Source organism: Gossypium hirsutum, chromosome A03 (genome assembly GCF_007990345.1).
Source record: "Gossypium hirsutum isolate 1008001.06 chromosome A03, Gossypium_hirsutum_v2.1, whole genome shotgun sequence".
NCBI classification, from domain to species: domain Eukaryota; kingdom Viridiplantae; phylum Streptophyta; class Magnoliopsida; order Malvales; family Malvaceae; genus Gossypium; species Gossypium hirsutum.
In genome coordinates, this window is record NC_053426.1 from 59,114,335 (window position 1) to 59,186,423 (window position 72,089).

Here is a 72,089-nt window from a genome sequence, read left to right on the forward strand (position 1 = left end):
GTCATTGATAGCAATTGTAATTCATTATTGATTTTGCATCGATTTATAAAATCATTTTCTTATCTTAAAACAAATACATAAACATTTCTACAAGTATGCACATATATCTCATTTTCTTGATTTCATAAGTAATAATCACTTAACTTAATGCACAAATGCATTTCAAACACATATTAAGCACATATTAACATGTATAATTCACATCATCAACTCACATATTTGTAACCCACATTTTCATTCATGAATAAGCTGTAACCTAACCGAAAGTACACATATACTCAAACATCCCAATAAATATCCTTTATAACTTTATCACATCTCAATATTCAACTTAACTCATTTCCAAAAGAAAATCAACTTCCACGTACCTGAACATTTAGTTCATTTAGCACATTCAATGATAGTTAACGTTACCCGTATACAGTCGAATAGGCATAAAGCCTAATATAATACACTGGCATGAGATTTATTCTAGCACATAACTCGTATATCAAAAATTATCAACATTCATCAAAAATTCTTTCAAACTTTCGAATGTCGAAACTTAATCAAAATAATTTCTTAAACAAGATTAACAAAATAGTGTCCATTCAGCAATAGTACATATAGCTCTTACAATGCCATATCCTAGATATGGTCTTACATATTCTCACATATCGAGCCGATGCCATGTCCCAGACATGGTCTTATACACTATCTCAAATCAATGCCTTCGTCCCAAATGAGGTCTTACATGAATTCCACTTCACACACTTAGTGCCCACTGACCGATCTCGCACTCATAGTGCTCGGTTAAAGGAATTCGCACACACACAGTGCCTCTAATCATTCACACACATAGTGCTCTTATTCGGTTATTACACATTGAAATGACTTAACCAAGTCTATAAACATCATGTATGAACACTTTTAAACATATCATCTCATTTCAATTTGAATTCGTATAGTAATGAATACTTAAACTTTGCTCAAATTACCGGCACGAAGCCTACTAGGCACGAAGGCCCGAATACACGTCACCAGCATGATTGCTCTTCGGGACCTAGCCCGGACATAACACCAGCACGAATGCTTTTCGGGGTTTAGCACAGATATATCACTAGCACGAATGCTCTTCGGAACTTAGCCCGGATACATCACTAGCATGAATGCTCTTCGGGACTTAGCCCGGATACATCACTAGCATGAATGCTCTTCGGGACTTAGCCCGGATTTAGTAATTCGCACCAATGCCTTCGGGTCTTAGTCCGGATATGGTCACTTAGCACAAAACCTTCGGGACTTAGCCCGGACATCATTCAAATAACCATGCACATTTAACAACAAATCATGGCACATTCGTATTTCATTTTCGTTAGCAAAACTCAAACACAAGACACTTATCATTCTTGCAATTTCGGCTCAATAGCCACACACAAAGAGCATGATTTTGATTTGCTTAAAACATGATCTAATCAAATCATAATTTAAGCTCTATTACTCAAGAACTTACCCCTTTCCGCTGTCCGAAATCGACTCGGTAAGGTCGCACCCTTAATATAAATAATTGATAGAAAATATATATATAGTGGGTTCGCACACATAGTGCTTAATAATCAACCACGCACACTTAGTGCCATGTACTTTAAACTCGCACACTTAGTGCCATGCATTTCAAGCCCGCACACTTAGTGCCAAACTCACAACTGTGAACACTTATTGCCCGCACACTTAGTGCTGAAAACCAACCACTCTATACGCTTCACTGCCTTTTTACATTCGACAATTTCGTCTCTACATACATATACACATATAGCAATACACATTAGTATATCATTTACATTACTTGAATACAAACACAACATGCTTATCGACCATTCAACTTCCAGTTCCATAGCCACATACAAAAATCACATTTATAGTCATAACACTCCTTCAAAATTGCATCACTTATACCCTTATAATTCAATCCAAATCGAAATTCAAATACGAGTACATGATACGTACCTGATCAACTTAATAATTTAGGCATATCTAAATGAAGTTATATCGCAAATTCTCATAGTCAGAAGCTTGCTACAGCTCGATCGGGATCAAGATTCATTACAATACAGCAAACACATTTTAATAGCCAAAAATCATCACACTGTCATTTTATCACTTTATGGCATGTATAAATAGACTCACGCGTGCTACGTTAGTCCTAGAATCGACTAAACCGTAGCTCTGATACCAATAAAATGTAACACCCCGAACCCGAGGCCGTCGCCGGAGTCGAACACGAGGTGTTAACAGACTTCAAACCACTTAAAAAAAATTCCCAGACAAGCTGCCAGTCTGCGTACTAGTCGCTTTAAAACTCATATCTTGAGTTATGAAACTCGAAATCCACTTCCGTAAATTTTCCCTGAAACTAGACTCATATTCCCATCTACATATTTTTTTCTAGAATTTTTGGTTGGGCCAATTAGTACAGTTTATTAGTCAAACTATCCCATGTTACAGGGATCGACTACACTGACCTTTGCGCATTACGACTTGGATATCTCCCTGCACAGGGATTCAATACTGATGCCGTTTGTTTCTATAGAAACTAGACTCAGAGAGGAATCCAGACATATATGGCATGACTCCTAGTTATCTCTGGTTAATTTATAATGAATTTCCGAAGTCGGAACAGGGAATCCAGAAACCGTTCTGGCCCTGTCTCACGAGAACCTAAATATCTCTTAACATACTGTCCATATGATCGTTTCGTTACTTTCCTATGAAAATAGATTCATCAAGTTTCGTTTACATAATTTATTCATTATTTAATTCCAAACCTACTATTTTTAGTGATTTTCCCAAATCTACATCACTGCTGCTGCCAGCATCTGCCTTTAAGGTAGACTTTACCTATTTCATAGTTTCCATGATTCAACTAGCCCTTTTAGCATAAATAGCACAAATTATGATAGTGATTAACCATTCCATACCAAATGATTATAACATTATGCTCAAACATATATAAGCCATTTTCGCATGGCTATATACATTAACCAAAATATTCTTCCGCCACTAGTCTATTTTATACATGCCATAAGACAATCCGAAACGTAGTAGTACCAACCAGTGGATAGTGATAGTGTGACTAGTTGCTGACGATCCCCGAGCCTGTAGCTTCGCAATGAGATCTATAAAACAGAGGAAACAGGGTAAACGGAGTAAGCATTACAATGCTTAGTAAGTTTTAAGCAGTGTCAACAGATAACAATCAAATTATAACATAGTTGTTCGTATTTTTATTTCACTCTTCCTTCGGGCATACCATCCCTTTACCGAATATGCACATCTCATCATATACAATAAGCAGATAAACTTTCACATAAAAGTGAGCTCATGTGACATAGATATATCGTATGATTTCACATCACCTCTCACACTGATCCGATGTCACATAATCATAGGAATAGTCTCATAGATTGCTCTCGTATGCATCACATAACTACCTTATGATTTAGTGCAAATCAAGCTCACATATAAACTTGGAGTACATACCTGTTTAACCTTTCGCATTGAATATATTTATAAGCAATTCTTATTACGAAGTCTTCCCCGGACATAATCTCCACACGAAGTTATCGGGTCTTACCCGGACAAAATCCCCACACGTAGTCATCGGGTCTTTAGAGCTCGGATATAGTACAAGCACGAAGCTTAAGGACATTAATCAGTGATAATATTCTCGCATAAAGCCTGCGGGGTTTTAACCCGGATATAGTACTGACACAAATGCCCTTCGGGACTTATCACATTTATGCATTTTCACATCCATCACGTTGGCCACTCGGCCCTGTCACATATATACACTTTCACATTCACACATCGGCCATTAGGCCTTATCACATATATACACTTTCACATTCATCACATCGGCCATTAGGCCTTATTACATATATACACTTTCACATTCATCACATCGGCTATTAGGCCTTATCACACATATACACTTTCACATTCATCACATCGGCCATTTGGCCTTATCACGCATATACACTTTCACATTCATCACATCGGCCATTAGGCCTTATCACACATATACACTTTCACATTCATCACATCGGCTATTAGGCCTTATCACACATATACACTTTCACATTCATCACATCGGCTATTAGGCCTTACTATCATTTCATATTCGAATACTCATAACTTACAATATCACGATTTAGAGTTCAAGTATGGGTTTAATCAATAGCTTATGAGCAACTAAAACAAGTTTATCAAGGTTCACAACATAATCTCAAATTCAGCACAAGCTGTTTTTCCTGAGCAATAGTCACTAAATTATTTATAACTGGAGCTACAAAACTCCAAATCACTTTCCGTTAATATTTCCTGAATATAGACTCGTATATCTTCCATCCATAAAATTTCCAGAATTTTGGGTCTGGCCAATCAATACCAGATTTTTCTTAAAGTTTCCCCTGTTTCACTGTTTGACTAATCTGACCACTCTTCACTAAGAATCAAATTTCTCATTTTACAGAATTCAAAATGTGTTGTATTTGATTTCATTTGAAACTAGACTCATTAAGGAGTCTAAGAATATAAATTTTATCTTATAACCATTTTTGCACAATTTATAATGATTTTCTAAAAACAGAACACAGGATTACAGTGTCATTCTGCGCTGTCTCACACAACTTTAAGTATCTCATTATCGGAAATTCCTTTGCTTACACGGTTTCTTTTATAAGAAACTAGGCTCATTAAGATTTAATTTCATGTCTCATTCAGCCTCTAATTCAAATCCATAAATTTATGGTGATTTTCTAAAGTCACGTTACTGCTGCTGTCCTAAGCAGACTATTTCAAATTACCCTTGAATTCCCAAGCTCAAACACTTAAGAACTTACCATTTGAGCTTAGAACATATCATGGCCACATCATATCTTATTAAATCAACTCATCATGTCCCTTTATAATTGAATTTACTCAACGTTTAATCACTTAAAACTTACCTCGGAAGTTGCCGAACGATTACGACGGCTCTTCGATCACTTTTTTTTCCTTTCCCTTATCCAACTTTGATCCTCTAGGCTCTTGAGCTAAATCAAACAAATTTACTTCTCAATCAAACACATATATATAGCAACCATATACATTTCAAAAACCAATCCGTTCGTATCATTTGTCCATATATTAGCTTTTAGCATATTTGGTCATTAGAGTGACCTATTTAACTTTCAAGCATTCATTTCTAATTTTAATTAAACAATGCCGAATGCCATTAGCTACTAATGCCACACACACACATGTGCATAAAATTCATCCATACATAACCTCTAGCTCATTCGGTCATTCATCTCTCAAACCTATCAAAGTTTCATGTCAAACTTCCCTGGCCGAATACACATATAAGCACATAATGCACATTTAAAAAATTTTTTTTATTTACTTCATGATACATTCGGCCTTGGCAACAATTTCATTAGAAATCCTTATTAGCCACTTCATCAATCAATTATATCATCTACTTAATATTTCATAACTTATCATGCTAGCTGAATATTATTTATTCAAGTTCATCATCTTCATATTCGGCATTAGCATCAAATATAATAGCCCATTTCTTCCCACTTTGAATTTATGCATCCATTTAATCATAGTTTGTTTAAGCACTCACACAACAAGATTCATCCAATTTAACAAGAAACAAAAACTTTATTCCTCCATAGCTACAATGGCCGAAAGATCTAGACATCTCAATACCGAAATTTCTAACATGGGTTGCCTAAAGAATTTGGTAGGGAGTTCAAATTTATCTAGCATTTCAAGTAATTTAACACATCCATATAGCTAACATGCTAGTAGTATCAAGGCATCAACTAAAATTTTGAAGCCTCTTAGCCGAATCCTAACTCTCCAACAACTCTAATTTCATCCATGAGATAAATAGAAGTAGGCTAACCCTCCAAAGGATGTGTAAACCTCCAAAAGCAACATTGAACATACCTTAATCTCAAGAACCACCTTGGCCGAACTTCCCCTCTTCTTCTTCCTTCCATTCGGCCATGTTGAACAACAAAGGAAGAATTTTGTTTTTCCTCCCCTTTCTCTAGTCACGGCAATGGGGAGTAAGGAGGAGACAACTTTGGTTTCTCCTCCCACTCCCCTCATATTTTATTATTCTTCCCACACATATTAGCATAAAATGTCTTTAATATGTTTTTTTTAATACTTATTTCCTATTATAAAACCATGTAGTCATTATAATATTAATACAAAATGCATATGCTTTGTATCCCATACCCTCATGGCCGGCCACTTCCTCTAAAGTGGGGAATTTGACATGCAAACCCATCATTTCACAACATGCATTATTAGGCCACTTTACATTTGCCTAGCACGTTTCCAAATTTTCTCACATAAGTCCTATTTGATAAAATTCACTTACCATTAACAAAATTCAAACATGAAATTTTCACACATGCATATGTACATATAATGAGCATCAACTATGACGGTTAATTATCTTTATGACTCGGTTTAGTGGTCCCCAAACCACTTTCCGACTAGGGTCACTTTAGGGGTGTCACAGATTTTATATTTTTAAACAAAACTAATATTTCTATGTATTTTTTAAATTTGTTTTGATGTGATTATAAGGTTTTTAAACCCACTTTAAAGTTTCGTTAAAAGATTTGATGGTTTTGATGAGTTTTCGTTAAGAATGGCTATGTATGTCAAAATTTTCGAAACCATAAGTTTAAGGAGTTTTGGGTAATTTTAAGGTTGAGAATTATTGTAATGGCCCGATAGTCACGGGTTGCAGAAAGTGTATTTCTAGGACTCCATTTTCAAAAAATGAACTCGAAAATATTTATTAAAAATATTTACGCTGCTAGTTGTGTAGTTAATTAGATTTTAGTTAGGTGAATTTGCACGGAATAAGAGTAATTAGGTATAAGGACTAACTTGCATAAAGAGTGAAAGCTAAATTGTAGATTAAAGAATAATTGAAGGGACTAAATAAGCAATTATTCCGATTACACTGAATGAGGCGGCATAAGTGTATTTATTATAAAACAAGATAAAATATATAATATAATAGTTTAATAAAACTTAAATGTTAAGTATATATATTATATATTATATTATATTATAATAATTAAGTAGAAAAAAAAAGAGAAAAAGAAAAAAAAGAGAAAGAAAGAAGAAGTTAGGGTTTCAAAAAAAAGAAAGAAAGAAGAAATTAGGGTTTCAATGATTGAAAGCTCAATTGGTTCGTCAATTTAGTCCATTTTCTTGTAATTTTTATGTTTTTGAAATCCCGGTATTAAATGCTACCCAACCTATGTTGAAATTTTGGAAATTATTAAATTATTACATGTTGTTTATATACAATAATTTGAGTGTTAGGGACTAAATTGATAGATTTTTAAGCTAGAAATGAAAAAGAATTGAATTGTAGAATAAATTATAAATTTAGAGTATTAAGGACTAAAATGTGAAATTTTGAAATTTAGGGATTTAAGTTAAATTAGAGAGTTAAATCTAGTTTAAAGTGGAAATTGAATGAAAATATAGAATTAATTATGAAGAAATAAAGTCTTGGTTTAGGGACTAAATTGGAATTTAGGCAAATGTTGAATAAAAATTGAAATATTCAATGTGAAATTGAATTGTAATGTATTTATGAATTTTAATTGTTTTACTCTCGTAGCTAACGTTGTACCGGAACCCTCAACTAAGAAGGGAAAAGATAAAGTCAACGAGGAATAGCTCAAAAATTCTAGTTTGTATTTCTATAATCCGAAATTAATTATTAATTGTTGTATTTTGACTACATGTTTATGGTAAGTGATTGAGGTGAGTATTTAGCATTTTGATATTTAATTGAAATTATGAATATGTGAATAATGTGAAATTTGAATATTGGATATTTTTGCATTTGAATTGTGAATTGAAACCCTATTAACTGTATCGGGCTGAGTCAGATATAGATGGCATGCCATAGGATTGGAAAAGTTCAGGGATTACTTCGACTCCGAGTCGATGAGACACTGGGTGTTTATTACATCGGATTAATTCGATAAGGCACTGGGTGTCAACTTATTGCTTTAAATTATCCCATGAGGTACTGGGTACCAAACTGGTGTGTTTTGGTTGGGTCCGTGTATTAGTCTGAGTCTGAATCATGTTAATAGGGGTAATTAAATGAAGTGATATTATGAATGGTATTGGATAATACCGAATGTGAAATGGAAATGAGACATATGAATTGTGTATCATATCATGAAAAACTATTTGAGATAGCAAATAATGAGAATTGAGTATGTTATGATTAATTTGTTTATGAATTGGTTAATTGAATGGTTATTGTTATTGTATGATTAAATGTGCATATTATATTATCTTACTTTTCAATATTTGGATTATAGAAATACCACTAAGTTTATACTTATTGTACGATTTTGTTTTCCGTGCTCAGGTTAGGTATTTAAGGTTTGATTGCCGATTCAGCATCCAACAATGGTCCCGAACTGAAACGTGGTGAAGTTACTCCTTTTTGTGTTGGCATGTACCTAGGAAGTCTAATTGTTAATTATTTTGTGGATTGACTGTAAATAAGATTATAAGTTAATATTTATTGGTTATATATATGAGTATGTGTTATATTAAGGCTATAATATGACATGTTTTAAATTATTACATAAATGAACATGATATAGGAAAAATTAGGTTGAATTTGGTATCTTTACAAATTTGATTTAAATGATATTTAAATTAATATGTTTTGATAATATGATTGTGGTACCTATGAGGGTACATTGGTTAGACATTTAGGTTGATTATTTTGACATGTTTTGAAGATATTTGATTTTGTTTTGAATTGGTTGAACAATTGATTTTTAGTTGTTTAGTATTCAAGATTGTAGAGAATGGTAAACTTAATGATTAAGGTTCATTTCGAGTCCACATGGCCAGACACACGGGTGTGTGACTGGACCGTGTGAGACACACAGCTGACATATGGGCGTGTGGTTTGGCCGTATGTGTAATATCCTGAATTAGGGCCTCATTGGAATAGTAGTTTCGTGACCACAAATCCGAGATAGAAATAATTATTTTATAATTATTTTGAGGTTTATGATATGATTACATGATTGTGTGAAAATTTCGTGGCGAAATTCTATGTATAAAGTGCTTAAGTTGAGATTAGGGACTAAATCGAATAATTTGCAAAACTTGTATTCTAGAAGTTTTTAGTATGAAATTTCTTTGGAATATTAATGAGGAGGTCTTAAATAGCAATTTGACCAATTTCTAAAATTTTGGACAAAAATGGGCATGTACATGAAAATTTTCAAAGAAAGGTATTAAGGGTATTTTAGTCATTTTGTAATTAAAATTAATTAAAAGGGAAATTAAGGCCAAAATGTGTTCATCTTCATCAAGCCTTGGCCGAACCTTACCTCTCTCCATAGCTAGGGTTTCTTCAACTTCCAAGCTTCATAGTAAGTGATTTCAAGCCCCGTTTTTAATTATTTTTATGTTTTTGGAATCCAGGTAGCTCGATTTAGCTTATGCTAGCAATAAGTCAACCTAGGGTTCATATTTGGAAAAATACCCATAGGTGAAATTTGTGTATTTTGGTGTTTTATGATAGAATATGAGGTTTTAAATTATGTTAGACAACTTGTGCTACTCGGTTTTAAATGAAAACGAGTAAAATGGCTTAATCGGTAAAAATACCTAATATTCATAAGTACATGTTAGAGTGTGAATTTGAGGTTGCCATAGAAGGGAAAAATGATCAGAATGTCATAAAACATAAGAAAATAGGATGAGGTTTAATTTACGAGCCTTGGGGAAAAAGTGCAAATATGTGAAAGTTCAGGGGCAAAATGGTAATTTTGCCAAAGTTCGTACTAGGGGCTGTTTTGATGAATGTATGTATTAAATAAATTAATTTTGTATTATAGATCAAGAGAAACAAGATTCAAGTCGTGATCGAGGGAAAAACAAAATTTACGAGGAATAGGCTCAATTGCTAAAATTTTGTATCGAGGTAAGTTCATGTGTAAATAAAGTAACATAATTTTTTATTTTAAGTGATTTAATGTTATTTATATGATATGATATTTATTACCATGAAATATTATGCTTTGTGAATTATTGTTTGGTAATATGCAAATTATATGAACAACTTGATAAGTATGAGATGCTAGCAAATATCGGTTTCTATATTTCTAAGAAGGCGATCAAAATGTGTAATTGAGAAGAATCCCATTTGAACCTTGAGAATAGATTAGGATACAAGTGACATGTCACTAGGATGGTTGAGTTCCGAGCTCGTTGAGTTGAGTCCGAGTTCGTGAGATGTAACTAAGCATCTGAGCTCGTTGAGTTGATCCGAGTTCATTATGGATGCGAACGCCGGAGCTCGTTGAGTTGAGTCCGAGTTCGTTTATGGGCAGGTTACATGGTAGCTTGACTACATAGATTTCAAAAACTATTGAGCTTGTTTAGCTATGAGTATAGCACTTACGTGCACACTATCCGCGTATCCGAAATTATATTCCGATGTGTTCAACGGGAGAATCCTAAGAGAATAGGAAGAGTACTTGAAACGAAAGTGATTCGACGATGAATGTATTGAAGAAGTGAAAATGGACAGGTATGAATTTAATCCTTGGTTGAGAATTTGGTAAGACAAATATTTTGGTAAGATAGTAAGTATTCTTATGATATGAGTGTCGTAATAATGTTTATGTTGGATTGCATGATCATGTTACTTGTTATTTGCATGTGAACTTACTAAGCATTTATGCTTACTCCCTCCTTTTCATTCATTGTAGTTTTGACAAGCCGGCTTGAGAATCGGGATAGGTCGAAGGCTCTTTCACACTATTCGAAGCCCTAAATTGGTAAAATAGCTTGTATATTTTGAGTGTGGCATGTATAGCACTATACTCACTTTGTGTAAATGATCTTATGATATGGTTATGATTTGGTAAGAAAAGGGTTTGTAAATGGTTAGCCATTAGAATGGCCAATCTAAATCATATTTGATGTTATGTATATTTAAAATGCTATTTAGTCCATAAAAATCTATAGTAAAGTAAAATTTGCTATAAAATAGAATATTGCCACAGCAATGATGTGAATTTGAAAAATCACTAAAAATAGTAGAAATAGAATTAAATGATGAATAAGCTATGGAATGTAAGCTTGATGAGTCTATTTTCATATGGATGAAAAGAAATAGGTAAATGAGTTATATTTTATAAGATATTTAGCTTTTTTTGAAATAGGGCCAGAGCGATTTCTGAATCCCTCTGTTCTGACTTTGGAAATTCACAAAAAATGGTAAAATAAATTAGAAGTCATTCTTTATATTTAAAGATTCCTTATTGAGTCTAGTTTTAATAGAAACAAATAACATAGTCTTTTGAGTTCTGTAAAAATAGAAAAATGGTTTGTAGTGAATAGGGGTCAAAGCAGTCGAATGCTAAAACAGGGTAAATTTTAACTAATAAACTGTACTAATTGGCCCAACCAAAAATTCTAGAAAAAAATTAGTAGTTAGATATATGAGTCTAGTTTTAGGGAAAATTTACGGATCTTAATTTCAAGTTTCAAAACTCGAGATATGAATTTTTTAAGCTACTGTGTCGCAGATTGACAGTTTATTGTGAAAGTTGGAATAAATGATTTAAAATTCTTTAACTGATAAATTAAGTTTAGTAACACCTCAAGCTCGACTCTGGTGATGGTCTTGGGCGTGAGGGCATTACAGTGTGTCCCCTGCAACTTTAAAATTTTAAAATAGAATGTTTATGTATTTTCACACAGGCAGGGACACAGGTGTGTGTCTCAGCCGTATGTGACACAAGGCCTAGCACACAGGTGTGTGACTTGGTCGTGTGACCCTTGCACCTTAATATTGCACATTAGTATGCTCACATGGCCTAGCACATGGGCGTATGGCTTGGCCGTGTGACTCAAGTCAGTAAGCACCTAAATTTAGACACGAGCTGGGACACGACCGTGTGCCCCTATTTTGAATGTTCATACGGCCTGAGACACGGGCATGTATCTTGACCGTGTAAGCCACACAACCTGGTCACACGGGCATGTGTCCCTTATTTTTTTTTGAAAAATTTTAATGCTTTCAGAAAAATTTTCTGAGTACTTGGTTTAGTCCTGATTTTTTTTCTAACATATATTTTAGGCGTCAAGAGCTCATGTAAAGGACAATATGATTGATTTATGACATGTATTTTAAATAATATGTAATGTCTATTTTTTATCTGAAAAGTCTAGTAATGTTTTGTAACCCTATTCTGGCTACAGATAAGGGTTAGGGGTGTTACATTTATTGGTATTAGAGCTTTGCAGGTTTAGCTGATTCTCGAACTAAATCGAGCTCTAAATTGATTCTAGAGGTACATGCTATAATTGAGTTAAATTGAGTTGAGATTTGGATGTTGATACATATATTTGTTTTTGTTTTATAGTTGAAAAATGTCGGATGATTATAATGATGATGTTGATCAAGAAAGGTATATCGGATATGATGTTTCCAATGAATTAGATGAAATCGAATCGACAACACCAAATGTTAACCCAATTAGTACTCAACAACCTAATGTTGAACAAGGTAATACTGGGGAAAGGGATGATTCACAATTACTTAGAGCTATTGTTGATGCTCTTCAGCGAGTGGCAAGAATTACATTTGCGATGACATCTACCCTTACTGTTCATCGTGCTCCAATTAAAGAATTGCGTAAATATGGTGCAACTAAATTTTTGGGTTTGAAAGGAGTTGATCCTTCTACAACTAAAATTTGGATTGAAACCATTAAAAGAATTTTGCAACAACTTGAATGTAATCCATGAGAAAGTTTATTAGGTGTTGTTTCTCTACTGTAAGGAGAAGCATATACTTAGTGGCAGTCAGTGACATGTCATCTATTCGCAGATCAGGTAAATTGGGAATTCTTTCAAAAGGAATTTCAAAAGAAATTTGTGGGTGAATTGTCTATTGAAGACATAATACAAGAGTTTTTTATGCTAAAACAGGGTGAAATGTCTATGGTTGATTATGAGCGAGAATTTTCGAGACTTAGTAGGTATGCTGTTGACTTTGTACTAACTAAAGTTGATAGTTGCAAGCGATTTCTACGTGGTTTACGCGATGAGTTACGAGTACAGTTGGTATCACACAAAATTATTGAGTTTGCAGATTTAGTTGAAAGGGCAAGAATGGTAGAACAAGTTTTGGATTTTGATAAAAAGACTGAGAATACCAGTACTGTTGGAAAGTGTCCTGGAGCTGCTAGTTCAAATCCACAACAGAAGAGATCAAAAGAATTCTGTGGTAGTTAGAGATCAAATTTAAAATCAGACAGAACTGATAGAAATCGTGATACACAACAGAAAGTGTTTACAGGTAGTGTACGAGGTCCATCTCGGGATTCTGAAATTCTGAATTGTGAACATTGCGGGAAAAAGCATCATAGTGAATGCTAGAAATTAACTCGAGGCTATTTTCACTGTGGATCTATAGAACATTTTATTAGAGATTGTCCTAAGAATGAAAATGCTACACCTGTTACTTCTCAGAGATCTATGCTTGCTTCTAAAGGTCGCGAGTCAAGTTGAAGTGGTTCATTTTCTAGAGATGGTGGTAGAAAGGGAAATGATGTTGTTACCCAACAATCAGAGGCTAGAAGGCCAGCTCGAGCATGCTATGCGGACTCGTGAGGATAGTGATACAAATGATGTTGTGACAGGTATATTTTTATTACATTCAAAACCTGTTAATGCTTTAATAGATCCAAGATCTTCACATTCATATGTTAATACTAAATTGGTTGAGTCGGGAAGTTTAAAATCTGAGGCATCTAGAGTATCGATAGTGGTGTCTAGTCCACTGGGGCAATCTGTGTTTGTGGATCAGGTGTGTAAGAGATGTCTGTTAATGATACAAAATATAACCTTCCCTGTTGATTTATTGATAATGTCATTTGGTGATTTTGATGTGATTTTGGGAATAGATTAGCTTACGAAACACGAGGTAATTTTGGATTGCAGCAAAAAGAAGTTTGTTATTCAAAGTGAAAACAGTGATAAAATTGAGGTGAATGGTATTCGAATAAATGGTTCAACTCGTATCATTTCAGCAATTTGAGCCAAAAACTTCTTCATCAAGGTTGTGAAGCTTTCTAGCTTATGTTATCAATTTGGATTCTGTTGAAAGTCAGGGTAGTAAGATTCGAACTGTGTGTGAATTTCTTGATGTGTTCCTTAAGGAATTACCAGGATTACCATCAGATCGGGAGGTTGAATTTGCAATTGAAGTATTTCCTGGCACGGCTCCGGTGTCAATACCCCCTTATCGTATCTCACCTACAGAGTTGAAAGAATTAAAAGTACAATTGCAAGACTTACTAGATCTTGGTTTTATACGTCCTAGTATATTGCCTTGGGGAGTTCCAGTGCTTTTTTGTCAAAAAGAAATATGGTTCAATGCAGCTTTGTATTGATTACCGACAATTGAATAAGTTGACAATTAAGAATCGATATCTATTACCTCATATTGATGACTTATTTGATAAACTAAAAAGAGCTTCTGTCTTTTCAAATATTGATTTGAGATCGGGTTACTATCAGTTGAAAGTGAAAGAAAGTGATGTGCCGAAGATGGCATTTTGTACACGGTATGGTCATTATGAATTTTTAGTTATGCCTTTTGGATTGACTAATGCTCCTGCAGTATATATGGATCCCATGAATCATATTTTCCAACCGTTTCTGGACCAATTTGTGGTAGTTTTTGTAACACCCCTGACCTGTATTCGTTGTCGAAAATAAGGTTACAAAGATTTACCAACATATTATTGTAGAAATCTTGCTCGGATCAACTCGAATACCTGATGCTGACACAATGTGCCCCAAAAAACCAACCTCGCGCAACCAGAATTCACATTTACTGAACTTTGCATATAACTGCTTATTATGCAGAGTCTGCAATACAATTTTCAAATGCTTGGCATGCTCAATTTCATCTCTCGAATAAATCGAAATTGTAACACCCCGAACCCGAGACCGTCGCCGGAGTCGAACACGAGGTGTTAACAGACTTCAAACCACTTATTTGACATTTCCCAGACAAGCTGCCAATCTGCGTACTAGTCGCTTTAAAAATCATATCTTGAGTTCTGAAACTCGAAATCCAGTTCCGTAGATTTTCCATGGAACTAGACTCATATACCTACATGGTAGAATTTTTGTAGAATTTTTTGTCGGGCCAATTAGTACAGTTTATTAGTCAAAGTCTCCCATGTTACAGGGATCGACTACACTGACCTTTGCACATTACGACTTGGATATCTCCCTGAACAGAGCTTCAATACCGATGGCGTTTGTTTCTATAGAAACTAGACTCAGAGAGGAATCTGTACATATATGGCATGACTCATAATTATCTCTGGTGAATTTATAATGAATTTCCAAAGTCGGAACAGGGAATCCAGAAACCGTTCTGGCCCTGTCTCACGAGAACCTGAATATCTCTTAACATACTGTCCATATGATCATTTCGTTACTTCTATATGAAAATAGACTCATCAAGCTTCGATTACATAATTTATTCATTAATTAATTCCACTCCTACTATTTTTAGTGATTTTTCAATCTCACGTCACTGCTGCTGCCAGCATCTGTTACGAAAGCAACCATGCCTATTTCGTGATTTCTCCTTGATCTAACTAGTAATTCATTATACATATCACCAATTATGATCATGACTAGCCATGCCAAAGGCTAATCATTGTCAAACATCTCCCTACTACACTATTGCCATATCATGAATTTTAACACCAAAAATAATCAACCATGACATATGGCATAAAAAAAAAGTCGAATTATCAAGACTTACGACCTAACGTTATAAAACCAAACCCAACCGAACATTTATGCCATTTTCGCATGGCTAAAAGTTTACATACCAAAGTTCAAACACAACATAATAGTCTATACATGCCGAAATGTTCTCCTAAGCCGACTAAGAAGAAAGTACCAAAACTTGCTAGCCGGTGTGATGACTCCAATGACGGCCCGATCACGCAAAAAGAGTCGAGTCCAAGAAACCTAAAATAGGTGACAAGGAAACACCGAGTGAGTATATAACTCAGTAAGTCATAAGCAATGCACTACCATCCATTAACAACATTATCACAAGAGGAAACAAAATGGAACGAGGCTAGTTACTCCATCCATACCGAACCATACCATAGTTCCTTAGACCTATCGATTCAATCTCATACCAAGTCATGCATTCACATTCCATATACTAATCAATAGGATATTTGAGGCATTTTCATACATCTTTTTATTTTCGTTACAATCATACAACTAAACGACCTTTCACCTATTCCACGATAAATCTTATGTACGTGACTTCAATTATAATTGTCACATAGGTTCAAACTTACCAAGCTCAACTCCAATTATAAACATAGCGCCTATTGGCCATGAACTCAAGGTACTTACCCGATCCGCTGTCCGTGATCAACTCAATAATGTCGCACACTTAGTGTCCATAGTGATTCAAAAGTATATATTAAGTCCGCACACTCAGTGCTATATAATCAACTCGCACACTTAGTGCTATATAATCAAACTCGCACACTTAGTGCTACATAATCAAACTCGCACACTTAGTGCTATATAATCAAACTCGCACACTTAGTGCTATATAATCAAACTCGCACACTTAGTGCTGTACAATTTAAACCCGCACACTTAGCGCAAATCTCATGATCATAAATGTTTATACCCGCACATTTAGTGCCGAGATCAACAACTCAATACATCTCACCTCTTTTCTTTTCATTCAACACTTTCATCACCACATACATACATGTATTTATATATATTTATCATTCCATTCAGCGTCATTACATAGACGTTATGACCATTTAAATTAATACAAACTATATGCTTAATGACTTACTTTGTGTTGGGTAAGACGGTTCCAACTCGGCTACTCGATGATCTTTTCTTTGCCTTTGCTTGATTCTCCTCCTTTAACTCCTTGAGCTTAATCAATAAATCAACTAGTTTAACCATCTTGCTAAACATTCATAATTCAATTACACATGCATATGTATGTTTGTATATTCGGCAACCATCCTCACTAATTACCCATTTAGTCGATTATACACATAATTAAAGGTAACATCACGAATGGGCATACTTATGTGTATATATATGTATATATACTTCGGAATGGGCATCACAATTAGATTTAACACCACCTTCATACTCAATTAGATGGCCGAATGCATGTATATATGCACAATGTCAACTATAACATCATGTAAATCCACATATAACTACATTTCTTAAGTTCCACATCTTAATGCCCGTTATACATAATCAAATTTAACATCATCTATATATTTACTCATATGGCCGAATATACATACCCCCATATAATATCATTTTCATTCCATTTAACACTTAATTTCCACCACATAAACACTTGGCCGATTTTGCTAGCACACAAGCCTTTGACCGAATGTCCTTGACCTCTAGTCACCTAAATTTTTATTCTTTAAGACTCATCCAACTCATATTTTTCATTGACAACCTCCTTAACTTCAATTTATTCACATCTTTAATCATGCTACATTCGACCATTATTTAACAATAATTCATGTATCCTTTTTATTAAACACTCAAAATCAACCATCTTCATACCTCATCACCAAAGACATCAAAATACCAACCAAGAATGTAACATTCATGGCCGAATATCATCTCCATCAATTAACAAAATTTGAACCATGGCTAGGTAGATTTCAAACTTACAACTTAAAATATACATGAATCTCAAAGAATAATATCAAACATACCTCAATCTAGTTACATGCATGGCCAAACTTCTTAGAAACTTTTCCCCTAGGCACCGAATATTCAAGAGCTTCTTAATCAACTTGAAGATGACCAAATGCCTTAACTTCACTTTCTTCTTTTTCTTTCTTTAGGTACGGCAATTGTGATAAGGAAAAGGATGAACACTCCTTCTTCCTCCCTTATTTTATTCATCCTTTTTTCTTTTTAATTCCCTTCTTTTATTTATTCTAATTTACTTACCAATATTAAATAATAAACAACATAAACTTGGAGGAATGGAACCATGCTTGGCCGGCCAATTATCAAGAATTGGGCACTTTGACATGCAAACCCAAAACTTTCCTATTTTAATACTATTTGGTCCTTACTTATTTACCTATCATAATTTTCTAAGTCTCTCAACTAGATCCTTTCAAGCAAAATTCACATTCCTAATACAAAATTAAAACATCAAATTTTTATACAAGTACTATCACACATATAAGATATGCAAATAAAATTTTAACTAAATTTTCTGACTCGGTTTTGTGGTCCCGAAACCACTTCCCGACTAGGGTCAATTTTGGGCTGTCACAACTCTCCCCCACTCAAGAAATTTTCGTCCCCGAAAATCTTACCGGTAAATAGGTTTGGGTATCGTTCTTTCATCGAGCTCTTGGTTTCCCAAGTAGCTTCCTCGATCCCGTGTTTGAGCCATAACACCTTTACTAACGGAACCCTTTTGTTTCGCAACCCCTTCACTTCACGAGCTAGGATACGCATCGGCTCTTCTTCATAACTCATATCGGCTTGAATTTCAACCTCCGACGGACTGATTATGTGCGAAGGATCAAATCTATAGCGTCGAAGCATCGAAACATGAAAGACGTCGTGAATCTTTTCAAGTTCAGGGGGTAAAATCAATCGATACGCAACTGGACCGACTCGTTCGGATATTTCGTATGGCCCAATGAATCTCGGACTCAACTTGCCCTTTCGGCCAAATCTGAGTACTTTTTTCCAAGGCGAAACTTTAAGAAACACTTTATCTCCCACCTGATATTCAATGTCTTTTCGTTTCAAATCCGCATACGATTTCTGACGATCCGTGGCTACCTTTAGACTTTCACGGATTACCCTTACTTTCTGTTCGGCATCTTTAATCAAATCGATTCCGAAAATTTTACTTTCACCAAGCTCGGTCCAAAACAATGGTGTACGGCATTTACGACCGTACAAAGCCTCGTAAGGTGCCATCTTAATACTTGATTGAAAACTATTGTTGTAAGCGAATTCAATCAAAGGTAAATACTGTTCCCATGAACTACTGAACTCGAGGATGCAACATCTCAACATATCCTCAAGTATCTGAATTATCCGCTCAGATTGGCCATCGGTTTGGGGGTGAAAAGTAGTGCTAAAATGCAGCTTGGTACCCAAAGCTTCTTGCAATTTCTTCCAAAATCGCGAGGTGAATCTCGGATCTCTATCCGACACGATAGAAATAGGTACTCCATGTAATCTCACAATCTGAGAAACATACAATTCGGCTAGTTTATCCAATGAAAAATCCGTACGCACGGGGATAAAGTGAGCCGACTTAGTCAGTCTATCAACAACAACCCAAATCGCATCCTTCTTACTTGCTGACAATGGCAGTCCGGACACAAAGTCTATTGTGACTCGATCCCATTTCCACTCGGGTATCATGATCGGCTGAAGTAATCCTGAAGGCACTTGATGTTCCGCTTTCACTTGTTGACATATTAAACATCTCGAAACAAAGTCGGAGATGTCCCGTTTCATACCATGCCACCAAAATCGACGTTTCAAATCGTTGTACATTTTCGTACTCCCCGGGTGAATTGACATTCGGCTACAATGAGCTTCGTTCAGAATCATCGAAATGAGTTCTGAATTTCTTGGAACACACAACCGACTTCTGAACCTCAAACAATCGTCATCATCAATTTGAAATTCGGATTCCATATTCGGAATACATTCAGCCCGTTTTGCAACCAATTCATCGTCGACTTTCTGAGCTTCACGAATTTAATGAATCAATAATGGTTTGGCCTTTAATTCAGCTACTAACACATTGTCGGGTAGAACAGACAAGTGCACATTCATCACTCGTAAAACAAACAGCGATTTCCGGCTTAAGGCGTCCGCAACCACATTAGCCTTTCCTGGGTGGTAATCAATGACAAGCTCGTAATCTTTCAACAACTCAAGCCAACGTCTTTGTCGCAGATTTAAGTCTCTTTGAGTCATCAAATATTTGAGACTTTTGTGATCCGAAAATACATGGCACTTTTCGCCAAACAAATAATGTCACCATATTTTCAAAGCGAATACGATGGTGGCTAGTTCGAGATCATGGGTTGGATAATTTCTCTCGTGTGGCTTCAATTGTCTCGACGCATAGGCCACAACTCGACCTTCTTGCATCAATACACAACCTAATCCGAGTAGGGATGCATCACTATAAATGACAAACTCTTTGCCTGATTCGGGTTGCACTAAAATTGGAGCTTCAGTCAAATGAGTTTTCAGTTGAACGAAGCTTTTCTGACATTTCTCCGTCCATTCGAACTTAGCATCCTTTTGAAGTAGCTTCGTCATTGGTGTGGCTATCATCGAGAAACCTTTTACAAATCGTCGGTATTAACCGGCGAGCCCCAGGAAGCTCCGAACTTCGGTAATATTTCTTGGAGGCTTCCAGTTAAGTATGGCTGAAATTTTGCTCGAGTCAACTCGAATACCCGATGCGGATACCACATGACCCAAGAAGCTAACCTCTCTTAACCAGAACTCACACTTACTGAACTCAGCATATAACTTCTTATCCCGCAAAATTTGCAACACTAATTTCAGGTGCTCAGCATGTTCGGTCTCATCTCCTGAATAGACTAAGATGTCATCAATGAACACAACTACGAACCGGTCCAAATATTGTCTGAAGATCCGATTCATCAAATCCATAAATACCGCAGGGGCATTAGTGAGCCCAAACGGCATCACTAAGAACTCGTAGTGACCGTACCTCATTCTGAAAGCAGTTTTGGGTACGTCCGAATCTCGAATCCGCAACTGATAATAACCCGATCTCAAATCTATCTTTGAAAACACAGAGGCTCCCTTTAGTTGATCAAACAAATCATCAATACGCGGTAATGGATATTTATTCTTTATCGTTACTTTATTCAGTTGACGATAGTCAATGCACAACCTCATGGTTCCGTCCTTCTTTTTCACGAACAATACTGGTGCACCCCAAGGTGAGAAACTTGGTCGAGCGAAACCTCTATCCGTCAACTCTTGCAATTGAGCTTTCAATTCCTTTAACTCGGTTAGTGCCATACGATACGGAGCTATCGAAATTGGCGTAGTTCCAGGTACAAGCTCAATACCAAACTCTACCTCCCGAATAGGTGGCAAACCCGGTAACTTTTCAGGAAAAACATCCGGGTATTCACAAACCACCGGCACAGATTCGGGTTTCTTTTCTGATTCTTTGTCATCAAGTACATACGCAAGGTATGCTTCGCACCCTTTTCTAACATATTTCTGGGCCAACATTGCTGATATTACAGCTGGCAACCCCCTTAAGTCCGTAGACTCAACTCAGATTATCTCGTTATTTGCGCACCTCAAATCAATAGTCTTGCTTTTGCAATTCACAACCGCATCATGCGCGGTCAACCAATCCAAACCAAGAATAACATCAAATTCGTCAAACGGCAAAAGCATCAAATCGGCCGGAAAACAGGATTCTCGGATTTTTAGAGGGCATCTCTTACACACTTTATCGACAAGTACGTATTGACCCAAAGGGTTTGACACTCGAATTACGAACTCAGTAGACTCAATAGGTAGAGTCTTACTGGATGCTAAGGTTTCGCATACATATGAATGAGTAGAGCCAGGGTCAATCAATGCAATCACATTAGTATCAAAGAGAGTGAAGGTACCAGTGATGGCGTCGGGGGAGGATGCCTCCTCTCGTGCGCGAATGGCATATGCTCTAGCAGGAGTACGGTTCTCGGCTCGAACAGTCGTATCAGAGGCCCCTCTCTGACTACCACCCCTACCTCCTAAAATTCTCGGTGGTCTACCTCTAGTTGTCACTCTACTAGGTCTTGCACCTTGAATCTTATTCTTCTCATCAAGCTCCGTGCAATCTCTAATGAAGTGGTCCTTCGAACCGCATCCGTAACAGGCCCTGTTAGTAGACTTACCCCAACATTCACCTAGGTGTCGTCTCCCGCATTGGGGACATTCAGGTTTCTCTTGACAATTATTGCCCACACTAGCTACCGAAGTAGCTCGGGAGTCCGTCGATGGTCGTGCTCTGATGGAAATTCCCGCAGTCGTCCTCGACTTATTAGTGTCCACCCTGAACTTCTTTACAGCTGAGAACGGAGCTTTACCCGTCGATCTTTTACGATAGTCTCTAGCTTCAAATTCAGTCTTCTTCTTCTCCTTTCCAAGTTCTTCCGCCTTGCAGGCTCGTTCGACTAGTGTTACGAATTCTTTTATCTCCAAAATACCCACTAGTAGCTTTAAATCTTCATTCAATCCTTCTTCGAATCTTTTGCACATAGCAGCCTCATCAGCTACACACTCCCGGGCATACCTACTGAGTCTTACTAATTCATGTTCGTATTCAGATACTGTCATACGGCCTTGCTTGAGTTCCAAGAATTCTTTGCGCTTTTGATCAATGAACCGTTGACTAATATATTTCTTTCGAAATTCCGTCTGAAAGAAGTCCCAAGTTACTCGTTCGTTTGGGACTATAGAAATCAGGGTCCTCCACCAATAGTAGGCTGAGTCCCGCAACAAGGATATAGCACACTTTAGACATTCATCAGGCGTGCATGACAGTTCATCAAACACCTGAATGGTGTTATCAAGCCAGAACTCGGCCTTTTCAGCATCATCAGTAACTATGGCCCTGAACTCCTCGGCCCCGCGCTTCCTAATCAAGTCTACAGGTGGCTTACTCAGCCTCACAGGATCAGTGACTGATGGCATTACGGGCTCTTGGGGTGGATTATTCAAATTCGGGAATTGTTGGACGGCCGGATTGGTTCGGGCATATTGCGCGACCCACTCATTCATCATGGTAAAGAAGGCTTGTTTAGCCCCCTCACCTTGATTATTCGTAGATGACTAAGGTTCAACAGGCGGTGTCCCTTGTGCAGGAGCAGCCGCTACACTTTCAATGTCATCCGCCAAGGTTCTCTCTACACCGGGATCCATTTACTAATCAAAACATAAATTTTAACCGTCAGAAGTCATCACACATTTAAACATTAACATTCGGCATGTATAGCTAGACTCATACGTGCTATGGTAGTCTTAGAACCGACTAAACCATAGCTCTGATACCAATTTAAATGTAACACCCCGAACCCGAGACCGTCGCCGGAGTCGAACACGAGGTGTTAACAGACTTCAAACCACTTATTTGACATTTCCCAGACAAGCTGCCAATCTGCGTACTAGTCGCTTTAAAAATCATATCTTGAGTTCTGAAACTCGAAATCTAGTTTCGTAAATTTTCCCTGGAAATAGACCCATATACCTACATGGTAGATTTTTTGTAGAATTTTTTGTCGGCCAATTAGTACAGTTTATTAGTCAAAGTCTCCCATGTTACAGGGATCGACTACACTGACCTTTGCGCATTACGACTTGGATATCTCCCTGCACAGAGCTTCAATACCAATGGCGTTTGTTTCTATAGAAACTAGACTCAGATAGGAATCTTTACATATATGGCATGACTCATAATTATCTCTGGTGAATTTATAATGAATTTCCAAAGTCGGAACAGGGAATCCAGAAACCGTTCTGGCCCTGTCTCACGAGAACCTGAATATCTCTTAACATACTGTCCATATGATCATTTCGTTACTTCTATATGAAAATAGACTCATCAAGCTTCGATTACATAATTTATTCATTAATTAATTCCACTCCTACTATTTTTAGTGATTTTTGAATCTCACATCACTGCTGCTGCCAGCATCTGTTACGAAAGCAACCATGCCTATTTCGTGATTTCTCCTTGATCTAACTAGTAATTCATCATACATATCACCAATTATGATCATGACTAGCCATGCCAAAGGCTAATCATTGTCAAACATCTCCCTACTACACTATTGCCATATCATGAATTTTAACACCAAAAATAATCAACCATGACATATGGCATAAAAAAAAGTCGAATTATCAAGACTTACGACCTAACGTTATAAAACCAAACCCAACCGAACATTTATGCCATTTTCGCATGGCTAAAAGTTTACATACCAAAGTTCAAACACAACATAATAGCCTATACATGCCGAAATGTTCTCCTAAGCCGACTAAGAAGAAAGTAACAAAACTTGCTAGCCGGTGTGATGACTCCAATGACGGCCCGATCACGCAAAAAGAGTCGAGTCCAAGAAACCTAAAATAGGTGACAAGGAAACACCGAGTGAGTATATAACTCAGTAAGTCATAAGCAATGCACTACCATCCATTAACAACATTATCACAAGAGGAAACAAAATGGAACGAGGCTAGTTACTCCATCCATACCGAGCCATACCATAGTTCCTTAGACCTATCGGTTCAATCTCATACCAAGTCATGCATTCACATTCCATATACTAATCAATAGGATATTTGAGGCATTTTCATACATCTTTTTATTTTCGTTACAATCATACAACTAAACGACCTTTCACCTATTCCACGATAAATCTTATGTACGTGACTTCAATTATAATTGTCACATAGGTTCAAACTTACCAAGCTCAACTCCAATTATAAACATAGCGCCTATTGGCCATGAACTCAAGGTACTTACCCGATCCGCTGTCCGTGATCAACTCAATAATGTCGCACACTTAGTGTCCATAGTGATTCAAAAGTATATATTAAGTTCGCACACTCAGTGCTATATAATCAACTCGCACACTTAGTGCTATATAATCAAACTCGCACACTTAGTGCTACATAATCAAACTCGCGCACTTAGTGCTATATAATCAAACTCGCACACTTAGTGCTATATAATCAAACTCGCACACTTAGTGCTGTACAATTTAAACCCGCACACTTAGCGCCAATCTCATGATCATAAATGTTTATACCCGCACATTTAGTGCCGAGATCAACAACTCAATACATCTCACCTCTTTTCTTTTCATTCAACACTTTCATCACCACATACATACATGTATTTATATATATTTTTCATTCCATTCAGCGTCATTACATAGACGTTATGACCATTTAAATTAATACAAACTATATGCTTAATGACTTACTTTGTGTTGGGTAAGACGGTTCCAACTCGGCTACTCGATGATCTTTTCTTTGCCTTTGCTTGATTCTCCTCCTTTAACTCCTTGAGCTTAATCAATAAATCAACTAGTCTAACCATCTTGCTAAACATTCATAATTCAATTACACATGCATATGTATGTTTGTATATTCGGCAACCATCCTCACTAATTACCCATTTAGTCGATTATACACATAATTAAAGGTAACATCACGAATGGGCATACTTATGTATATATATATGTATATATACTTCGGAATGGGCATCACAATTAGATTTAACACCACCTTCATACTCAATTAGATGGCCGAATGCATGTATATATGCACAATGTCAACTATAACATCATGTAAATCCACATATAACTACATTTCTTAAGTTCCACATCTTAATGCCCATTATACATAATCAAATTTAACATCATCTATATATTTACTCATATGGCCGAATATACATACCCCCATATAATATCATTTTCATTCCATTTAACACTTAATTTCCACCACATAAACACTTGGCCGATTTTGCTAGCACACAAGCCTTTGACCGAATGTCCTTGACCTCTAGTCACCTAAATTTTTATTCTTTAAGACTCATCCAACTCATATTTTTCATTGACAACCTCCTTAACTTCAATTTATTCACATCTTTAATCATGCTACATTCGACCATTATTTAACAATAATTCATGTATCCTTTTTATTAAACACTCAAAATCAACCATCTTCATACCTCATCACAAAAGACATCAAAATACCAACCAAGAATGTAACATTCATGGCCGAATATCATCTCCATCAATTAACAAAATTTGAACCATGGCTAGGTAGATTTCAAACTTACAACTTAAAATATACATGAATCTCAAAGAATAATATCAAACATACCTCAATCTAGTTACATGCATGGCCAAACTTCTTAGAAACTTTTCCCCTAGGCACCGAATATTCAAGAGCTTCTTAATCAACTTGAAGATGACCAAATGCCTTAACTTCACTTTCTTCTTTTTCTTTCTTTAGGTACGGCAATTGTGATAAGGAAAAGGATGAACACTCCTTCTTCCTCCCTTATTTTATTCATCCTTTTTCTTTTTAATTCCCTTCTTTTATTTATTCTAATTTACTTACCAATATTAAATAATAAAGAACATAAACTTGGAGGAATGGAACCATGCTTGGCCGGCCACTTATCAAGAATTGGGCACTTTGACATGCAAACCCAAACTTTCCTATTTTAATACTATTTGGTCCTTACTTATTTACCTATCATAATTTTCTAAGTCTCTCAACTAGATCCTTTCAAGCAAAATTCACATTCCTAATACAAAATTAAAACATCAAATTTTTATACAAGTACTATCACACATATAAGATATGCAAATAAAATTTTAACTAAATTTTCTGACTCGGTTTTGTGGTCCCGAAACCACTTCCCGACTAGGGTCAATTTTGGGCTGTCACAGAAATATCATCTATGAACACAACAAAAAATCGATGTAGGTATGGTCTGAAAATCTGGTTCATCAAGTGCATTCGTTAGTCCAAAAGGCATAACCAAAAATTCATAGTGACCATACCTCGTTCTAAATGTAGTCTTTGGCACATTAGAATCCTTAACTCGCAACTAGTAATAGCCCAATCTCAAATCTATCTTTGAAAACACTATAGCCCCTTTCAATTGATCAAACAAATCATCAATTCGTAGTAAAGGATATTTGTTCTTGATCGTCACTTTATTAAGACATCGATATTCTATACACATTCTCATCGTGCCATCTTTCTTTTTCAAAAATAACATAGGAGCAACCCAGGGCAAGAAACTCAATCTTGCAAAACCTCTATCAGGTAATTCTTGCAATGGAGCTTTTAATTCTTTTAATTCTATAGATGCCATTCTATACGGAGCTATCGGTATCGGCGTTATACCCGCATTAACTCAATGCCAAATTCAAGCTCTCGGATCGGTGGTAAACTCGGTAACTCTTTAGTAAACACATCAGGATACTCACACACAACTGGCACTGATTCAATCTTCTTTTCAGTCACTTTCGTATCAGGCACATAAGCAAAATAAGATTCACAACCCTTTCCTACATATTTCTGAGCTAAAATCGATGAAATCACTACTGGCAAGCTATTCAGATCATCTGTCTCAATCCAGATAATATCATTATCCTGACATCTCAAATCAATCATCTTTCATTTGCAATTCAGAACAGCATCATGCAATGTTAACCAATCTATACCCAGGATTATATCTGTGACAACCCGAATTAGGGCCTAATCGGAATAGTGGTTTCGTGACCACAAATCTGAGATAGAAATAATTGTTTTATAATTATTTTGGGGTTTATGATATGATTTCATGATTTCGTGAAAATTTCGTGATGAAATTCTGTGCATTTCGCGCTTAAGTTGATATTAGGGACTAAATCGAATAAATTGTAAAACTCGTGTTTTAGAAGTTTTTAGTATGAAATTGCTTTGGGATATTAACTAGGAGGTCTTAAATAGCAATTTGACCCATTCTTAAGTTATGGACAAAAGTTGGACATGGAGGGAATTTTTTTGAAAGTTTAGTAGTTAGGGCATTTTGGTCATTTGTATATTAAATGAAATAAAATGGGAAAAATAACACAAAATTGGTTATCATCTTCATTAGTTGCTGCCGAAAATTGCTCTCCTCCATAGCTAGGGTTTCTTCAACTTTCAAACTTCATAGTAAGTGAATTCAAGCCCCGTCTTTAATGTTCTTCACATTTTTGAAATCCTCGTAGCTCGGTTTACTTATTTCTACCATTAGTTCGAGTTAGGGTTTATGTTTAAAAATTTACCCATGAATGATAGGCATGTATTTTGTTGTTTGATGGTAGAATATGAATGTTTGAAGTTAGGGGAACGATCTTTTCTAAGCGATTTTTAACGAAAACGAGCAAAACGGCATAATCGATAAAAATACCTATTGTTCATAACTATGTGTTAGAGTGAGAATTTGATGTTGCCATAGCAGAGAAAAATGATCAGTAGGATATTAAAGTGCTTGTAGGAATTTTGGAGTTAGAAAGAATTCATAACGTGTTTCATGTATCAATGCTACGACATTATCGTTCTGATCCTTCACATGTGATTTCTCCAACAGAAATTGAGATTCGACCGGATATGACCTATGAGGAGGAACCAATAAAGATTTTGGCTCGAGAAATTAAACAGTTAAGAAATAAAAGTATAGCCTTAGTGAAAGTATTGTGGCACAGACATGGGATAGAAGAGGCTACGTGGGAACTCGAGGAAGCTATAAGGAAACAGTATCCGAACCTCTTTACCGGTAAGCTTAGTAAGTAAGTAAATAAATAACAAATAAGAAATCTAATATGTTTACAACATAACTCAATTATATCATATTTTTAATTGTTGTTTACTCCAATTTGATCAAGCTGTCCCTCCTGCGTCATGATCACTAAATAAATCATAACTCGAGTTACGAAACTCGAAATTCAAATCCATAAAATTTACCTGAATCTAGACTCATAAAAATTCTTACTAATTATTTTTTAGAATTTTTGGTTCAGCCAATTAGTACAGTTTATTAGTTAAAGTTTCCCCGGTTACACAGCTTAACTGATCTGACATCTGTTCATTACGAATTGAATTTCTCTCAGTACACAATTCAAATAACTATGAAACATGTTTAATTTAAAACTAGACTCAATAAGGAATTTAGGAATATAAACTATATTTCTTAATTTGTTTTTTACAATTTTTAATGATTTTTCAAAGTTGAAACAGGGGATTACATAGTCATCCTGAGCAAGTCTCACACAATTGTAAATATCTCAAAATATAGAATTCATTTGCTTGCTCTGTTTCTTTTATATGAAAATAGACTCATTAAGATTTAATTTCACATCTCAGTCAACCTCTAATTAAATTCCTTCTATTTTTGGTGAATTTTCAAAATCACGTCACTGCTACTGTCTGAAACAGTTTTAATGCTAATTTCATTCTTTCACACATTCTTTATACTAACCTCATTTTAACTTACATATATATATATATCACAAATCATTTTCACCACATTTCATACATCACAAGTGTAGGTCCATGACTACAATGTCACCATAAAACCATCCCGTTGAACAATTCGGATTAATCCTCGATACTTGATGGTTCTAGCACACAGCCCCACCATCATATTTCATTTAATTCGGCTCTCTTGTACACATGGTGAATACTTAGTACCACTCATGCGACCTAGCCGATTTGTCTCGTAGCTCTCTTGTCTACATGGTGTCCTTCACTTGGAATCACGCATGCGACCTAGCTACATTTATCTCTCACGTAGCTCTCTTGTCTACATGGGATACATCTAGTATCACACATGTGACCTAGCTACTATATAGTATCTCGTAGCCTTCTTGTACACATGATGTGCACACGGCACCATACATGTGACCTAGCTACGCTCCCTCTATTTTATTCGATTTTTCCGAATGTTCAACCGGGATCTCTCTCTCTACTACTTATTTCCATTCTTTCAATAGTCGATTTATACTTCAACATCAGCTAATATATATATAATAAGCTGAAATATAAAAATGTAATTGAAATTAATGTATTATTTACATACAAACTTACCTCGGTGCAAAATATGGGAATTTTGCAATTTAGTCCAAAACTTTCTCCTTTCCCCGTTCGAGGTCGATTCCACGCCTTTCTTGATCTATAACAACATATTTAGCTCATTTAACAGTCAAAATATTTATTTTAATCCAAAAATCACATTATACAAAAATTACATTTTTGCCCCCTAACTTTTACAAAATTACGATTTTTCCCCAAGGCTCAGAAATTTAATTTCAGCCCTTATTCTTATGTTTAATGACCTACTGATCATTTTTCTCTTCTATGGCAACATCAAATTCTCACTCTAACACATAGTTATGAACAATAGGTATTTTTATCGATTATGCCATTTTGCTCGTTTTCGTTAAAAATCGCTTAGAAAAGATCGTTCCCCTAACTTCAAACATTCTTATTCTCCCATAAAACAACAAAATACATGCCTATCATTCATGGGTAAATTTTTAAACATAAACCCTAACTCGAACTAATGGTATAAATAAGTAAACCGACCTACGAGGATTTCAAAAATGTGAAGAACATTAAAAACGGGGCTTGAATTCACTTACTATGAAGTTTGAAAGTTGAAGAAACACTAGCTATGGAGGAGAGAAATTTTCGGCAGCAACTAATGAAGATGATAACCAATTTTGTGTTATTTTTCCCATTTTATTTCATTTAATATACAAATGACCAAAATGCCCTTACTACTAAACTTTCAAAAAAATTCTCTCCATGTCCAACTTTTGTCCATAACTTAAGAATGGGTTAAATTGCTATTTAAGACCTCCTAGTTAATATCCCAAAGCAATTTCATACTAAAAACTTCTAAAACACGAGTTTTACAATTTATTCGATTTAGTCCCTAATCTCAACTTAAGCGCGAAATGCACAGAATTTCATCACGAAATTTTCATGAAATCATGAAATCATATCATAAACCCCAAAATAATTATAAAATGATTATTTCTATCTCGGATTTGTGGTCATGAAACCACTATTCTGATTAGGCCCTAATTCGGGTTGCCACATGATTACCTATGGATTATTTTAAGATATTATCGATAGAAATTATAAGTTGAGAGGAATTTCTTTTGACTATGAGTTGAGGATTTTGCTTGAGGACAAGCAATTGCTTAAGTGTGGGGGTATTTGATAAACCGTAATTCATACATATTTTTATCCCATGCTTAGCACATTTTATGGATGATTTTTCATTAAAATTGGTGAATTCGATGCTCCTAATGCCTTAATTTCATGTTTTATACTTAGGTGAGCATAGGGGAGTGAAAAGAACGAGAAAAAAATGGAGAAAATGGGCCAACGTATAAAATCAACACGGCCTGGGCCTCCTCACACGGGCAGACCACACGCCCGTGCCTATTTAACAGGCTTGACCACGGCCTTAAGCAATCGCACACGGGCATGTCACACGGGTGTGTTCCTGCCAAGCCTAAGTTTAGTCCAATTCGAAAAAGGCCAATTTTGAGGGTTCTTAGGCATTCTAAAGCCTATAAATACACCCTAGAGGAGGAGAAAAAGGACACACGAAGGAGGAAGTAGGGAACTACTCAAGGAAAGCCGATTGATCCATCTTAGAAGCCGGATTCATCATTAAGACTGAAGATCTCCCTTCAATTTCCCTTCAGGAATTTTGGGTTTTTCTTTATATTTTGTATTCATTATTCTTCTGAGATGTTTACCTTTTTAGTTATAAACTAAAACCCCTAAATTCCTAAGGGGAATGAAACCTAAGATAGATCTTGTTATTATTATCTGAATTGTATGATAAATATTTGACTTGTTCTTAATTATGTGTTCTTAATTCTTGTTTTGATATTCCAGGATATTGATTCAAGTTAAGCTCTTATTCAGAGGAGGAATAGACCCTGTCTAAGAGTACATTTGTCATAATTAAGCGGAGTTGGTTGCGCGCCTAGAGATAGGGTGACAAGATTTTTCCGGATTAGGGTGAAACCTAATTAGGGGATCCATAGATCGAGTTAATGCAACCCTAGGGAGTTAATTAGAAAGAGATTTCAATTATTCAACCTAGGGTTAGACGTTGTTAGTCTCGAGAGGGATAATAACATAACTTAGGGATTTCTACGGATAAAGTCAAATGAATAAATCGTCCGATTCAGAGTCAAATAACAAGTGAAGTCTAGGTGGATTTTTCCTTAGGTATTGTCTTAATTCAATCGTTTTTCCAAAAGTAATTCCCCAATTCTATTTTCTGTGAATTCTTAGTTTAGTTAATTAGTTAGTTAAAACAAACCCCATTGTTCTTAGGCTAGATAATAAAAAGACATTCATTACTAGTACTTTTAGTTCCTTTGGGTTCGACAATCTGGTCTTGCTAAAGCTATACTACTGTTCGATAGGTACACTTGCCTTCATCGTGATAATAGTTAGTTTCAAGAACGATTTATTATAAATATTTAAATCCTGCCACGAATATCATGTATCAGCAACCCCTGTAGATTTTACACAGCCTGACACACAGGCGTGTCCATGGCCATGTGGTACAAGTCAGTAAGTATGGCTGTTTTCACATGGCCTGTGACACGGGCGTGTGACCCTTAAATGTTGGAAAATTTTCTAAGTTTCCCTAAGTTTGCAAATGTTATCGTTTTAGTCCCGAACCACTTCTAAGCATGTTTTAAGGTCTTGTAGAGCCTTATAAGGGACATTCTAATTTAAATGAATGGATTTTAATTATGATTGCACAAATGTATGATTTATGTTGTAGTTGATTGGTAACGCTTTGTAAACCTATTTTCGACAATGGATACGGGTTAAGTGTGTTATATTTAATTGGTATTAAAGCTATGGTTTCGTCGATTTTAGGACTAACGTAACAAGTGAGAGTCTAGCTATACATGCCATATATATAAACTACGATAGTGTGATGATTCCTAATAGTTAAAAATGTGTTTTTAGTATAGAAAATGGATCCCGATCAAGTCCTAGCTGACAATGTTGAAATTAATGCACCCGTTCTTGCTCAAGGGACAGTGTAATCTGATTCTAGACTCGTATCTAGTAGCCAAGGGGGAGAGGCTAAGCAAGCCTTCTTCCAAATGATAAGTAAGTGGTTCACAGAATTTGTTCGAATGAATCCGGCTGCTCAACAACCTCCACCCCCACCTGTTCCTCAACAAGTCCTAGTTGTACCACAAGTAATAGATTTGATTCAATTGAATAAACTGCCTGTGTATAAGATTTGTAAACACGGGGCTGAAGAGTTTCGGGCTATAGTTGATGATGATGCTGAGAGAACTGAGTTTTAGCTCGAGAACAAGATCAGAGTATTTGATGATTTGCCTTGTACTTCAGAAGAATGTATCAAATGCATAGTATATTTTCTTAGAGATAATGCATATCATTGGTGGAAAACATTGACATCGGTGGTTCCTAGAGAATGGGTTGCCTAGTAATTCTTGCAGACTGAGTTTCAGAAAAAGTACATAAGTCAAAGATTTCTCTATCAGAAACATAAAGAGTTTCTGGAATTGAAATAGGGCCGAATGACTGTTACTGAGTACGAAAGAGAATTCATACGATTAAGCACGTATGCCTGGGAATATGTGTCTACTAAGGAGATTATGTGCAAACAATTGTTAATGGGCTAAATAAAGATATAAAGTTATTATTTGGGATACTTGAATTGAAGGAATTTCTAGTACTAGTTGAGAGGGCTTGTAAAACCGAGGACCTCAGTAAAGAAAAGAGAAAGGCTGGATCAGAGGTAAGAGATTTGAGGAAGAGATCGATGAGTATATCTTATCAATCCTCGTCGAAGAAATCTAAAGACTATTTTAACCAATCAGTTGCTTCAATGGGGTATCAGAATAGAGATCGCAGAAAGCAATACACCAACCCTAAAGCTTAAGCCACATCGGTATCGAGTGTTGGTAACGTAAAATATGTTAAACCCGAGTGTCAACGTGTGGAAGATGACATTTTGGAGATTGCTGGGTGAAAAATAATAATAAAAGTTGTTACAGTTGTGGTTCACGAGATCACTTTATTAAAGATTGCCCAGAGTTAGTTGAAAAAGATAATGCTCAGAACACGAGGTCGGGTAACACTGCAGTTAGAAGGAGACCATTCCGTAATGTTGGAAATGTGAGTGGTAGTAGAGGTACGAAACGAGACACTGCTGTGAGATCTAATGCCAAAGCACCTGAACGAGCCTACACCATTCGCGCTTGCGAAGAAGTGTCATCTCCACATGTTACCACTGGTACTTTTACTCTCTATGATACTAAAGTTATTGCATTGATAGATCCAGGATCAACCCATTCGTATATATGTGTGAATTTAGTATCCAGTAAGTCTTTGGCTGTAGAGTCTACTGAATTTGTAATTAGAGTATCGAACCCCTTAGGCAAGTGTGTTTTGGTTGATAAAGTTTCCAAAAACTGTCCATTGATGTTTCATGATAATTGTTTTCTTGCCGATTTAATGTAGTTGCTATTTGACGAGTTTGATATTGTGACAACCCGAATTAGGGCCTAATCGGAATAGTGGTTTCGTGACCACAAATCTGAGATAGAAATAAATGTTTTATAATTATTTGGGGGTTTATGATATGATTTCATGATTTCATGAAAATTTCGTGATGAAATTCTGTGCATTTCGCGCTTAAGTTGAGATTAGGGACTAAATCGAATAAATTGTAAACTCGTGTTTTAGAAGTTTTTAGTATGAAATTGCTTTGGGATATTAACTAGGAGGTCTTAAATAGCAATTTGACCCATTCTTAAGTTATGGAAAAAAGTTGGACATGGAGGGAATTTTTTTGAAAGTTTAGTAGTAAGGGCATTTTGGTTATTTGTATATTAAATGAAATAAAATGGGAAAAATAACACAAAATTGGTTATCATCTTCATTAGTTGCTACCGAAAATTGCTCTCCTCCATAGCTAGGGTTTCTTCAACTTTCAAACTTCATAGTAAATGAATTCAAGCCCCGTTTTTAATGTTCTTCACATTTTTGAAATCCTCGTAGCACGGTATACTTATTTCTACCATTAGTGCGAGTTAGGGTTTATGTTTAAAAATTTACCCATGAATGATAGGCATGTATTTTTTTGTTTGATGGTAGAATATGAATGTTTGAAGTTAGGGGAACAATTTTTTCTAAGCGATTTTTAACGAAAACGAGCAAAACGGCATAATCGATAAAAATACCTATTGTTCATAACTATGTGATAGAGTGAGAATTTGATGTTGCCATAGAAGAGAAAAATGATCAGTAGGTCATTAAACATAAGAATAGGGCTGAAATTAAATTTCCGAGCCTTGGGGCAAAATCATAATTTTGTAAAAGTTAGGGGACAAAAATGTAATTTTTGTATAATGTGATTTTTGGATTAAAATAAATAGTTTGCATGTTAAATGAGCTAAATATGTTGTTATAGATCAAGAAAGGCGTGGAATCGACCTCGAACGGGGAAAGGAGAAAGTTTTGGACTAAATTGCAAAATTCCCATATTTTGCACCGAGGTAAGTTTGTATGTAAATAATACATTAATTTCAATTACATTTTTATATTTCAGCTTATTATATATATATTAGCTGATGTTGAAGTATAAATCGACTATTGAAAGAATGGAAATAAGTAGTAGAGAGAGAGATCCCGGTTGAACATTCGAAAAAATCGAATAAAATAGAGGGAGCATAGCTAGGTCACATGTATGGTGCCGAGTGCACATCATGTGTACAAGAAGGCTACGAGATACTATATAGTAGCTAGGTCACATGTGTGATACTGGATGTATCCCATGTAGACAAGAGAGCTACGTGAGAGATAAATGTAGCTAGGTCGCATGCGTGATTCCAAATGAAGGACACCATGTAGACAAGAGAGCTACGAGACAAATCGGCTAGGTCGCATGAGTGGTACTAAGTATTCACCATGTGTACAAGAGAGCCGAATTAAATGAAATATGATGGTGGGGCTGTGTGCTGGAACCATCAAGTATCGAGGATTAATCCGAATTGTTCAACGGGATGGTTTTGTGGTGACATTGTAGTCATGGACCTACACTTGTGATGTATGAAATGTGGTGAAAATGATTTGTGGTATATATATATGTAAGTTAAAATGAGGTTAGTATAAAGAATGTGTGAAAGAATGAAATTAGCATTAAAACTGTTTTGGACAGTAGCAGTGACGTGATTTGAAAATTCACCAAAAATAGAAGGAATTTAATTAGAGGTTTAATGAGATGTGAAATTAAAGCTTAATGAGTCTATTTGCATATAAAAGAAACAGAGAAAGCAAATGAATTCTATATTTTGAGATATTTACAATTGTGTGAGACTTGCTCAGGATGACTATGTAATCCCCTGTTTCAACTTTGAAAAATCATTAAAAATTTTACAAAACAAATTAAGAAATATAGTTTATATTCCTAAATTCCTTATTGAGTCTAGTTTTAAATGAAACATGTTTCATGGTTATTTGAATTGTGTACTGAGAGAAATTAAATTCGTAATGAACAGAGGTCAGATCAGTTGATCTGTGTAACAGGGGAAACTTTAACTAATAAAATGTACTAATTGGCTGAACCAAATGTAACACCCCGAACCCGAGACCGACACCGGAGTCGGACACGAGATGTTAACAAACTTTGAAAAATTTTTCCAGACACTGCCCAGTCTGAGTACTAGTCGCTTCAAAAATCATATCTTGAGTTTCACAACTCGAAAATCAGTTTTGTGATTTTTCCCTGAAACTAGACTCATGTCCCCACCTATGTATTTTTTTCTAGAATTTTTGGTCGGGCCAATTACTACAGTTTATTAGTCAAAGTCTCCCATGTTACAGGGGTCGACTACACTGACCTTTTCCCATTACGACTTGTATATCTTTCTGCACAGAGCTTCAATGCTGATGGCGTTTGTTTCTATGGAAACTAGACTCAGATAGGAATCCATACATATATGGTATGACCCCTAATTATCTCTGGTCAATTTATAGTGAATTTCCAAAGGCGGAACAGGGAATCCAGAAACTGTTCTGGCCCTGTTCCACAAGAACCCGAATATCTCTTACTGTACTGTTCCTATGATTGTTTCGTTACTTCCATATGAAAGTAGATTCATCAAGGTTCGATTACATAATTTATTCACTATTTAATTCCACTCCTACGAATTCTTGTGATTTTTCCAATCCACACCACTGCTGCTATCAGCATCTGTTTTCAAAGTAAACCTTACCTAATTTGGGGTTTCATGGACCAACTAGGGCCTTGTCATACATAAGCCCACATATGATCATACTTAGCCATTCCAGTGGCTGATCATTTGCTCAACACTTCCATTCCAACTATAGTTACATCATGAAACCATCTATACATTCATAAACACGAATGGTCTAATGCCATACTCCACTTCTACAAGCCATTTTCGCATGGCTGTACACTTATACATTTCATAAAGTACTCGAAAGACAACAATGGGTAGTCCTATACATGCCATATCAAAATTCAACCAAAATAGTACCCAAAAGAGCCTTTGATAGTGTGGGCGACTTCGACTTCAAGATCCCGAGTCCGATAGCTGGAGAACCAAAAATCTATAAAACAGAGGAGCAGTGTAACGAGTAAGCAATTTATGCTTAGTAAGTTTTGAGCAAGGAATTCCAGCATAAACAAAGAATAACACACATTTAGCTAAATGGAATATTTCATAATACGCAATTTACCGATATCAAACTTGCTTCACAACATTAACAACCCTTATGTACATACACAATAGACTAACTTAGCCGAAGGCCGGTAGCTCGTTTATCAACCGAGCGAACATTTATTTGTAAGGGCTCGATTAAATTCAACACATACGTAACATATCCCCATATTGGGATGTTTTTCGAGTATTCGCTGGAATTTTACAGCAAGCTCATTCATTACCAAATCACGTACCTTCGGGATTTAACCGGATATAGCTCCTCGTTCAAATGCCTTCGGGACATAGCCCGGTTTTAGTAACTCACACAATGCCTTCGGGACATAACCCGGATTTAACAACTCGCACGAATGCCTTCGGGACTTAACCCGGATTTAATAACTCGCACGAATGCCTTCGGGACTTAACCCGGATTTAGTATCTCGCACAAAGGCCTTCGGATCTTAGTCCGGATATATTCACTTAGCACAAAGCCTTCGGGACTTAGCCCGGACAGCATTCAATTAATCATGCACATTCATATTTCTTTTTCATTTGCGAAACTCAAACACAAGGCACACACCATCCTTGCACATTCGGCTTAATAGCCACTCATAGAGCATGATTTTAATTTGCTTAAAACATGATTTAATCACATCGTAATTTAAGCTCTCTTACTCAAGAACTTACCTCGGGTGTTGTCGAACGATTCCGCTAGCTATTCGACCACTTTTTCCTTCCCTTTATCGAATTTATTTCCCCTTTGCTCTTGAGCTTAATTAAACAAATAAATTGATTTCATCATTTAGGCATCAAAAAGATGAACACAAGGCACTTAGCCCATATTTATACATTAGACATTAAAGTCTCATACATGCAAAAATCATGCATCAACACAACATATTAGCTAATTTCTTTCCCCTTGGCCGAATATGCATGTCTATTTTTGGGGTCGATCTCAACACTTAATACACACATATACACACACTAGTAAAGCATCCTCCCCCTTTTCATCGATTTAACACATGCATTGCTCATCAACATGCAAAGTTACATTCGGCCTTAGCACACATCTTGCTAGCCGATTCTTCTCCATTTAGCAACCAATGCACATATGTGCTCACACAAAAATGCTAAAAAGGAGGTTCAAGAATCATCAAGCCATCATCACATGCATCATTAACAAGCTTCATATTTTGCATGCAATGGCATTAACACAACCTCCACCTAGGCCGAATCTTAACTCATCCTCATGCCTCATCACCACAACATCAAACATCAACCAAGAATGATGCATCCATGGTCAAGTGCCATTTCCATCACATAGCAAGATTTAGACCATGGGCTAGGTAGAACTCAAGCTAACAACTAAAACATGCATGCATCTCATGGAACATCATCAAACATACCTTAGCCTAGCTACATGCATGGCCGAATCTCTTCACCTTTCTTCTTCTTTCCTCCTTAAAATTTTTGGCCAAGGATGAACCAAAGGATGAGAAATTTTTTTCTTTGTTTTTCTTTCTAATTTAGGCTAAATGAAGGTGAGAAAGGATGAACACAAATTTTTCTCCTTTCTTCTCTTTAGCTCACGGCAATGGGGGGGGCAACCACACATTTTTTTTTTCTTTTGTTTCCATTTCTTTATTACCCATACTCCTTATTTTATTCTTCCATTAACAAAACATGTTTCATGACATGTTTTGCCCATCATTCCTTGTCATGGCCGGCCACTACTCATTAGGGGGGGGGAATTTGACATGCAAGTCCCCCCTTTGTCCACATGCACTAATAGGTCCTCACACATTGACCTATCACATTTTAGAATTTTCTCACATAAGTCCTATTGACTAAATTCACATGAAATCAACCAAATTGAAGCTTGAAATTTTCACACATTCTTAATTACATATTCTAGACAATAAGTATCACATTCAAACATTTCGGTGACTCGGTTTAGCGGTCCCGAAACCACTTCCCGACTAGGGTCAACTTTGGGCTGTCACACCAAAAATTCTAGAAAAAAAATTAGTAAGAATATTTATGAGTCTATATTCAGGTAAATTTTACGGAATTGAATTTGGAGTTTCATAACTCGAGTTATGATTTATTTAGTGATCATGACGCAGGAGGGACAGCTTGATCAAATTGGAGTAAACAACAATTAAAAATATGATATAATTGAGTTATGTTGTAAACATATTAGATTTCTTATTTGTTATTTATATACTTACTTACTAAGCTATAAGCTTACTTTCTTTTCTCTCCTTTGTCTTATAGTGTCATCCAGCTAGCACAGGAGTCAGAGATCGTAGAAGATCCGCCCGCACTATCAATACTCTTGGTATCTGAACTCAACATTTTGAAATATGGCATGTATAGCAGACTTAGTTATTTTGTTACGTGTCATAATTGTCTAGATTCAAATTACTACTTATATTATCAAACTAATCATTTTGTACGAAGCCTTTGAAGTTGGTTTGTATTGTTAATGGCATATGTTATAATGATCAAATTGCACGCCATATTTTTGTTGGGTTTTGTTTAATAGTATATACTATAATTTGTTAATACCTCGTACCCTGTTCCAGCGACGGATACGGGTAAGGGGTGTTACAAAGCATACATTGAAAATTCAACTAAAAGAACATCAAAGTTTCAAACATTCCAAGTTGAGCATTTTATCATGAAAACATAGGTGTCTCCCCTCATTTAAGTAATTACCTTTGATCCAAAATATCACAAAGTTTCACAGCCTCACTAAAGATTCTCTCAAATCACTCGGGGTGTTTAAGGACAATAAATGAGGCACTCAATTGTCAATTAAGAGTCATTACCATAGGCTTGCATGAAAATCAAATCTCCAGCATTATAAATTGAGGTGAAGCATCAATCAAAAGGTCTTTAGAGGGTTGTAACGTGGCTTTGATTAGAGGGTGTGGTCACAAACTGAAAGAAAAGGGTTAGAATCGAGATTGAATTGAAAAATTGCCTAACTAGAAACATGACTAGTCATCAATTGCGTACAACAGAGCTTTTTCTCAAAATATGGAATTTTACTTCTTTAGCTCAGAAGATCACTACTACTAATATGTATACATGTATTTTTTTAAGAACAAGTCAAATTACAAAATAGAATAAAACATAGCTAAGCAATTATTCCAACTCAAATCTCGACAAAAATAGGGATCAAATTAATTTAGGGGATTTCAACAATAATGAGTTATGGGTTAATATCGAGGGTAAATCAATGAATGGGTTGTTAGGCTCAAGGGGGTTCACTAAGGGTTAATTGTGAAGGTAGGCTTTTTGTGACAGTCCTAATTCGACCCTAGTCGGAATGTGGTTTCGGGACCACAAAACCGAGTCATAAAATTTATTTAAAATTTAGTTGCATATCCTCTATGTGTATTAGTGCATGTCTGAAAATTTGATGTTTTAATTTAGACTTATGAATGTGAATTTTTCTTGAATGGTCTTAGTTGAGAAACTTAGAAAATATGATAGGCAAATTGTAAGGACCAAATAACTACAAAGTGTGAAAGCTTGGGTTTGCATGTCAAAATACCCAAAAATTCAATAAGTGGCCGGCCAAGTGGTGATGACCCTCCACTAAATTCAATTAATTATAATATTTGGTTAGAAAATGATTAAAATATTTAAAATAAAATGATTTAATAAGAAAAATAGATGAATAAAGAAGAAATTCAAGGAGAGAGAGTGTGCTCATCTCCTTCTTCCTCCAAAAACTGAAACCAAAGAAAAGAAAAAGGAAAATTCTCATTAAGGCAATTCGGCACTACTTCTTGCTAGTAGGAGGTAAGTTTTGAAGTGTTAGTTAAATCTTCTTATATGTTTAAGTTAATTTGTGAATGTATTTTGACAATATTAAGAAAAATTCAAACTTTTATGATGGTTGGGCACTAAACCGTATATCAAAGTACTAGAATTAGTAGTTGTTTACATGTATTATTGAATAAATAGACGATAGAATGGGGTTTAAATGGAAGGTTCATTTGATTTATTTTTGTCTTTGTATGAAAAGTGGTTCATTGTTAAGGCCGAATGAGTCATGCTAGATTAGTTGAAAAAAATGTTCATGTTATGAGGTAATTTGAATAATTGACCAAAACATGGAAGGAAGGGTGAGATTTATAAATTATGTTTTAGGGTGAAAGGTATAATGAAAGTTGTATTAAGTTTAATGTGCATACTTTAGTCTAAGTGTTGAGGAGTATTCGGCTAAGATAGTTGAAATGTGGGTGTTGCCAATTTTTAAATTTAGATTATGGGAGTGGCTATAATGGGCATTAAGATGTTGAACTTAAGAAATTAGAAGTATGTGAACTTGGTAGTATTTAAAAGATAGTACGAATAAATGGGGAGCTTTTGCTAGTTTAGAAGTATACGGTCAAAATGTTTATGAAGTGAAAACATGTGTTGAATGACAAAATGATGACCAAATGTTATTTTGATAATGATAATACATTCGGCTTTGAGATATAATATAAACATTAGTTGAAATTTTGATATTTGGAACAAGAAGGGTTGTAAAAAGAAGTGGAATCATTAAATTTACATATTTATGAATATCTTGCAAGGTAAATTAAACTATTAACTTATTTATTCTAGCTCAAGAATCCAAAGGAGGGGAACCAAGCAAAGGCAAAGCAAAGAATATTGAGTAGTCGATTGGGAATCATTCCATCCGACATAAAGTAAGTCCTTAAGCATTTTTGTAAGGTTGATTAGTTTGTATATAAATAATATTAGTGAATCATAAAAGAATTCCTTTTGTTAGGTATTCTTTTGGAGTGATTTTTCTATTTATTAATGTAACCATATGTGCTATTTGAGTTAAGTAAATTGCCTTATCATAATGAGTTGACATATGGCACTATGTGTGCGGAATTAAGTGGCACTAGGTGTGCCGATTTGGATGTTGAAGCATGAGAGGAAATCCAATGCACTATGTGTGCGGTTTACTATGGTACTATGTGTGCGAGTGTAATTAGCACTATGTGTGCAAATACGGTTGATAATATAAAAGGTGCATGAAAGAACTAAGTGATAGAACTATTAACTAAAATATCGAATTTGAGACTTGTGATGTGTATGTATAAATTTACCTAGGGCATCATTGTTCCATGCTGTGAGGAAATGAATCTGAATCAATTGGGTTGTTTTGGTATTTGGTATGATTGTAGGACTTGGCATGAGATTGAACCGAAAATCTAAGAAATTATAGCATAGTTCGGTATGGATGGAGTAATTGATTTTGCATTATTTGTTTTCTCTTATGATCTTTTATTAATGGACGGTAGTGTAATGCTTATGACTTACTGAGTTATATACTCATTTGGTGTGTTTACTTGTTACTTATTTAGGTTTCTTTGACCCATTTTGTGTGCTCGGGACCATCGTCGAAGTCATCATGCCAGCTTGCAACTTTTTGGTACCTTCTTCTTAGTTGGTCTAAGAGAACATTTCGGCATGTATAGGCTATTATGTTTTGTTGAACTTTGATATGTATACTTTTAGCCATGCGAATATGGCTTAAATGTTAAGTTTGGATTTGGTCTTATAGGTGCTTAGTTATAAGTTTTAGTAAGTTTGGTCTTGATAATTTGGTTATGATTGATAGTGGTTTAAATTTGTTTTAGTTAAAGTGATCAGTACTAAGAATGGATGATGTTTGTGGTAAGCATTTCATGCATTGAGAATGACTTTAATCTTAGGTTCGAATTCGGTTTTGGTTGAGTAATAGTCTAAGTCTATTTGATTATTATGCCATATGTCATGGCTGATCATTTTTGGTGTTACACTTATGATATGGTTATTGAGTAGTACGGAAATGCTTGGTAATGATTAGCCATTGGAATGGCTAATCATGATCATATTTGGTGATATGTATGTCAAATTACTAGTTAATCCATGGAAAACCATGAAATAGGTAAAATTTAACATAAAATAGATTCAGACAGCAGTAGTGATGTGAATTTGAAAAATCACTAAAAATAGTAGAAATGGAATTAAATAATGAATAAATTATGTAATCGAATCTTGATGAGTCTATTTTCAAATGGAAGAAACGAAACGACTATATGAGCTATATTTTATGAGATAATTTTCAAATTTTTGTGAAACAGGGTCAGAGCGATTTCTTGATCCCCTGTTCTGACTTTGGAAATTCACCATAAATTTTACAAAGATAATTAGAAGTCATGCTTTATATGTACAGATTCATTATTGAGTATAGTTTTATTAGAGACAAACGGCATAGGCATTGAAGCCCTGTACAGGGAGATATCTAATTCGTAATGCACAGAGGTCAGAGTAGTCGAACCCTGAAATAGGGGAGATTTTAACTAATAAACTGTACTAATTAGCCTAACCAAAAATTTTACAAAAATTTTACTAGATAGATATATGAGTCTAGTTTCAGGAACAATTTACGGAATTTGATTTCGAGTTTCGTAACTCGAGATATGATTTTTAAAGCGACTGCGATGCAGTTAGCCAGCTTGTCTAGAAAATTTTAAAACGAGTTGTATGAGCCGTTTAAGTAATGAATTAAGCTTGTTAACACCTCGTGTTCGACTCCAGCAACGGCCTCGAGTACGGGGTGTTACACTTTTATGGAGTGAGTGGGTTAAACCTAAGTTCCTTTATCATTTTGACATATCAAATCAAATGGTGTGGTCTTGACATGCATAATCAAGCAAGTTCTAGAATAGCAATTCAATACTGATGCACTCATAATGAAAGTGAGCATGAAAGAAATAATATATGCTCTAAAAGCTCAAGATCTCACAAAAATTATGGCTTTTTGATGTTTAAACTTGTGAATTCCAACTCAAGATAATACCTAAACTTAGGGAAACAACTTAAAAGTTTTTAATTCTTCAAAAATCAACTTATCATGCTTGATTCCCTAATGTCTTAAAGTTTAAACAATCAATGCATAAATGCCTATGTTTTAATTCAAGATATATCAATAAATGTCATAAATCAATCAAAATTTATCCTAAACATGATATGAGAGCTTTTCAAGAGAACAAGGCAATTATTCAGGGATTTTTCTGATAGTGAAATGAATACCCCCCCACACTTAAGATGTACATTGCCCTCAATGTACAAAGATAGATATGTAGAAAAGAATATAAATATAAGAAAGGGAGAGAAGTGAAACTTCCTGAGTGATGAATTAATTTCCTTGAATTGGAGTTTTGGAGAATAATCGGCGTGAGGGTGGAGGAGGATACTCCGGCGGTGGTAGAGGTTCATTAGTCCATAAGTCCTACGCCAAAAGAATATTATATCTGGTGGTAGCTATGGTTGTGGTTGAGCAGGACATGGCAGTCGTGGAGAACCTTTCCCAGTAGAGTTTCAAGTTCCTGAGTAATAATGAGCTTTGGAGCTCTTTATAACTGTGATAGAATCAGGAACTCTTTTAGGAAATATATAAGGAAGAGTAAGTACTCAATATGAATTAGCCAAAATTAAAAATTGTAAAATAATAATTATAAGTCCTAATAAAAAGAAGGTGACAGAAAAATAAAAAGTAGTCTTAAAATAAAATAAAAGTAAAAACATAAAATAATAAATAAAAGTTTTTAAACATTTTCATCGCTAGATGGTTCACGAGGTGAGAGTGGCGATAAGATGTGGAGGTGCTGACAAATCTGCTATAGAGTAGCATCAATGTTATCGAAGTGCTGAAAACACTATTGCTCGAACCGAGTAAGGCACTCAAAGATGTCAGCGTATGAAGCCGCCACATGAACTGGACGAGAAAGAGGTGGTGGCTGAGACGGTGGGTCCTCGTGACGTAGAGGGACATCATCAGTAATGTCCTCAGGGTCCTCCTCCTCGGTGGATTGGGTGAGACAGTACTGAGGAGTGAAGGTGTCACGTCGTTTCTTGATCATCCTCATATTTAGCATGCTCGAGATGCCCTGTGGGGACATCTGGCCCATGAGAGTGAGGGAGGATGATTGGGCTGCTGTGTTGAGGAGCTCAAAGTGCCGAGCCAACCGCGTCACATAGGGCCCAATGGAGATGACCCCCTTCCTATGCCTCTCTGTCTGATGTTGAATGGCGAGGGAAATAAAATAAGCAAGGTTTATGACCTTCCCGTGCGACATACACCATAGAAAGTAGGTGTCGTGAGTGTTAACGAAGCCAGTGCTCTCTCACCTTCCTGTTAACGTGTGAGCCAAAATGGTATGTAAGTACCTCAGAGATGGAGGGAGAGCTAATGCCTTGGAGCGGCTAGAATTGTAGGAGGCAGCGCCGGGGGCGAGGGCATTCCAACACTGTGAAGGAGAGTGATGGATGTGGCGATTGAGAGCGTGGAGTTCATTCTCCTCCATGAACTCCTCTGTGTAAAGGCCCAGTCCGGTTCCGAACTCTAGGACATTCAATTGGCTGACTAGACCACCGAGGCGAAATTGGATTGTCCCCGGGTCATCAAAGCAGGCCATCACGGTCTGAAGATGGAACGTTACGCAGAGTTCCATCGTGAGTTCGAGATATGTTAGCTCGATAATCTCAAAGAAAAGCCTCCAAGGATTAGTGGTGAGGAGTTCCCGAATTGCATCCGCGAGTTGGACTTGTTCTAGCGCGGCCCAGTCTATACAGCGGCCCACTTCCAAGGGTCGAGCCCGTAGAATCTGGAAAAGTTCTTCTTAGGGCCCAATGGGAAATTGTAGGAAAAGGTGATGAATTTTCGCGGCAGGACCCGAGGAAGATGACGACCCCTTTCTTTTCTTCGAAGCAGGGACGACAGCTTTCTTTCCTTGTGAAGACGACATAGTATACCTGCAAGAAAAACCATTATTTCGTCGTGATGAATGTTCAAGGTAAGATGAAAACAAATTTAAAAAGGCAAAAGTCATAAATTAAAACTAATAATCTCAGCGCAACTACTAGCAAACTTAATCAAAAACAATTAATTTTATGGTGTATCATTAGCATGATAATAGTATGAGTTTCATAAAAAATGGCAAATAATTCTATGTAGCATATTTTATTGATGGAAAATGTCAACCCAAAAGGTATGAGTATTTCTATTATCCTAACCATAAATATTCACTTTAAAGTAGTCAAATGGAGCAGATAGATCATGCAATGAGTAAGAACTTCGACATGAAAAAGATGATAACTACTCTAGATACGAAATTTGAGTGATAGAAAGATGAAAATAACATGAAAAGAGCAGATTACTATGATAAATAGCATTAGAAATCAGTAAAATAAAAGAGAAAAGAGTAAACAAATGCTAAAAAGATGAGAATGGGCGTCGAAAATGGAGTTGAAGGCGGCACACGGGCGTGGTAGGGAGGCCGTATGGACTTGCAGCGGCTAGGGTTAGGGATTTTGGGTGAAGAAGATGATGAATAGTGAAGGGTATTTATAGATTTTGGGACACACGGCCAGGGGACACGCTCGTGTTCCCTAATTTTTGCTTGTGTGATTCGCGAATTTTAAATTTGGGCGCGTCTGACAATTTCCCCATGCTCGTGTACCTCAGGCATATTGGTGAACACGGCCGTGTCGTATGGCCTTGTCTGTCTTTTTTCATTTCTCCCACGCCCGTATATGAAGGTCCACTCCCGCGTTGTTTTAACAGGTTCGCCCACGGTTGCTTGGGACGGACGTGTCGTAAGCCCGTGTTAATTTGACAGGTTCGGCCACGATTTCAAGGCACGGGTGTGTCACACACCTGTGTTGTTTTGGCAGATTCACCCACGGCCATGTCGCACGGCTTAGGTGAGTTATCGTAGCCCGTGCTGGGGAAAATCTTTGCCCTATTTCCATACGGTCCTAAGCATGCCCTTGTGCTTGGCCGTGTCTGTGTGGTAAACCTGTATTCAAGAGCTTCGTTAGTAAGTTAGGTGTTAAACACTAAAATTTAAAGAAGTTAATACAGTTAGTGCTCGGGTTGCCTCCCGAGAAGCGCTTATTTATAGTCTAAGCTCGACTTACCTCTCCATTGAATGGTTCTGGTGGTTCGAGGAGTTTATACTCCTCATTCCTGCTATGAATCTCATCAAAATGAGGTTTTAGGCGGGTATTGTTTACCTTAAAAGTGCCAAACTTGGGATGACTTACCTCTACTGTACCGAACGGGAAAATGCTAAGTACCATAGGAGGGATTTCTTTATTCGGTTTGGCAGTGACAATGTGAGGATCTGCGGCATCTAATAAAACTTTATCTTCGACCTTAAGTTGATTTGGAAAGGTATTGAGCTTGTTCTAGCGTACTTTTGGTTTCCCGTGTGTCCTTAGTTTATGTGTACGTCATTCATCTAACTCCTTGATTTGTAGCTTTCGTTCTTCATGAATAGGTGCTCTACTATTGCTTGAAAATGGCTCATGTACTTCCTGCAAACTCATTTCCTGCAAAGTAAGTTACACCATATTGTCAGTTTTAGTATAATGGTTTAGACAATCACCTTCAATTTTCGATGTGTTGTCGGAATTGCGAGCTTGAAGGGTGATTGCTTCATCTCCCACACGAAGTGTGAGCTCACCTGTGCTAACATCAATAATTGTTCTAGCAGTTGCTAAAAAGGGCCTTCCTAAAATCAAAGGAGTGTTGCTATCTTCCTCTATGTCTAAAACAATGAAGTCAACGGGAAATATAAATTTATTGATTTTAACTAGCACATCTTCAATAATACCCCCTAGGAAATCTTATAGTTTTATCTGCTAATTGAATGCTCATCCTAGTCTGTTGGGTTTCCCAAGACGTAGTTGTTTAAACATTTTGTAAAGCATGATGTTAATACTAGCCCTTAAATCAGCTAATGCATTATTAACATCTAAACTACCAATTAAGCAAGGAATCATAAAACTCCCTGGATCTTTTAGTTTGTTGGGTAGTTTATTCTGTAGAATAGCTGAGCAAACTGCGTTTAGCTTCACATGCGAAGCCTCGTCCAACTTTCACTTATTTGCTAAAAGCTCCTTTAAAAACTTCATTGCGTTTGGCATCTGCGATAGAGCTTCAATAAACAATAAGTTAATATGTAATTTTTTTAAGAGTTTAAGGAATTTACCAAATTGTTCATCTGAGCGGTCTTTCCTTGTCGCATTAGGGTGTGGCACACGAGGTTTATATTCTGTACTTACTGGTTTCTGCTCATTTTGGTCTACCTCACCTTTACCTTTGCGTATCTTAGTTTCTTGCCTTGGTTCTGGTTCAGGTATGATTAACCCTTCCTCATCTTGACTAGTAATCGCGTTGAGTTGCTCCCTTGGGTTAGATTCTGTGTTGCTTGGCAAGCTACCTTGTGGTCGTTCAAAAATCAACTTGGCAAGTTGTCCAATCTGAGTTTCAAGCCCTTGGATCGATCCTTGTTGATTCTTCAGTGCTATTTCGGTATTCTAAAAACGATTTTTTGACACTGATATAAACTTTGAGAGCATATCTTCAAGGTTCGGCTTCTTTTCCTGTTGGTAGGGTGCTTGTTGGTAGCCTGGAGGTGGTCTCTGATTTCCTTGGCCTCCCCTGAAAAATTTGGGTGGTTCCTCCAACCTGCATTGAAAGTATTGCTATATGGGTTATTTTGGGATCTGGAGTTATTGTTACCGATATCTTGGACTTGTTCCTCCTGATGCTAGGGTTGAAGGGTTGATATTCTGTGCATGCTCCTCCTCCATTTGAATCGCACCTCATCACTAGATGTACCTGAGTAGAACCACACAAACGTCAATCTTTTTATTTAAGAGTTCTACTTGGTTAGATAGCATAGTAACCGCGTTGAGGTTGAAAACACTGGCTGCTTTCGTCGGCTTTGTTCTTATAACTTGCCACTAATAGGTATTCAGTGACATCTTCTCAATAAATTCGTAAGCCTCCTCAAGTGTCTTATTATTGATAGTTCCTCCAGCGGCTACGTTAATCATCTACCGAGTCAAAGGATTCAGGACATTATGGAACGTTTGAACCTGTAGCCAAAGCGGTAACCCATGTTGAGGGCACCTTCTTAAAAGGTCCTTGTATCTCTCCCATGCACCGTAGAGTGTTTTTAAATCCATCTGCACAAAAGAAGAGATATCATTACGTAATTTGGCTGTTTTAGCCGGTGGAAAATATTTTAATAAAAAATTTTCGGTCATTTGTTCCCAAGTAGTGATTAACCCTCGTGGTAACGAGTTCAACATTGTTTAGCTTTGTTCCTCAACGACAAGGGAAACAAATAAAGGCGAATGGCGTCATCAGAAACGTCATTAATTTTAAAGGTATCGCAAAATTCTAAGAAATTTGCCAAGTGAGTGCTGGGATCCTTGTCCTGCAAACCATCAAACTGAACAAACTGTTGTATCATTTGAATTGTGTTAGGTTTCAGTTCAAAATTATTTGCATCAATAGCAGGTCTAACTATACTTGACTCAGTTCCTGTTAAATTAGGTTTAGCATAATCATACATAGTACGCGGAGCAGGATTTTGATTAACAGCAATTGTAGGAGGTAGCGGATTTTCTTGGTTTTCAGACATCTCCTCGGTTGTGGTTTGAATATCGTCCTCTTGCTCGTTCTCTGTGTATCTTAAGCTTCGCCTTATTTCTCTTTGGTTTCTGCGAACTGTGCGATCGATCAAACTGACAAAAAGTAATGGTCCTAACGAGTTTCTTCTAGTCATAAACTATAAAAACCTGCCAGAAAAAGGGAAAAAGAAGAATTAGTAATAAAAATTAGAATAAAATTTAAATTAAAGTAAAAGTAAATGGCTAAAGTAATAAAAATTGAGTGTTCCTAATATCTTAGTTCCCCATAAACGGTGCCAAAAATTTGATACGTGATATTCGTGACAAGTTTTAAATATTTATAATGAATCATTCTTGAAACTAACTATTATCACGATGACGGCAAGTGTACCTATCAAACAGTAGTATAGCTTTAGCAAGACCGGATTGTCGAACCCAAAGGAATTAAAAGTACTAGTAATGACTGTCTTTTTATTATCTAGCCTAAGAATAATGGGGTTTGTTTTAACTAACTAATTAACTAAACTAAGAATTCATAGAAAATAGAATTGGGGAATTACTTTTGGAAAAACGATTGAATTAAGACAATACCTAAGGAAAATCCACCTAGACTTCACTTGTTATTTGACTCTGAATCGGACGATTTATTCATTTGACTTTATCCGTAGAAATCCCTAAGTTATATTATTATCCCTCTCAAGACTAACAACGTCTAACCCTAGGTTGAATAATTGAAATCTCTTTCTAATTCACTCCTTAGGGTTGCATTAACTCGATCTATGGATCCCCTAATTAGGTTTCACCCTAATCTGGCAAAATCTTGTCACCCTATCTCTAAGCGCGCAACCAACTCCGCTTAATTATGACAAATGTACTCTTAGACAGGGTCTATTCCTCCTCTAAATAAGAGCTTAACTTGAATCAATATCCTGGAATATCAAAACAAGAATTAAGAACACATAATTAAGAACAAGCCAAATATTTATCATACAATTCAGATAATAATAACAAGATCTGTCTTAGGTTTCATTCCCCTTAGGAATTTAGGGGTTTTAGTTCATAACTAAAAAGGTAAACATCTCAGAAGAATAATGAATACAAAACATAAAGAAAAACCCAAAATTCCTGAAGGGAAATTGAAGGCACCATCTTCAGTCTTGATGATGAATCCGGCTTCTAAGATGGATCAATCGGCTTTCCTTGAGTAGTTCCCTACTTCCTCCTTCGTGTGTCCTTTTTCTCCTCCTCTAGGGTGTATTTATAGGCTTTAGAATGCCTAAAAACCCTCAAAATTGGCCTTTTCCGAATTGGACGAAACTTAGGCTCGGTAGGAACACGCCCGTGTGACATGCCCGTGTACGATTGCTTATGGCCGTGGTTGTAATATCCCGAATTAGGGCCTAATCAGAATAGTGGTTTTGTGACCACAAATACGAGATAGAAATAATTATTTTATGATTATTTTGAGGTCTATGATATGATTGCATGATTGTGTGAAAATTTCGTGAAGAAATTCTATGCATAAAGTGCTTAATTTGAAGTTAGGGACTAAATTGAATAAGTTGCAAAACTAGCATTCTAGAAGTTTCTAGTATGAAATTGCTTTGAAATATTAATTAGGAGGTCTTAAATAGCAATTTGACCAATTTCAAAGTTTATGGACAAATATTGGACATGAATGGAATTTTTGGAAAGTTTAGTAGTAAGGGCATTTTGGTCATTTAGGGGTAAAATGAATTAAAACACAAAAGTAAAAGCCAATTTTGCTCATCTTCTTCACCATGGATGTGTATACCAAGGGAGACTCCATGGCTAGGGTTTCCAAGATTCCAAGCTAAATTGTAAAGTCCGTTCTAGCCTCGTTTTTAATGATTTTTACGTTTTTGGAGTCCCGATAACTTGATTTAGCTTATGCTAGCAATAATTCAACCTAGGGTTCATATTTGGAAAAATAACCATAGGTGAAATTTGTGTATTTTGGTGTTTTATGATAGAATATAAGGTTTTAAATTATGTTAGACATCTTATGCTACTCGGTTTTAAGTGAAAACGAGCAAAAGGGCTTAATCGGTAAAAATACCTAAGTCATAAGTACATGTCAGAGTGAGAATTTAATGTTGCCATAGAATGGAAAAATGATCAGCATGTCATAAAACATAAGAAAATAGGATGAAGCTTAATTTTCGAACCTTGGGGCAAAAGTGCAAATATGCAAAAGTTTAGGGGTCAAAATGAAAATTTTTAAAAATATGATTTTTGGACCCGTATGAATAGTGTGACTAATTATTAGGCTAAATGTGATATTATAGATGAAGGAAATCGAGATTCGGGCTTAAATCGGGAAAATACAAGGTTATGGACTAAAATGGTAAATTGCTGTTTCTGGATCGAGGTAAGTTCGTATGATAATAATAATGCAATGTTATGTTTGAATTATATTTCTTACTATTATTGCATATATTTTATGATTTAATATATTGGAAAAGTTGATGGAATGGTGTTTATGATGTGGAAATATGACATGAAAGAATGTTACATGAAATGCAAGAAAATGAAGATACATGACAAGTGATATATGAAATATGTGATATATGTTGTGTGAATTCTTAAAACCTGATTTGATATTTGAGTTGTGTCTTATTATACTATGAATGGACAATTGGTACTATGGATAGTGAGATCGACACTTCGAGTAAATTCGTACATAAATAATCTATCGATTCTTTTTATGTTATTATATTTTGATATCATATGAAATGTGGTTGCCTATCCAATGGTTATTTGATGTAAATTATGAATTTAAATTGATTACGAACAATTTCGTAAAATGTTGAAAAGTGTGGAATTTCCCGATTGAACCTTCGAAATAAAAACGATACGAATGATCTATTGTGAGGTCGCATGTGTAGTACTAAGTGCAGGCTACTATGCGTACCCGAAAACTGTGATCACGTGTGTAGTACTAAGTGCAGGCTACTACGTGTATCAGATGGTTAGGTCACGTGTGTAGTACTAAGTGCAGGCTACTACGTGTACCGGATAATTGGTCACGTGTGTAGTACTAAGTGTAGGCTACTACGTGTACCGGATAATTGGTCGCATGTGTAGTACTATGTGTAGGCTACTATGCGTACCAGATAGCTTTGGCTACAAGTGTGAAAATATGTGCAGGCAATTGAGTATCAATTATTATTCCGAAGAGTTCAACAAGAAAATCGATTAAGTAAAAATAGAATTGAACATGATTATATGATGAATAAGTGTAGGTATATGTTTATGAAAAATTATGAGCAATATGCTCGATAATTGGGTGAATTTCGATAAGACAAAATGGATTAAGTGGAATTATGTAAGAATGAATTTTAATGGTAAAACAGTGTTGGACAGCAGCAAACGCATGACTTTGAAAATTCACTAAAAATTGTGCAAGTTGAATAAAAGTGCAAATGATATATGAAAATAAAGCTTAATGAGTCTATTTTCACAAGAAAGAAACAGGGGAAGCAATAGAATTATATATTGTGTGATATTTGAATTCTTGTGAAACAGGGTCTGAATGAATTCGAGATTTCCTATTCTTACTTTAGAAATTCACCATAAATTGTAAAAAAATTATTAAGAGTCATAACTTACATGGATGGATTCCTTATTGAGTCTATTTTTAAGGGAAACAATAAGAAATTTGGTTCGTAGTGCACAGAGGTCAGAGTAGTCGTACTCTAAAACAGGGGAGACTTTAACTAATAAACTGTACTAATTGGCTAAACCAAAAATTCTGGAAATTTTATGAGAGAAATATATATGAATCTAATTTCAAGGAAAATTAACGAAACTAAATTTGGTGTTTTGTAGCTCCAAATATGAATGATTTAGTAACTGTAACTCGATAACACATCTTAACCTGAATATGTGTAATTGTACAATTATAGTGTTTTATCTTGAAAAGCATGGTAGTAATTGCTTATTATTTTCATATGAACTTACTAAGCGTAAAGCTTACCCATCCTCTCCATTTCTTTAGTATTGGCAGGTCAGCTCGGGGTTGGAGATCGTCGGAGGCAAAATCACACTATCAAACTATCATTTTTGGGAAAATTAATTCAAATATTAGAAATATCAAGTGAGTGGCATGTATAGGAAGTTGGTTTGTGATATGTATTTTTATTATGATTTTGACCTTATGTATCAGTCTGCATTGAGTTATCGTATATGATCATGAGATGTGGTCCTTATCCATTATGGTTTATAAGTTTAATTAATCGTGCCATGTCCTACGTTTTGATGTGATGATACAGTTAGCTTTGTTTGTTATGCATGTGTTGGAAAAGTTTTGAATTAAATGAAATTTTATGGGCCCATTTTCGTCTATGTGTATTGTTAAGTCTGGTAATGCCTCGTACTCTGTTTCGGCCTTGGATATGGGTAAGGGGTGTTACATTTAGTGGTATTAGAGCTATGGATTAGTCGGTTCTCGGACTAAACTAGCATGTGTAAAAGTCCAGCTATACATGCCACTGATCTGTGATAGTGTGATGTCTTCCGACGCGTATGAGCACCGTCTTGTTTAGACGGAGGTACTCTCCAACCGAGTTGCACTGACCATGTTCAATGTGATGCAAAGGTGTTTGAATAAAATTACGATTATGATGAGTCTCAATTTAGAAAAGTATTAATAAAAATTTATGATATATATAAGTGATAACACGTGAGATGAAAGGTCATGTTGTGATAAATATCCACACTTGCTTGATACTCATATGATGTAGTGCACTTGGCTTACTTGATAAGATGAACGGGATAAATAGAAATTCGTAGAAGTATGAGTAAAAGTTCCTAATATCATGATATGAATGAAAATGTCATTGCCTTGATTGAACGTTGAATGTTGATGAATGTCAATGATATTTTTTATGAGATAAATGATTATAATGAAATGAATTTATCTATGTTAAATTGTTTGGACTAAATTATGTGATTGTAATGATATGTATATGATGATGCACGAAATGAAAGTTACGATTGTGATGCAAATATCTATGTTTGTTTAACCCTTATATGATGTCATGAGTATGATTTGTTCGAGTAGATAAATGGATAAGTCAATCTATCTAGAAAACATAGGATGCATGCATAATTATACTTGACTAAATAAGATAACTAGAAAGTGGGCATTAAACCAATATGAATGTTAGTTACTCGAAATGAATGACATGATTGAGATATGATTGCTATGATGAAAACTGTGTTACATGAATATGTATATGAGAGTTGAGTTAGAGGCCCTACGACCCCTTCCCCCTTACCAATGTGGTGTTTTATAATGGAATTTCATGAGATTTGTACTGAATAAGTTTCTGATTAAGAAACCAAAGAGTTCAGTGCTAGAATAATTATAAATATGATTAGAGATTGAAGAATGAATTGGTAAGTAAAGTTAAAGCTAGAAAAGTATCAGATTGGCATAAGGATTATTGGAGCTATGCACTGTCCCAGTTAAAGAATGAATTTACTTTGGTAAATTGAATTACTCAGATACAAGGTCGAGAAAAGTGTAAATCAAAATTTATTCAGAACTAGTCTTCTTTAGTGAAAAGTAATATGAAATTTGTGATGGCAGAAATAGTTGAGGAAATGATATCTGAAATGTGTAATATCTGAGTGTGACAGTTACGGCTAGACAGATTTTAGTAGTTTCTTCTAAGATGTTCTATGTGTTTATCCATTCCCAGAAATATTTTTGGTTATTGATCTTTTGAAGAAATTTTTGTTATATGAGGATGTTTTCTAATCCTGATGTTAGACGAAAACATTGGTAGCCTGACTAGTTTATAATTTGTATTACTCTATTCCTTCGGGCATTCCATTATATTCTGCCTGATAAAAAAAATTGGTGAGAGAATATATATGATACTATGATTCTGTTTCTTCTACTTGATACTCCATTTGATATGTATATATATGGGAAGATACATTGTTCTTGTTGCATTTGATTCCAGTGAGATTAAATGATGTTTCCTACTAGATTTCTTTTCTCTGAGGAATTATCGGGATCTTCTATATTTTCCTATGAGTTTGGTTTTCAATTTTCTAGCATAGTATCGTATCTTGGGTTTCTTTACTCTAGGATTCTTTATTCTGGGTTTCTCTATCTTGGATTTCTTTATTCGATTTTCTTGTTATCTTTATTTCGTAATTTGTCAACTATGACTCATGTTCGGAGTGCATTCTTCAGCTCGTGATAATCATGTCAACTATGGCTATACTTCTGATTTGATTTGGGTGATGTGGTGATTTCAGTATTGGGATTTTTCTAATTTTCGTGTAAGGTTTGACAACAGTAAAGGTGTAAGTGATAAAAGTGCGAGTTTCAATTAGTATGGTGGATTACTTCTCTCAAGTAAGTCAATTATAGTTAATGTCTTCAATTGAGATATTTTGGTACTTGAGCTAATGCAATTGAGACGGTTTTGATTAACGTAATGGATGAATAGTAAAGGATGGCATGATGAATTATTTTGTAACTATAAAGAAAGGATTATTTTCGAGGTTATATCAGAATTATTTCCGTAGCGGAAAGAGGAAAATGTGATAGTGAGTAGCAAACTAAAAGAGTACAGTGAGGATCGACTTTTGATAATGAATTTCAGAATATATGAGAAATTAAAGAGATATATTGGAGACATCGCCTGAGTGAAAGTTCTTCAACACTAAATATGAAATTGAAGAATCTAAGTGAAGACCACTTTTCTGGTAAGATTTTCGGGGACGAAAATCCCTAAAGGGGGGAGAATTGTAATATCCCGAATTAGGGCCAAATCAGAATAGTAGTTTCGTGACCACAAATTTGAGATAAAAATAATTATTTTATGATTATTTTGAGGTCTATGATATGATTTCATGATTGTGTGAAAATTTTGTGAAGAAATTCTATGCATAAAGTGCTTAATTTGAAGTTAGGGACTAAATTGAATAAGTTGCAAAACTAGCATTCTAGAAGTTTCTAGTATGAAATTGCTTTGAAATATTAATTAGGAGGTCTTAAATAGCAATTTGACCAATTTCAAAGTTTATGGACAAATATTGGACATGAATGGAATTTTTGGAAAGTTTAGTAGTAAGGGCATTTTGGTCATTTAGGGGTAAAATGAATTAAAATACAAAATTAAAAGCCAATTTTGCTCATCTTCTTCACCATGGACGTGTATACCAAGGGAGATCCATGGCTAGGGTTTCCAAGCTTCCAAGCTCGATTATGAAGGAAATCGAATTCGGGCTTAAATTGGGAAAATACAAGGTTATGGACTAAAATGGTAAATTGTTGTTTCTAGATCGAGGTAAGTTCGTATGATAATAATAATGCAATGTTATGTTTGAATTATATTTCTTACTATTATTGCATATATTTTATGATTTAATATATTGGAAAAGTTGATAGAATGGTGTTTATGATGTGGAAATATGACATGAAAGAATGTTACATGAAATGCAAGAAAATGAAGATACATGACAAGTGATATATGAAATATGTGATATATGCTATGTAAATTCTTAGAAGCTAATTTGATATTTGAGTTGTGTCTTATTATACTATGAATGGACATTTGGTACTATGGATAGTGAGATCGACACTTCGAGTAAATTCGTACATAAATAATCTATCGATTCTTTTTATGTTATTATATTTTGATATCATATGAAATGTGGTTGCCTATCAAATGGTTATTTGATGTAAATTATGAATTTAAATTGATTACGGACAATTTAGTAAAATGTGGAAAACTGAGGAATTTCCCGACTGAACCTTCAGAATAAAAACGATACGAATGATCTATGTGAGGTCGCATGTGTAGTACTAAGTACAGGCTACTATGCGTACCCGAAAACTGTGATCACGTGTGTAGTACTAAGTGCAGGCTACTACGTGTATCAGATGGTTAGGTCACGTGTGTAGTACTAAGTGCAGGCTACTACGTGTACCGGATAATTGGTCACGTGTGTAGTACTAAGTGCAGGCTACTACGTGTACCGGATAATTGGTCGCATGTGTAGTACTATGTGCAGGCTACTATGCGTACCAGATAGCTTTGGCTACAAGTGCGAAAATATGTGCAGGCAATTAAGTATCAGTTATTATTCCGAAGAGTTCAACGGGAAAATCGATTAAATAAAAATACAATTGAACATGATTATATGATGAATAAGTGTAGGTATATGTTTATGAAAAATTATGAGCAATTTGCTCGATAATTGGGTGAATTTTGATAAGACAAAATGGATTAAGTGGAATTATGTAAGAATGAATTTTAGTGGTAAAACAGTGTTGGACAGCAGCAGACGCATAACTTTGAAAATTCACTAAAAATTGTGGAAGTTGAATAAAAATGTAAATGATATATGAAAATAAATCTTAATGAGTCTATTTTCACATGAAAGAAACAGGGGAAGCAAAAGAATTCTATATTGTGTGATATTTTAATTCTTGTGAAATAGGGTCTGAATGAATTTGAGATTCCCTGTTCTGGATTTAGAAATTCACCATAAATTGTAAAAAATTATTAAGAGTCATAACTTACATGCATGGATTCCTTATTGAGTCTATTTTTAAGGGAAATAAACTGCATGGTCGTTGGAATTCTGTACAGGGAGAAATTTTGTTCGTAGTGCACAGAGGTCAGAGTAGTCATACTCTGAAACAGGGGAGACTTTAACTAATAAACTGTACTAATTGGCTTAACCAAAAATTCTGGAAATTTTATGGGAGAATTATATATGAATCTAGTTTCAAGGAAAATTAACAAAACTGAATTTGGAGTTTTGTAGCTTCAGATATCTTTGATTTAGTAACTGTAACTCGATAACACATCTTAACCTGAATATGTGTAATTGTACAATTATAGTGTTTTATCTTGAAAAGCATGGTAGTAATTGCTTATTATTTTCATATGAACTTACTAAGCATAAAGCTTACCCATCCTCTCCATTTCTTTAGGATTGGCAGGTCAGCTCGGGGTTGGAGATCGTCGGAGGCAAAATCACACTATCAAACTATCATTTTTGGGAAAATTAATTCAAATATTAGAAATATCAAGTGAGTGGCATGTATAGGAAGTTGGTTTGTGATATGTATTTTTATTATGATTTTGACCTTATGTATCAGTCTGCATTGAGTTATCGTATATGATCATGAGATGTGGTCCTTATCCATTATGGTTTATAAGTTTAATTAATCGTGCCATGTCCTACGTTTTGATGTGATGATACAGTTAGCTTTGTTTGTTATGCATGTGTTGGAAAAGTTTTGAATTAAATGAAATTTTATGGGCCCATTTTCGTCTATGTGTATTGTTAAGTCTGGTAATGCCTCGTACTCTGTTTCGGCCTTGGATATGGGTAAGGGGTGTTACAGTTTATGTTTTTGAAATCCCGGTATTAAATACTACCCAACCTATGTTGAAATTTTGGAAATTATTAAATTGTTAAAAGTTGTTTATATAGAATAATTTGAGTGTTAGGGACTAAACTAATAGATTTTTAAGCTAGAAATGAAAAAGGATTGAATTGTAGAATAAATTATAAATTTTGAGTATTAGGGACTAAAATGTGAAAATTTTAAAATTTAGGGATTTAAATGAAATTATAGAGTTAAATCTAGTTTAAAGTGGAAATTGAATGAAAATACAGAATTAATTATGAAGAAATAAAGTTAGTCTCGGTTTAGGGACTAAATTGGAATTTAGGCAAATGTTGAATAAAAATTGAAATATTCAATGTGAAATTGAATTGTAATGTATTGATGAATTTTAATTATTTTAATTCCATAGCTAACGTTGTATCAGAACCCTCAACTAAGAAGGGAAAAGATAAAGTCAACAAAGAATAGCTCAAAAATCCTGGTTTGTATTTCTATAATCCGAAATTAATTATAAATTGTTGTATTTTAATTAAATGTTTATGGTAAGTGATTGAGGTGAGTATTTAGAATTTTGATTTTTAATTAAAATTATGAATATGTGAAATTTGAATATTGGATATTGTTGCATTTGAATTGTGAATTGAAACCCTATTAACTGTATCAGGCTGAGTCAGATATAGATGGCATGCCATAGGATTGGAAGAGTTTAGGGATTACTTCGACTTCAAGTCGATGAGACACTGGGTGTCAATTTATTACTTCGGATTAATTCGATAAGGCACTGGGTGCCAATTTACTTCGGTTTAGCCGATGAGATACTGGGTGTCAACTTTTTACTTCGAATTATCCGATGAGGTAATGGGTACCAAACTGGTGTGTTTTGGTTGGATCTGTGTATCCGTCCAAGTTCGAGTAGTGTTAATAGAGGTAATTAAATGAAGTGATATTATGAATGGTATTGGATAATACCGAATGTGAAATGGAAATGAGACATATAAATTGTGTATCATATCGTGAAAAGCTATTTGAGATAGCAAATGATGAGAATTGAGTATGTTATGATTAATTTGTTTATGAATTGATTAATTGAATAGTTATTGTTATTGTATGATTAAATGTGCATACTATATTATCTTACTTTTAAATATTCGAATTATAGAAATACCATTGAGTTTATACTCAGCGTACGATTTTATTTTCCGCACGCAGGTTAGGTATTTAAGGTTTGATTGCCGATTTAGTATCCAACAACTGTCTCGAACTCAAATGCGGTGATGTTATTCCTTTTTGTTTCGGCATGTACCTAGGGCGTCTAATTGTTAACTATTTTGTGGACTGACTGTAAATAAGATTATAAGTTAATATTGATTGGTTATATATATGAGTATGTGTTATATTAAGGCTATAATATGACATGATTTAAATTATTGCATAAATGAACATGATATAGGCAAAATTAGGTTGAATTTGGTATCTTTAAAATTTTGATTTGAATGATGTTTAAATTAATATGTTTTGGTAATATGGTTGTGGTACCTATGAGGGTATATTTGTTGGACATCTAGGTTGATTATTTTGACATGTTTTGAAGATATTTGATTTTGTTTCGACTTGGTTGAACAATTGATTTTTTGTTGTTTAGTATTCAAGATTGCAGGGAATGGTAAACTTGATGTTTAAGGTTCATTTTGAGTCCACACGGCTAGACACATGAGTGTGTGACTAGACCGTGTGAGACACCCCGCTAACACATAGGCGTGTGGTTTGGTCGTGTGTCCCCTGCAAATTTAAAATTTTAAAACAGAATGCTTAGGTATTTTCACACGGGCAAAGACACGGGTGTGTGTCTCAGCCATGTGTGACACACGGCCTAGTGCACAGGCATGTGACTTGGCCATGTGACTCTCACACCTTAATATTGCAAGTCAGTATGCTCACACGGCCTAGCACACGGGCGTATGGCTTGACTATGTGACTCAAATCAGTAAGCACCTAAATTTGGACATGGGTTGGGACACGACCGTGTGCCCCTATTTTGAATGTTCACATGGCCAGAGACACGAGCATGTCTCTTGACCATGTGAGCCATACAGCCTGGTCGCATGGGCGTGTGACCCCTATTTCTTTGAAAATTTTTGATGTTTTCAAAAAAAAAATTCTAAGTACCCGGTTTAGTCCGGATTTGTTTCTAACGTATATTTTAGGCCTTGAGGGCTTATACAAGGGACAATATGATTGATTTATGACATGTATGCTAAATAATATGTAATGTCTATTTTTGATCTGAAATGTCTGGTAATACTCTGTAACCTTGTTCCGACAACAAATAAGGGTTAGGGGTTTTACATTTATTCTTAGACGAGTAATTAGATGTTTAGAATTGATTTTATGTGTTAGGAATGAATGTGGATTAAAATATTTAGATATCGACTATGCTAGTTGAAAATTTCAGTTCCAAGTGGAACTAACCTTAGATCTGCATTTTTGTTTGATTATAGAGTGTTATGGATGCTAGCTAATTGTGTATGTTGTGTGGTTAATACGTGAGGAGATGCAGAATTGTTAGAGCCCTCAACGAGCAAGGAAAAAGGTAAGGAAAAGATAGTTTATGCTTTTTGCAAATAGTCGTAAGCCTGAATGGTGAATGTTTGGAATCACTGTTTCTAGACACAATTCATAGTGATAAATGGGAGCTTAGGAGTAACTTAAACCCCTATCCTAAGTTCCGAGAGTAAGCTTTCTTACTCCTTTTGTGTACTTTGCGACATTTTGGCTATGTGATTGTGTTAATATGTAATATGGAACTACTATTTTATGCACGTATGTGTGACTTGTTAAGATTATAGCTCACTAAGTTATATGTTAGCACTTTCCACCCTTTGACCCTCTTACGAAATCTGTAACACCCCTCACCCATACCCAATACAGGGACAGGACTCGAGGCATTACCAGACTTTAAACATTCATAAACATACAAAACCGGGTCACCAAATTTCCCCTAAAATTAAAACTTCTAGAACATATGCATATCGTCCCTTATACAGGTCATTGGGGCCTATAACCTACATTAAGGCTGTTCGGGACAAAACCGAAAACATTTGGTAAACTTTGGGCAACTTAATAAATTTCTAGCTTTGGAGTGTCACGCGCCCGTGTAGGTGGGCCGTGTGGACTCACACGCTCGTTTGACTTAGGGCATGCCTATGCTCTTAGCCTGTGGGCAACACTGACTTTTAAACACAGCCATGGCACACGCCCATGCTGCCTGTCCGTGTTCATTACTAACTTTGGGACATGGCTATGGCACACGCCCGTGTGACCTACCCGTGTCCTGTACTAACTTAAAATTTTAAGTGCATGGGACACACGACCATAGCACACACCCATAGGAGGGAACCGTGTGTCACATATGACCTAGACACATGCCCGTGTGTCCAACCATGTGGAACATAACAGACTATTTCCCAAGCCTTAAGTCACCCCTTTCTACTCCTTATACCATTATACTATGTTTACTAACTTATAAATTAAACATCCATGTTTAGGGCATTAAAAACTTATTACCATATCACACGTTTATTCCATGGCCATGACCACCTCGAATGGTCCTAAGGCATTCACCATGTACATATACCATATACTTCTTATACATAATGAACAAGCATAATCACATACCTACATCACAAGACATTTACATATATCATGGATGAATAGGCTTACAAGCCAAAATTATTATAAGCCACATCTCATGGCTACATATAGCAAATCATTATAAGCCAATACATTTGGCTAATCACAACAACATCGATCATAGAAAAACTAAGCCTCTATACATGCCACTCACTTGAACAAGTTTAACATATACATGTCAATACTCCAAGGGTAAAGGCTCGATAGTGTGATGCTGCCTCCGACGATCTCCAACCCCGAGCTGACCTGTCAAAACTAAAAAGATGGAAAAGGGGAGTAAGCTTTACGCTTATTAAGTCCATATGAAAATAATAAGCATTATAATAACATGTTTCCTTAGGTAATACAACTATAATTAGGCTTTTATTCATATTCTGGTCAAGCTGTCTACTCGAGTCATAGTCGATAAATTATTTATAACTCAAGCTATGAAACTACAAATTAATATCTATTAATTTTCCTAGAAACTAGACTCATATATTTTCTTATCATAAAATTTTTAGAATTTTTGGTCCAGCCAATAAGTACATTTTATTATTCAAAGTCTCCCCTGTTTCGCTGTTTGACAGCCTCGACCTTTCTTCACTAAAATTTATTTATGTCATAGTACGAGACTCGGATAATGTTCCTGTCTCTTTCTCCTAAAATTAGACTCATTAAGGATTTCATTCATATGAATTTTAACTCATAATTATTTTTTTTTACAATTTCTAGTGATTTTTCAAAGTTGAGACAGGGGAGTCTAGAATCACTCCGACTTTGTCTCACAAGAATTCAAATATCTCATGATACAAAATTATTTTGCTTACACCGTTTCCTTTATGAGAAATTAGACTCATTAAGCTTTAATTCCATGTTTATTCAGTCTTTAATTCAATTTTCACAATTTTTGGTGGATTTTCAAATTTGGACCAATGCTGCTGTACCAAATCTGTCTTAGTGCAACAAGGTAATAACCATCACAAATTTGTCATAGAAATTATTCTCATAAATATCATTCATTCATTTGCACCATCGTCATAAGGCCATTTCGTTTCACATGTCAAACACGTGTTCATGGGTCTCGAGTACTTACCTGTGCTATCATTTAGCACCGCACTCGTCCAAACATGACAACTCACATGCATCATAATATTATCATACAACATACATTATGTATCATGGCAAGAGCCTTTTATTTCATTTCTCATATTAATCTCGTTGAATTTCTCAGAATCTCAATGGATATCCCATTCCCCATCAATTCATACAAGTGATCTGTAACACCCCGAACCCGAGACCGTCACCGGAGTCGAACACGAGGTGTTAACAGACTTAAAAAAAATTTCCCAGACACTGCCAATCTGCATACTAGTCGCTTTAAAAATCATATCTTGAGTTTAAAAACTCGGAATCCAGTTCCGTAAATTTTCCCTGAAACTAGACTCATATTCCTATCTACATATTTTTTTCTAGAATTTTTGGTTGGGCCAATTAGTACAGTTTATTAGTCAAAGTCTCCCATGTTACAGGGATCGACTACACTGACCTTTGCACATTACGACTTGGATATCTCCCTGTACAGGGCTTCAATACTGATGCCGTTTGTTTCTATAGAAACTAGACTCAGAGAGGAATCTATACATATATTGCTTGACTCCTAATTGTATCTGGTTAATTTATAATGAATTTCCAAAGTCGGAACAGGAAATCCAGAAACCGTTCTGGCCCTGTCTCACGAGAACCTGAATATCTCTTAACATACTGTCCGTGTGATTGTTTCGTTACTTTCCTATGAAAATAGATTCATCAAGGTTCGTTTACATAATTTATTCACTATTTAATTCCATTCCTAATATTTTTAGTGATTTTCCAAATCTACATCACTGCTGCTGTCAGCATCTGCCTTTAAGGTAGACTTTACCTATTTCATAGTTTTCATGATTCAACTAGCCCTTTTTGCATAAATAGCACAATTTATGATAGTGATTAACCATTCCCATGCCCAATCCTTGTCAAGCATATCCACACCAAATGATTATAACATTCTACTCAAACATATATAAGCCATTTTCGCATGGCTATCCAAAATTATACAAGTCCAAAGGGTCCATGACCCACAACAAACGGGTAGTCCTATACATGCCATTTCGAAGTTCAACCAAAATTGTACCAAAAAGGGGGGGGCTTTGATAGTGTGGGCGACTTCGACTTCAAAATCCCGAGTCCGATAGCTGGAGAACCAAAATCTATAAAATAGAGGATCAAAGAAACGGAGTAAGCAATTTATGCTTAGTAAGTTTTGAGCAAGGAATTCCAGCACAACAAAAGTATAGCATTCATGTAGCTAAACAGATAATTTCATATGCACAATTTTTCAATATCATACTTGCTTCACATTACCAACCCTTATGTACATACACAAAAGATCAACTTAGCCAAAGGCCGGTAGCTCGTTTATCAACTGAGCGAATACTTATTTGTAAGGGCTCAACTAAATTCAAGCACATACGAAACATACCTCAATGTTGGGATGTTTCTAGAGTATTTACTGATATTTTTACAGCAAGATCATTCATTCCCATATCACGTACCTTCGGAATTTAACCGGATATAGCTACTCGTTCAAATGCCTTCGGGACATAGCCCGGTTATAGTAACTCGCACAATTGCCTTCGGGACTTAACCCGGATTTAGTAACTCGCACAAATGCCTTCGGGCTTAGCCCGGAATTAGTATCTCGCACAAATGCCTTCGGATCTTAGTCCGGATATGGTCACTTAGCACAAAGCCTTCGGGACTTAGCCCGGACATCATTCAAATAACCATGCACATTTAACAGTAAATCATGGCACATTCGTATTTCATTTTCGTTAATAAAACTCAAACACAAGACACTTATCATTCTTGCAATTTCGGCTCAATAGCCACACACAAAGAGCATGATTTTGATTTGCTTAAAACATGATCTAATCAAATCATAATTTAAGCTCTTTTACTCAAGAACTTACCTCGGGTGTTGTCGAACGATTCCGATAGCTATTCGACCACTTTTTCCTTCCCTTTATCGGATTTAGTTCCCCTTTGCTCTTGAGCTTAATTAAACAAATAAATTGATTTAATCATTTGAGCATCGAAAAGAGGAACACAAGGCACTTAGCCCATATTTATACATTAGACATTAAAGTCACATATGTACGGAATCATGAATCAAACTCAACATTTTAGCTAATTTTTCCCCCTTGGCCGAATTTTCTAAGCCAAGACAAAAGCATCAATATGCTTGCCTCTAACCGAATACATGCAACACCAATCTCCTTCCTATTGCCGAATATGCATGTCTATGTTAGGGCCGATTTCAACACTTAATACATTCTACAAGTATGGTCACTTGTATTGACTAAACACCCTTTTGTTTCAAGTTCAAAACTTGGCTAATACACACATATATACACTAGTAAAGCATCCTCTCCCTTTCCATCAATTTAACACATGCATTACTCATTAATATACAAAAATTATATTCGGCCTTAGCACACAACTTGCTAGTCGATTCTTCTCCATCTAGCAACCAATGCACATATGTGCTCACTCAAAAATGCTAAAAAGAAGATTCAAGAATCATCAATCCACCATCACATGCATCATTAACAAGCTTCATATTTAGCATGCAATGGCATTAACACAAAATCTACCTAGGCCGAATATCATCCCCATGACATAGCAAAGATTTGAACCATGGGCTAATTAGAACTCAAGCTAGCAACTAAAAACATGCATGAATCTCATGGCACAACCTCAAACATACCTTGATCTAGATACAAGTATGGCCAAACCTCCTCCTAATCCTCTTCCAAACCAAACATGAAGCAAGAACTCCTTCCTCCTTCCTTTGAATTTTCGGCCAAAAGAAGATGAAAAAGGATGAACAAAATTTTCTCTTTTCTTTTCTTTAACTCACGGCAATGGGGGGGAAACAACCACACATTTTTTTTCATCATATTCCCTTTCATTATTTTATGCCCATGCTCCTTATTTTATTTTTTTCCACCCATGATGCACCAACACAACATGTCTATGACATGTCTTGCCCATCACACTTGGTCTACCATGCTTGTCATGGCCGGCCACTACTAATTAGGGGGGAAATTTGACATGCAAGTCCCCCCTTTTATTTCATGCACTAATAGGTCCTTATGCTTCGACCTATCACATTTCAAAAATGTCGCACATAAGTCCTATTGACTAAATTCACATGCAATCGACTAAATCGAAGCTTGAAATTTTCACACATTCATAATTACATATTCTAGACCATAAATATCACATTCAAACATTTCGGTGACTCGGTTTAGCGGTCCCGAAACCACTTCCCGACTAGGGTCAATTCTGGGCTGTCACAACTCTCCCCCACTTAAGAAATTTTCGTCCCCGAAAATCTTACCGGTAAATAGGTTTGGGTATCGTTCTTTCATCGAGCTCTCGGTTTCCCAATAGCTTCCTCGATCCCGTGTTTGAGCCATAACACCTTAACTAACGGAACCCTTTTGTTTCGCAACTCTTTCACTTCACGAGCTAGGATACGAATCGGTTCTTCTTCATAACTCAAGTCAGATTGAATTTCAACTTCTGAGGGATTAATCACATGTGACGGATTGGATCTATAACGTCGAAGCATCGAAACATGAAAGACATCGTGAATCTTTTCAAGTTCAAGGGGCAAAATCAATCTATACGCAACCGGACCAACTCGTTCGGAGATTTCGTACGGCCCAATGAATCTCGGGCTCAACTTGCCCTTACGGCCAAATCTGAGTACCTTCTTCCAAGGCAAAACTTTAAGAAACACTTTATCTCCCACCTGATATTCAATGTCCTTTCGTTTCAAATCCGTATACGATTTTTGACGATCTGTGGCTGCTTTCAGACTTTCACGGATTACCTTTACTTTCTGTTCGGCATCTTTAATCAAATCAACTCCGAAAATTTTACTTTCACCGAGCTCGGTCCAAAAAAATGGTGTACGGCATTTACGACCGTACAAAGCCTCGTAAGGTGCCATCTTAATACTTGATTGAAAACTATTGTTGTAAGTGAATTCAATCAAAGGTAAATACCGTTCCCATGAACTACTGAACTCGAGGATGCAACATCTCAACATATCCTCAAGTATCTGAATTATCCGCTCAGATTGACCATCAGTTTGGGGATGAAAAGCAGTGCTAAAATGCAGCTTGGTACCCAAAGATTCTTGCAATTTCCTCCAAAATCGCGAAGTGAATCTCGGATCTCTATCCGACACGATAGAAATAGGTACCCCGTGTAATCTCACAATCTGAGAAACATACAATTCGGCTAGTTTATCCAATGAAAAATCCGTACGCACGGGGATAAAGTGAGCCGACTTAGTCAGTCTATCAACAACAACCCAAATCGCATCCTTCTTACTTGCTGACAATGGCAGTCCGGACACAAAGTCCATTGTGACTCGATCCCATTTCCACTCGGGTATCATGATCGGCTGAAGTAATCCTGAAGGCACTTGATGTTCCGCTTTCACTTGTTGACATATTAAACATCTCGAAACAAAGTCGGAGATGTCTCGTTTCATACCATGCCACCAAAACCAACGTTTCAAATCGTTGTACATTTTCGTACTCCCCGGGTGAATTGACATTCGGCTACAATGGGCTTCGTTCAGAATCATCGAAATGAGTTCCGAATTCCTTGGAACACACAAACGACTTCTGAACCTCAAACAATCATCATCATCAATTTGAAACTCCGATTCCTTGTTCGGAGCACACTCAGCCCGTTTTGCAACCAATTCATCATCAACTTTCTGGGCTTCACGAATTTGATGAATCAATAATGGTTTGGCTTTTAATTCAGCTACTAACACATTGTCGGGTAGAACAGACAAGTGCACATTCATCGCTCGTAAAGCAAACAATGATTTCCGGCTTAAGGCGTCCGCAACCACATTAGCCTTTCCCGGGTGGTAATCAATGACAAGCTCGTAATCTTTCAACAACTCAAGCCAACGTCTTTGTCGCAGATTTAAGTCTCTTTGAGTCATCAAATATTTGAGACTTTTGTGATCCGAAAATACATGGCACTTTTCACTAAATAAGTAATGTCGCCATATTTTTAAAGCAAATACGATGGCAGCTAGTTCAAGATCATGGGTCGGATAATTTTTCTCATGTGGCTTTAATTGTCTCGACGCATAGGCCACCACCCGACCTTCTTGCATCAATACGCAACCCAACCCAAGTAGGGATGCGTCACTATAAATGACAAACTCTTTGCCAGATTCGGGTTGCACTAAATTGGAGCTTCAGTCAAATAAGTTTTTAGTTGATCAAAACTTTTCTGACATTTCTCCGTCCATTCGAACTTAACACCCTTTTGAAGTAGCTTCGTCATTGGTGTGGCTATCATCGAGAAACCTTTGACAAATCGTCGGTAATAACCGGCGGGCCCCAGGAAGCTCCGAACTTCGGTAATATTTCTTGGAGGCTTCCAGTTAAGTATGGCTGAAATTTTGCTCGGGTCAACTCGAATACCCGATGCGGATACCACATGACCCAGGAAGCTAACCTCTCTTAACCAGAACTCACACTTACTGAACTTAGCATATAACTGCTTATCCCGCAAAATTTGCAACACTAGTCTCAGGTGCTCAGCATGTTCGGTCTCATCTCTTGAATAGACCAAGATGTCATCAATGAACACAACTACGAACCGATCCAAATATGGTCTGAAGATCCGATTCATCAAATCCATAAATACCGTAGGGGCATTAGTGAGCCCAAACGGCATCACTAAGAATTCGTAGTGACCATATCTCGTTCTGAAGGCAGTTTTGGGTATGTCCGAATCTCGAATTCGCAACTGATAATAGCCCGATCTCAAATCTATTTTTGAGAACACTGAGGCTCCCTTCAGTTGGTTGAACAAATCATCGATACGCAGTAACGGATATTTGTTCTTTATCGTCACTTTATTCAGTTGACGATAGTCAATGCACAACCTCATGGTTCCGTCCTTCTTTTTCACGAACAATACTGGACCCCAAGGTGAGAAACTTGGTCGAGCAAAACCTCTATCCGTCAATTCTTGCAACTGAGCTTTCAACTCTTTTAACTCGGTTGGTGCCATACGATACGGAGCCATCGAAATCGGCGTAGTCCCAGGTACAAGCTCAATACCAAACTCTATCTCCCGAACAGGTGGTAAACCCGGTAATTCTTCAGGAAAAACATCCGGGTATTCACAAACCACCGGCACAGATTCGGGTTTCTTTTCTAATTCTTTGTCATCAAGTACATACGCAAGGTATGCTTCGCACCCTTTTCTTACATATTTCTGGGCCAACATTGAGGATATTACAGCTGGCAACCCCTTTAAGTCCGTAGACTCAACTCTGATTATCTCGTTATTTGCGCACCTCAAATCAATAGTCTTGCTTTTGCAGTTCACAACTGCATCATGCGCGGTCAGCCAATCCAAACCAAGAATAACATCAAATTCATCAAATGGCAAAAGCATCAAGTCCGCCGGAAAACAGGAACCTCGAATTACTAGGGGACATTCCTTACACACTTTGTCGACAAGCACGTAACGACCCAAGGGATTTGACACCCGAATTACGAACTCAGTAGACTCAATAGGTAAAGTCTTACTGGATGCTAAGGTTTCACATATGTAAGAATGAGTAGAACCGGGGTCAATCAAAGCAATTACATTAGTATCAAAGAGAGTAAAAGTACCGGTAATAACATCAGGCGAAGAAGCATCCTCGCGGGCACGTATAGCATAAGCTCTAGCAGTCGCACGAGCCTCGGATCTGGTCGTAGCATCTCTAGATCCTCTCTGACCACAACTAGCATTGCCCGTATTTCCAGATGGTCTACCTCGAGCAGTGGTAGCACCCGGTTTCCCACTCTGATTTACATTCTGTTCAGACAACCTCGGGCAATCTTTAATGAAGTGGTCAACTGATCCGCACTTGTAACAGAGCGGTCAGGAATCTACAACTCCCCGAATGCCATTTACCGCAATATCGACATTTCGTTCTGTCTCGACGTTCATTCCCAACACTGGCGACCGAAGTGCCTCGTGTACCCACAGGGGTCGATCACGATCTCGTCTAAAAAGGCCTGAAGTGCCTCTCGACCAGCCCACATCATCTCGAAATTTCTTCGATGCCTGTTGAAGAGACTTTCCCGAAGATCTTTTACGAAACTCTCCAGTTCCCACATCAACTTTTTGCTTTTCTTTTCTAAGCTCTTCGGCTTTACAAGCTCGCTCGACAAGTACTACGAACTCTCGTATTTCAAGAACGCCAACGAACATTTTTATATCTTCATTCAGCCCATCCTCGAAGCGTTTACACATGATAGCCTCGGACGAAACACATTCCCAAGCGTATTTGCTAAGTCTAACAAATTTCGCTCGTAATCAGTAACCGACATGGAACCTTGCTTAAGCTCAAGAAATTCCTTCCGTTTTGATCAACAAATCTCTGACTGATATACTTTTCCGAAACTCAGTTTGGAAAAACTCCAAAGTTACTTGCTCTCGGGGCACAACAGAAGTCAGAGTACTCCACCAATAGTAGGCAGAATCACGTAGCAAGGAGATAGTACAGTTTAGGCATTCATCGGTGTACAAGATAGCTCATCGAGTACCCGGATAGTGTTGTCCAACCAAAATTCAGCTTGTTCGGCATCGTCGCTATCCGTAGCTTTAAATTCAGTAGCCCCATGTTTTCGGATTCTGTCAACTGGGGGCTTATTTGACCTTATTTGGTCAGTTACCGGAGGTATTGTAGGTGCGGGGGTTGTATTAGTCGGGAAGGGAGGTTGTGGAACAGCCGTATTAGTTCGAATGTATTGATTGAACCAATCATTCATCACGCTATAGAAAGCTTGTCTAGCTTCATCATTCGGGTTACTAGCATTAGGTGAGAGTTT

The 72,089-nt window shown here is 36.2% G+C and overlaps 1 non-coding gene across 1 annotated transcript; it reads left to right on the top strand.

Annotated features, from left to right (window-relative positions):
• Positions 1 to 49,503: 49,503 nt before the first annotated feature.
• On the top strand, positions 49,504 to 49,610 carry LOC121225226 (small nucleolar RNA R71). The gene has a single exon (XR_005923138.1). It is a non-coding gene; the product is annotated as a small nucleolar RNA R71 (small nucleolar RNA).
• The last annotated feature ends 22,479 nt before the right edge of the window (positions 49,611 to 72,089 follow it).